Source organism: Mytilus californianus, unplaced genomic scaffold (genome assembly GCF_021869535.1).
Source record: "Mytilus californianus isolate M0D057914Y unplaced genomic scaffold, xbMytCali1.0.p SCAF_8, whole genome shotgun sequence".
NCBI classification, from domain to species: Eukaryota; Metazoa; Mollusca; class Bivalvia; order Mytilida; family Mytilidae; genus Mytilus; species Mytilus californianus.
The window spans coordinates 35,507,501-35,579,589 of record NW_026262734.1 but is presented as its reverse complement, the minus strand read 5'-3'; positions in this window follow the sequence as shown (position 1 = coordinate 35,579,589).

The window sequence follows — 72,089 nt, the reverse complement described above, 5'->3', positions numbered from 1 at the left end:
TTGTCTATGATGATTTGCTATAACGATCATTTTCCATATTCAGTGAACCGTGGAATTTGTGTCAAAATAGTAATTTTGGCATTCAATTTAGAAAGATTATATTAGAATGAGCATGTGTACTTAGTTTCAAGTTGATCAGACTATAACGTCAATATAATGCGGTATGAATGGACGGACGGACGCACAAAGGAACGGATGAACGGACAAACGAACGAACAAACAGACCAGATAATATTGTGCGCTTTACTGTCGTAGGCGGAGCATAAAATAGATATTTAATGTGAGTTGACTTAAACTTGTTCCTTTGTATAATGTATAATTTTTCAAATAAACGAAATAAAAAAAGATACTATGTGCGATAGAATTACTATATATATACTGGCTTTCCATACACTCGGCATCCTCAAATATCCTATATTTTCAAGAAAAGGAACTTTTAATGTCTATTTTCTATACTTAAAATGAAAACATACAGAAAAACAAGATGTAGGAGGGCATTTCATGCCGACTAAAAGTACTTTCAATTGAAATTATACGTGCACTATTTTGAACGGCATGCATCCTTACTTAAAAGAAATGTATCGACAGGAAAAAAAAGAAGACTTTTGATTAAAAAAAAAACACGTACACTTTGAACATCAACTTTGAACCCCTACAATTCCCAGAAGGTTCAACCCCCCAAAATATTTTTTTCAGTGGGCCCTTTTATTATTTATTATCTTTAATTTGAGCTATGTCCGGTGGGGAACTTTGCCGTACGGAGCTGGTGAGGCTTGCAGAAAGAGTGTACGGGTGACACGTAAAAAAAATTACGTGTCCACCCTACACTCTTTCGGTAAGCCTAGCCAGCTCCGTACGGCAAAGTTCTTTACCGGACATGGTTCAAATAAAAGGTAATAACTTAGGAAAGGGCCCACTGAAATGTTTTTTGGGAGTTAGGCCCATTCGGGAATTGTAGGGGTTCAAAGTTGCTGTAAAAAAAATTACGTATCCACCCTACATTCTTTCGGTAAGTCTCACCAGCTCCGTACGGCAATGTTCTTTACCGAACATGGCTCAAGTAAAAGGTAATAATTTAGGGAAGAGCCCACTGAAATGTTCTCTCGGGAGTAATATAACAGGGGTTTTGGACGACACTGCTATAACAACTGTTCTGGGGAGTAGCTCACAGTATAAGTAAATAAAACATTAATTCGGATAGCAAAAGTTATATTAATTCAAGTTCAAATACAACTACAAGTATTGTTAAACACAGTATAAAACATACATGTAAATACACGGCAAAGTCCAGTATACATGTTTTGTTCACTACGGGTTTCCGTATGCATATCAATTCAACGTCCGTGCCTTAGTCTGTCGGGTTCCTAACTAAAAGTCACACCAAATCTTAATTGAACTATCTACTACACGTAATATTACATCATTAGCTATAAACCAACAAAATACAAAAGCATCTTAATTGTTAAGATAATAAACTTATCGTGAAAGTATTTAGACAATGGACAATGACAAACGGATTATAAGGTGCGTAATGTAAAAAGCGTTGTAATTAGCACATACATTTTTACATGTAGTTAAAAGTCTTTTAAAATTAACATGACTGACATGAAAGAAAACAGAAGAATTGTCTGAAAGATAAATTAAATGAAATAAATAATTCTTAAAGTTTCTATATGTTCACACTAGATGTAAATGGAAAAAATCACTGTCACAAATTCCCTCCCGGATCGAATAAGACTCTGTCCCGAGAGTCTGCGCATTACTGTTCCCAATTCGGCTTCACGTTTCCTTTTAGAAAAACTTCCCGTAAGTCATGTCCTATGTTAGTGAAACGCATAAAATGGGGAGGTCCTCCATTTCTTATTATTTTGTCTTTATTGAAGTCAGGATAATATTTTCCTTCGTTCCATAGTCTGAGAGATCCGTCCTTTTTGCCGAGGAAACTAACATCATTGTCCACGATGCATTTTTGGAGTTCTTTGATATAAGTTTCACGGTCCCGCACAATAGTTGCGAAACGATATTCCTCGCGTAGAGTCTTTTCTAGTTCTGATTTGAAGCATTGAATTAAATCTGTGAGTCTTTTCGTTTCTGATTTTAAACGTATAATTTCTTTTTCGGAGGAGCATAGTATCTTTCGGTCTTCTGCCAGTTTTATCTTAAATTTCTCAAGTAGTTCCTTTTGTTGATTAGACTGTTTTTGTAAACTTTTCTCCCTTTGAATTAATCCTTTGATAACGGTTTCTTTTTCTGTGTTCAAAACTCTTTCTTTCTCCAAATCGGTTTCGTCAGTGTTAATTGAAGAAATGTTTTGTCCAGAATTATACGAATATGAATTGTTAAGAGCCCCGTAGAACTTTGCATTGTCTATTTCGGCAAAACGAAAGTCAGAACAAGTTCGTTTTTGAATAAACTGCAGCAGCCTTTGACGGTCCCTCTCTATCTTTTTCGAAGACTTAATCTTCCTGTCGCGCGTACAATTCTTAGCAAAATGACCTATTTCTCTACAGCGATAACATTTGATTTGGTTAAGGAAATTCCTTTGACTATAATTTGGAGATAGATTGTCCGAAAAATCACTGTTCTCACCGGTAATATTTCCAGTTGAATTTGTTAAATTTCGTTGACACTGTTTCCTAAGTTCCGGCGGACACCACCAGTTAAATCTCGTACTCATTTTATAGTTCGTCATTATTGGTAGAGCGTAGGTACGAATCTTCTCAACAGTTTGTCTGACAAGTGTAAAACTAAGCAAACTGTCCCGGGTATCTCCAACAATTTATAACAGGGGTTTTGGACGACCCTGCTATAACAACTGTTCTGGGGAGTAGCTCACAGTATAAGTAAATAAAACATTAATTCGGATAGCAAAAGTTATATTAATTCAAGTTCAAATACAACTACAAGTATTGTTAAACACCGTATAAAACATACATGTAAATACACGGCAAAGTCCAGTATACATGTTTTGTTCACTACGGGTTTCCGTATGCATATCAATTCAACGTCCGTGCCTTAGTCTGTCGGGTTCCCAACTAAAAGTCACACTAAATCTTAATTGAACTATCTACTACACGTAATATTACATCATTAGCTATAAACCAACAAAATACAAAAGCATCTTAATTGTTAAGATAATAAACTTATCGTGAAAGTATTTAGACAATGGACAATGACAAACGGATTATAAGGTGCGTAATGTAAAAAGCGTTGTAATTAGCACATACATTTGTACATGTAGTTAAAAGTCTTTTAAAATTAACATGACTGACATGAAAGAAAACAGAAGAATTGTCTGAAAGATAAATTAAATGAAATAAATAATTCTTAAAGTTTCTATATGTTCACACTAGATGTAAATGGAAAAAATCACTGTCACAAATTCCCTCCCGGATCGAATAAGACTCTGTCCCGAGAGTCTGCGCATTACTGTTCCCAATTCGGCTTCACGTTTCCTTTTAGAAAAACTTCCCGTAAGTCATGTCCTATGTTAGTGAAACGCATAAAATGGGGAGGTCCTCCATTTCTTATTATTTTGTCTTTATTGAAGTCAGGATAATATTTTCCTTCGTTCCATAGTCTGAGAGATCCGTCCTTTTTGCCGAGGAAACTAACATCATTGTCCACGATGCATTTTTGGAGTTCTTTGATATAAGTTTCACGGTCCCGCACAATAGTTGCGAAACGATATTCCTCGCGTAGAGTCTTTTCTAGTTCTGATTTGAAGCATTGAATTAAATCTGTGAGTCTTTTCGTTTCTGATTTTAAACGTATAATTTCTTTTTCGGAGGAGCATAGTATCTTTCGGTCTTCTGCCAGTTTTATCTTAAATTTCTCAAGTAGTTCCTTTTGTTGATTAGACTGTTTTTGTAAACTTTTCTCCTTTTGAATTAATCCTTTGATAACGGTTTCTTTTTCTGTGTTCAAAACTCTTTCTTTCTCCAATTCGGTTTCGTCAGTGTTAATTGAAGAAATGTTTTGTCCAGAATTATACGAATATGAATTGTTAAGAGCCCCGTAGAACTTTGCATTGTCTATTTCGGCAAAACGAAAGTCAGAACAAGTTCGTTTTTGAATAAACTGCAGCAGCCTTTGACGGTCCCTCTCTATCTTTTTCGAAGACTTAATCTTCCTGTCGCGCGTACAATTCTTAGCAAAATGACCTATTTCTCTACAGCGATAACATTTGATTTGGTTAAGGAAATTCCTTTGACTATAATTTGGAGATAGATTGTCCGAAAAATCACTGTTCTCACCGGTAATATTTCCAGTTGAATTTGTTAAATTTCGTTGACACTGTTTCCTAAGTTCCGGCGGACACCACCAGTTAAATCTCGTACTCATTTTATAGTTCGTCATTATTGGTAGAGCGTAGGTACGAATCTTCTCAACAGTTTGTCTGACAAGTGTAAAACTAAGCAAACTGTCCCGGGTATCTCCAACAATTTATAACAGGGGTTTTGGACGACCCTGCTATAACAACTGTTCTGGGGAGTAGCTCACAGTATAAGTAAATAAAACATTAATTCGGATACCAAAAGTTATATTAATTCAAGTTCAAATACAACTACAAGTATTGTTAAACACAGTATAAAACATACATGTAAATACACGGCAAAGTCCAGTATACATGTTTTGTTCACTACGGGTTTCCGTATGCATATCAATTCAACGTCCGTGCCTTAGTCTGTCGGGTTCCCAACTAAAAGTCACACTAAATCTTAATTGAACTATCTACTACACGTAATATTACATCATTAGCTATAAACCAACAAAATACAAAAGCATCTTAATTGTTAAGATAATAAACTTATCGTGAAAGTATTTAGACAATGGACAATGACAAACGGATTATAAGGTGCGTAATGTAAAAAGCGTTGTAATTAGCACATACATTTGTACATGTAGTTAAAAGTCTTTTAAAATTAACATGACTGACATGAAAGAAAACAGAAGAATTGTCTGAAAGATAAATTAAATGAAATAAATAATTCTTAAAGTTTCTATGTGTTCACACTAGATGTAAATGGAAAATATCACTGTCACAGTAAGGCCCATTTGGGAATTGTAGGGGTTCAACAAAGTTATTGTTCAAAGTGTACATTTTTTTTAATCAGATACATTTCTTTCAAGTAAGGGAACATGCCGTACAAAATAGTGCACTTATAATTTCATTTGAAAATACTTATTATCGGCAGAGCCTCTGTATTATCGGTATGAAATACACTCTTACAGCTTGTTCATCCATATGTTTTTATATTTAGTACAGGAAATAGACATTAAAAGTTCCTTTTCTAAAAAATACAGGATATTTGAGGATGCCGAGTGTATGGAAAGCCAGTATATAGTAATTCTATCGCACATAGTATTTTTATTATTTCGTTTATTTGAAAGCATAATTTTTTATACATTGTATTAAGGAATAAGTTTAAGTCAACTCAAACTAAATATATATTTTTATGCTTTCATAGCATTTTGACACAAGTTTTACGGTTCACTTAATATGAAAAATGATTGTGCGAGCAAATCATCATGGACAAATATTCTTGTTTTGTTTTAGTTCAATTTGTTTTTTCGAATTGCTGGCACGTTTTTTTTATAGAAACTATATATTTCTTTACTCATTGATATCAATATGTCGGCATTTAGCAAACAAGCCAGTCAGTGCATTCAGCTATAGACGTCATTGGTGTTGATGTGTCCCACTTTCATTTCAAATGCTGGATTTCTCTGGTCATTTAAAAGTTAAAAAACAATATATACCGTACTGGTAGCTGGAATTTCTTTTTAACAGAACGTTTTTTCATAATGGGGTTTTGTGGTTTTCCCACATACCACATTATGATTCTTTGACAAGTTGATTCTCATTGCTAACTATATACTTTTTATTCTCATTTCTGGTCCGCCAAGTGCTATTATATAGCCATCATTTGCTTATAGGATAGACGTCTTTACTATTTTATTTGCAATAATTGATACAAGTTTACAATATGATAGGTTTAGCGTTTGGAAAACACAGAAAATGTAAAGAAGACGTCATAATATGGTTATTTTCCCAACTTGTCCCTTTCCCGATGGTGTAAAATCCGGGGAGGGGGCGCACTTTCATTTATATAAATACATGTATGATAATACTATGTGTTTGGATGCAGCGGAATAAAAATAGTTCGTTTACAAAGACTGTATTAATAATAGACATATACAGAATTTCATCAAACATACATCTGACACGGTCGTTGTCTGTTCAATGGTCGGGTTGTTGTCTCTTTGACACATTCCCCATTTCCATTCTCAATTTTATTTATTAAGATGTTTTGACTTTTTTCGAATTGCTGGCACGTTTTTTTTTATAGAAACTATATATTTCTTTACTCATTGATATCAATATGTCGGCATTTAGCAAGCAAGCCAGTCAGTGCATTCAGCTACAGACGTCATTGGTGTTGATGTGTCCCACTTTCATTTCAAATGCTGGATTTCTCTGGTCATTTAAAAGTTAAAAAACAATATATACCGTACTGGTAGCTGGAATTTCTTTTTAACAGAACGTTTTTTCATAATGGGGTTTTGTGGTTTTCCCACATACCACATTATGGTTCTTTGACAAGTTGATTCTCATTGCTAACTTTAGTGGTCGATAGAATTGGTCACTAGCTTGAGTCTGGTGACCAAGATAACCTCATTTTACTGTATATATTTTTATACAGAACAACTGAACATTTTATGCTAGATGTCCTGGATGGGGATCCTTATTTTCTGTAGTCTTTAAATTTCTAGGGCATTTTCCTTTATCTTTGAAAATAAGGCTTATTCTATAATGTTTTGTTGCCATTATTCTCTTTTCTGTAAACCTCATACAGACTCTCTATATGTTGCTGTCATTATTTATCGTTAATATTAGACCGAATTGGCAACTTTTTTAATTACTTGAGCAAAACTCCAGAAAACGAGTAAAGAGTTCGTAAATCGTAAGGACAACGATATATTGCGAAAATAAACAATCTGTTTCAAAAATCTTAAATTTTTACTATTTATTTATGAAAATTTATTGAGCTCAAATGGACTGTTATGCGAACTGTCCCATTTTTAAAATAACTCCTAAGCAAGGATTTAAAAATTAATTCAGTTATGTTACTTTTTACCAAGGATTTCAAAACTGAATTAGTTGTGCACAAATTGTACGAAGGTATGCACTTAGCTGATTTCCTCAATCTTAAAATAGGCAATTTTCAGATCAGGGGATGAGACGGGAAGCTTTATTATGTGTACAATGCTTGGTACAAGTTTTTACTGCTGTTAATACTTAACTGCAGCTTGTGATCGAAAGTGATATATATACTGGATTACAAGATGTCACGATATGATAGATTGATTGATTGTTGGTGTTTAACGTCACTTTCATCAAACTCTGCTATGTAGTGACAGTTAGTTTTTATTGGGGGAGGAAGCCAGAATACCTGGAGATATCCAACGACCTTCGGCAGGAAAACTATTAATCCTAATCTAAGATTGGAACGCACCTTGCCGAAGCAGGGTTCGAACTCACAACCTAAGTGTTGAGGCCGCACTTGACACGAAGTAGATTTCATGTGTTCTAGATGAGCCTTGTTCTCTGCATTATTGCCCGACTATCACATGATCATAAATGACATCTGACCTAGCAGTGATATGATCCACCAAACAGCTGGTTGGTCATGCAGAATCACGCGCATTCATAATTTCCGGAATATGTGATATATTGAAAACTATCATAATTATTACATGTTGTTCATCTAGAAAAGCATAAAAACCACCTACCAAAGGAATGTCAATCTGACCAACATTTGTGTGACCTTCCTCAAGTGACCAGGATTGAGTTTTTTTTAACGAGCTAGATCACAACTCAAGTGTTAAGTTATCAATGATTGTAAAATTCAGTTATTAAAAATATATAGTCCCAAATTGCACCGAGTACATAATTTGCACCCATTTAGCCAAAAACACCCGCCAAAGTGGGGCGTCCGTTTAGTTATGTGGGTTGTACAAGTACGCAGCCACGTCCGTTCAGTATGAGAACGTTAACTCCGATGCCTTGTGCAGAGAGAATGCCACGCTTTCTGCAGGTTACGAACACTTGCAACAACTCTCTGACTGGTCCGTAGGTGGTCTGTTGTAAGGAAAAATTTCTGTCCCTATCCAATATACCCTTATTTTCAAGTGCAGTCCAAATTTTCCCGACCTTTTATCCCGAACGGCCTCTATTACAGGACCTTCCTATTGTATTTATTGTTAATTTGTTCTCGTCCTGAAAATGCAGGAAATATTTGCCACTGGACGTCAAGCAATCATTTAATAAATCAATCAATCAGAATTTTGGGTCATTTGGAAGTCAGTTCAAACCAATTTTTCGATGATTCAGTATGGATTCAAAATCAAATTCGTAGAACTATATAGATAAAAAGGATACGTTTACAAAAACATCACAGAATGGAAACGTTTGTCTCTTTCTAAAATAATCGTAGGTGAAAAAACTGTCAGAGTAGTTTCAATCTGGGTATCCTCACTTTATGTCTTAAGCATACTATCTTTCCATCAAAGGAAGTCACTCATACTGATGTTTTACGCTTCATAATTGTGCCATACTCCAGTTATACCAAGTAACCTACTATCATATGTAACTTTGTTACGGGATGTATTTGCGATAAGTCAAGAGGAACATGCCAGACTACAATCAGATCGCTTACTAGTAATTATATTTCGCTCTTCATTGACTTATGTGTTAAAGAGGCAGTATCTACGGTTCTCTACTTCCCCACAAAAAGAAATATTGGTTGACAATTTTTTTTTCTCAAGAATATAGTACTTTGTGTGTATAAAATACGAATGAAAGCTATCTTGGTGCAAATCTAAACGTTCTTGACACGATAATTTTCTTTTTATGAAGAAGTTTGGAAACCCGCCACGCATTAACATAACTACCCTGAATTAACTTTAACTTTATAAATGAACAGGCATATACAGTTCTATTGAAAAAGAAAACGTGTTTTCAAAAAAAAAAAAAAAAAACATGGAATCGTGACAAACCGACAACTTTGACGAATTCGGATAACACTAGATATGGACGATGCCCCCCCTACTCTGTCATATTGTATGAGTATAGTTCCACATGCTTTTAGATTTGACAAACAGATGCTGAAGTACAACTTCAAATTGCTGTGCTGTCAGTTAGACATAAATGATGCCCCCGCCTGACCATAAGAAATTATAAATTTAACACTATGTATGATGATCTATCTTTTATTTTTATTCTAAGTACAAAAAAGATGACTTAAGTCCAAATACCTGGCATTTTGGGAAATTTGAAATAAAATCAAAATTCTGTGGACATGCACACTTCCATTATGTGTACAAACAACCTACAAAATAAAGCTGTAGCTCAAATACTGTAGGAAGAGATAGCCGGACAAACCATGATCTCTTTATGCAGCTAGTATAAAAAAATTACTACGTCCAAATACCTGGCATTTTGAGAATATTTAAAAAAAAAATCAAAAATCTGTGGACATTCACACTTCTATTATGTGTACTGTACAAACAACCTACAAAATATTAAAGCTGTAGCTCAAAAACTGTAGAAGGAGATAGCCGGACATTGCATGGATCTATATCCGGACGCACAAATGGACAGACGGACAATGGTAAATTAATATGCCCCGCGATAATTTATCGCGGGAGCATAAAAAAAGAGAACGTATAGAAGTTTAACGAGATTTGCCAGAACCATGATTAATATAAAGAAACAGTTTTACCGGTAGACGAGTTTAAAGGTCTTAATGAACTTAATGATGAGGCCCAATAAAGAGTTAACTTAAGAATTGAATACTTCTTCTTATAATTTTATTGGGGTGTAAAAGCATTGACTGAAGTACATTTTTAAGAATGTGCGCACGATCAACGCTTTTACACCTTTAAAAACTATAAAAAAAATCATTCAATTCTTGTAATTATATTTTTGTGCTACAACCATGAAATTAAGAGTTATACCAAGCTTTTCGTTTGTTTATCAATGTCATGGATAGCTCGTACATTCAAAGCTGTTTGTATTTTATACGGAAATAAAATATGATATTGGACTACCTTGCGATTATTGTCAGCCAATCAAAACTACGGATTCTTATGAAACATACACGTAATGTAATTATAACAGAATAAAACGTCGAGATGACAATACAAAATAAAGATAAAAAACATACGAACTTTCTACAACAGGCATTCTAAATGTATTGCATAGATTAAACTCATTGTTGTCTATATTTGCTTACTTCTACGTCATTTGGTTTCTGGTAGAGAGTTGTCTCATTGTCAATCATACCACATCTTCTTATTTTAAAATATTTATTAGCTAATTGGTCATTTATGTATTCAATTATCAATGGGTTTTTAGGCGATAACATTTAAGATTTGCAAGTTAGTTCAAATAGTTCTATAATACTAGTAACAATTACCCCTTCTATGCCTCATCAACTTTGAATAGAAATCCTTACCGATTTGCATACACTACTTTTAAAAGTGTAATAATTCTACTTGTCGATATAAAAAATCTTCATGTAAAGAGTGTAACAGGCTTATGCAATGCACTAAATTCGAATACTGTTCAAAGTGAAAATAAAGTTATTACTAATATTGCTTTTCGTATTTATGAACATGTGCACCAAGAAGTTCTAGGTAATCGCTCGTGACGATTATTCTTGAATAATTAATGAGCTCTGATCTATCAGAAAAAAGGGGTTTTGCTCCTAATTACATTCATTAGATTCTTGAAAATTAAACGAAACATATTTTCTCTTTGATATCTATAAGATTAGCGCATTTTCACGGTTTTTCAGTTTAATGACTTTCGTAGATACTGCCTCTTTAGGTCTTATATCTCGTGAAATTTACTTGATCAAATCAGTCAACTAACATTTTTATGTATGCTCAAGAATGTAAGAAATACACTAGAATTTTCTGTTGATCAGTTGATCAGCTACATGATATGTATCGTGTGCTTTCTCAAGTGACCTTTTAAATAATGCACTAAACTAGTTAAAACTGACATTGAATTAAAAATAAGTAGTATCATTGAAGTAATACTTTTACCATAAGAGAAATACTGAAAATACATATAGAATTGTTCTTTTCTATTATTTGTATAATGTATTCAAATTTTTTTAGGTCTATTTTATGCACCAACATGGCAACATATGATCAATATGTTTGCGAGCAATGTATCAGAGGGGACATTGTTTCTCAAGGTTCCAGTTGGTGCTCTGAATGTGAAGAAATTTTGTGTACTCCATGCAACAGAATTCACCGTCTCGGAAAAGTAACCCAATCACACCATCTAACTGATTTACATGGATCATTTATTATTCCGAAGGAATCATGTATTAATATACGTTTCTGTGATAAACACACCAACAAGAATATTGACTTGTACTGTATGTTTCATGATGTTGTATGCTGTAGGACATGCGTACTTGAAAGTCATCGATCATGCGAGCAAGTAGAAGAGGTAGAAGATGTATCAAGTAGTATTAAATCGTCCGCCCTTGTTGAAGATGTATCAAAAGCAATATCAGAGTTGAGCAAAACATTTGACTCTATTATTAAAACCCGTAAAAAGAACACAGAAGCGGTAAATTGTCAGGAGGCAGCAATTAAAGAGTCAATAGTAAAATTAAAAACTGAGTTACTGAAAGACGTAGATTTGCTAGAAAAATCTTTACTATACGACCTGAGCATTTTGAGCAAAGATACTATTCATGAGCTCGATACGAGTGTTAATGAAGTTTCAGAAATGAACGACAACTGGTCTAAGATAAAAGAAGAATTAGATTTTAATATGAAATACGGGTCAAACAGCAGGATTTTTATTTTAGCTGAAAAAATAAAACAAAAGTTAACAGAAACAGAAATGAAACTTCAGGACATGTTATCAAAAATGGTAAATGTGGATATCAAATATTGTGTCAAAGAAGATATATCAAATATACTTTCAAATCTTGCTGCAATAAAAACTGAAAATAGCCAATGCGAGATACGACACACAACTCAAATGCAGGAAAGAGCACAATTTGTACCAGCCATTTTATCGCTAAAACTTGTCAATCCGATTGATTTAAAAGACCACGGTACTACTTCTATTGCAGGAATAGAAATTATACAAACAAATAAGTTATTGCTTTGTTGCTATTATTCCAAAAAACTATTTAAGTACACAGATGATGGCAAATGTTTAAAGGAGAGGTCTTTTGATACAAGACCATATCAAATATCAGGCACTCCTACTCACAATCAGGTGGCTGTTGCAATGCCTGAATCGAGATACATTTTGATAATTGACATTGATAGTTTGATATCAATACGTTCAATAAAGACTGAAAACTCTTACTATGCCGTGAATGCATTTAGTAATCTTTTAACAGTTGGCGGACATCAAACTTTGGAGATAATATCTGAAGATGGCAAGGTAAACCGAACATTTCCGGTACCTGGAAAAAGCTCGAGCGCCATTCGTTGTATTCGGAAGAGATCGGACGATTCGTTGTTATTCACCAACTTCTACGATTTATATTGTATTCGGTTAATAGATGGTATAAACGTGTTTAAATATTCTTCGACCACAGAAGCCCGTGGCATTGCTGAAGATAAATATGGGTGTATATATATATTGCGGACAAAATCCAGAAAAATATACATAGGATCGCCCCTGATGGATCCTTTATTGATTTTGTAGGACAAAAAGGTGACGTCCATGGATCACCTATTGCTTTGCGTTTTAACAGCGATTATAGTAGACTTTATGTTGGTTTATCTCAAAATAACAAAATACTAGTTTTTCAATGTAAATAATTGTTGAAAAAACGTAAGTTTGTAGTATCTACATATTCAAAGAATGGAAAAAAATGTGACTACTTAGAATTAAAAAAAAATTAAGAATTCACGAGGAAGCATGTCAAAAGTGTTAAATCAGAAATTTAACCAGATTTTTTGAATTTTGTTTTGTTAATATAAATCGATTTTGCTCTGCTAGTGTGCATTTTACTTCCTCCTTGGAACTTTTTTCCTTAGATGCTCCAAAGTATACTATAAAATTAAACGGTGATGAAATGCAATTGGAAACCCTGACGACAAAAGGTCAGATAGGTTTATTGCTGCTTGTTGTATTATGCTTCATTTACACAGAAAATGTTATCGAGGCAATGAAATTTAGATAAATTCATGGTATAAAATCAAAATGGCATGAAAAAGGAATAGAAGGGGACACGAGGAAGGAATTAACTCTACTGGAGAACGACAATTTTTATTTTAGATTCCCTTGTTTAGCTCGCCTGTCACTAAGAGCAAAGTGAGCTTTTCTCATCACTTGGCTTATTTTCTCCTCTGAAACTACTGGGCCTTCACCAAACTTTGCCACACTCATCAATAAGGTATCTTGTTCAAGAAATGTGTCTGATGATCCCGCTTGCTAACCAATATGACCGACATGGTTAAAAAAAGCACATAGGGTGAAAATGCTAGATTTGTCTCTAATCTTGAAAACAGTTATAAATAGAGAAAAACTGTAAACACAAACAATGATCAGCAGTACAAGGTCAACAAAAAGAGATGTTTATCATGAATTCTATTCTAGTCAACAGTGTTAGAGAGTATCAATTGTTGAAGATGCACACATAAGGAAATACCTATTCCAAGTCAGGAATATGACAGTTGTTTTCCATTCGTTTGATGTGTTTGAGCTTTAGATTTTGCTATTTGGTAAGAGAAAAGTAAAATCACAAAAATACTGAACTCCGAGGAAAATTCAAAACGGATAGTCCCTTATCAAATGGCAAAATCAAATGATAAAACACATCAAACGAATGGACAACAACTGTCATATTCCTGACTTGGTACAGGCATTTTTAAATGTGGAAAATGGTGGATTGAACCTGGTTTTATAGTGCTAAACCTCTCACTTGTATGACAGTCGCATCAAATTCCATTATATTCACAACGATGCGTTGACAAAAACAGACATAATAGGTAACATTGTCAAAATATGGGTACAGCAGTCATCACTGTGTCACAATCTCAAAACAAACAAACATTTAACAAAGAAGCACATAATTCATCTATGAAATTTAACAATGTTTGACGCAAGAAAATGTAAACGTCACACAGAAAGAAATATAAAAATTTTGTCGTTCAAAGTATTTTCAAAATTATAATTTCACATTGGGAATGGTGGTATACAGGGTTGAAAATCAAAAGTTTTTGTTAGAACTTATTTCAGAAATAGACCGAGATTTAAAATTATCCAGAAGTTGTTTAGAATTTTTAAGAATCTACATATGGTTAATACCACTACGCGAGTAAAATAATTTTGTCGTTCAAAGTATTTTCAAAATTATGATAACAATAACATAATGGAATAATAATAGAACAATAATAAAATGGTGGGATTTTTGAAAGTACAGAGCCACGTCATATGTACCAAAGAAACACATAAAGTCACACGTACAAAACACACCAGTAAAAATGAAAGATAATACAAACACATTGACTGGATGTTTAAGTACCGAGCCACGTCAAATGGATATCACAGAAAACAAACCAAACAGTAAAGGTGATATTAATAATAGAACAAAGACAAATAAAAGAACAATATAACACGTTATTAAGATGATAAGCAACGTCAGTACGCAGAATCTATACATCAAGACCATCATGTATTATTTTTGAAGTTGATACGGAATATTTATCAACAAGGTCTTGGTACCTTCCGATGAACTTTTTTAGAAAAAGGACGAGACGTTCTTTGACATACCCCTGGTTCATCAACTTTCTGCTCAGACACTGGTGACGTTTTACAAAGTGAGTAGGAGCAGCAAGCTCTTGAATCTCGAATAAGTTGGGAAATGTATATCCCATATGGAGGTGAAGTTGGTATATTGCTACTTAGATGGGGGAAATTGATAATTTCAAAATTAAAATCGTCTCGTTTGTTATAGATTCTGGTACTGAGATGACTGTGTATGTCAAATGTGAGGTATAAGTCTAAAAATGAGGCGGAGGAAGCCGTGTCTGTTGTTTCTTTAATTTCTAGTTCTGGGGGATATATTAATGGAACCCAATCAGAAAAGTTCGGATTGGTAATGGAAAGAACATCATCAATATATCTGAAAGTGAAATTAAATAATCTGACTTCTTTGATCTTCTTGTTTTTGACAAATATCTGAAGGAACTCATATGAAAATAAGAAGAGGTCGGCAAGGAGAGGCGCACAGTTCGTTCCCATAGGAATACCGACAATTTGTTGAAAAAGTCTACCTCCAAATTCAACAAATATGTTGTCAATAAGAAACTCCAGCATACTGATCACTTGTTCCTCTGTGTAACATGTTTTACCCTTTTGTTCACTATTAACAAAATATGCCTTATGATATCCCAAAGTAATAAATGTATAGCGTATGCCACCATTTTTATGTTGAAAGGCATTGTGGATTATTTCTTTCAGGCGATTTTTCAATTTCACATGGGAAATGGTGGTATACAGGGTTGAAAAATCAAAATTTTTGATAGAATTAATTTCAGAAACAGACCGAGATATAAAAGTTCTTTTAATTTTTAAGAATCTACATATGGTTAATACCACTACGCGAGTAAACAGTTTCACAGTATTTCTGAAGACCCTCTTTCACTGCGGACAGAGTTTTAGTCAATCTAATGGACAATTCTTTAGTGGAACATGCAGATGAGCCGGCAATGTACCGTTGTTTGTACGGAATTTTGTGAAGCTTAGGTATCCAATACAAACAAGGTAAGTCCTCCGATTTGTTGTTCAATGTAATGTTTATTGAAGCCATGAAGGACTTATGATTTGCCAAAATCTCATGCTTGTCAAATGATATGTCTTTGTATGTGGGATTACCTGAGTGCTCATTTATTCCTTATTCTTTTACAAGACATTCGTAGTAATACGATTTACATACAAAGACAATATTATTTGAAGCTTTGTCCGCAGGAACAACAGCATACTTATCATGAAGAGATGATAGACATTTCACGGCCTCTTTGTCTCTGAAAACAGACTTTGGTCGATCATTCACACAGTTTTTAAAGGCAGTGCTTTAATGCCTTTCTAGTTGTCGTGTTAATCTTTCTTTCCGCGATATCAAACTTATCTACGTGGGGGGTCATTAGGCTCCAAGTAGATCCGGAAAATGTTGATTCTCTCCTCTTCTTATTGTGGTATAAACTGTTTTTTGTTTCATTTCATTTACATTGGGAAATAGAGAAACGATCATTGTGTTTTGTTAGTTTTAAAAACTTTTGATATATTTGTATTTTACATTATAAGCAGTCAACCGATTGACAAACTAGAATTATTTGAATTCCGTGTGTAAAGAGGTCGGAATAATTTCGAGTGTTATCTGCAATCTAGATGTTTATAAATCATTTCAGTCGTTGATATAATAATTAAAGGTCGACTGAACATGAATTATATTATACAATTTAAAGCGCATTTCTGTTTATGCACGCGAACCCGTCTAACGTTATTGTTATTTCGCAGTTATATAAAGTAGCAAATTATCGTTCCTGAATAGGTGGCGCCGTGGTAGCCGATCCTGTTCTTCAACTTCCGGTTTCTGCACTGTGCAACTATTACAGTTGCATTTTTAATTAACGATGCCAAGTACTTGTTGTTGTGTACCTGGATGTTATTTAAGAGGAGGACATGCATTTCCAAATGACTTAAAAAGAAGGAAAAGTTGGATCAACGCCATGACCCATACGCAGATTGGACGAGAACACGGTGAAATCATGGAGTCCATCTCAATCAGCTGTTGTTTGCAAGGCACATTTTACTGAAAAAGACTACGTGCAGGAAACTATTCATGGTAAAACTCTATTTTCTTTTAAAATATATAGTTATATATGTAATCTCCATGCGAATAAACCAAAGTATGTTTACAACCGCAATTATCGTTTTAGAATAAAAGGGGGTAGTTAATTCAAGACGTCATAATTTTTTGGATTACGATTCAATGTGATCTGTTTGAGATTTTTTGGTGCTTGCTACAATTATAATGATTTCTTACAAGAGGTATATCATACTGAGAATTATTTTAGCAGTAATTATGCTAATGTAGTAATGACAGGAATGCATAAGCTATGCCTCATAGACCTTCTTGAAAAATATCAATGACAATGTTAACAGGAACAAAACAATGACATGCTCTCATCTATATTATAGTTATTTAGGTACAAACAATGTATGTTTGTTGCATACGTCTCTCATTGTTTGTCCTTTGGATTTACATAACATACATTTTGATGTACATTGAATCAGGCTAACAATAAAGTAACATAGTTTTATCCAGATTGTAATGAATAAATCTAGTTAATATTTTGCCAGGTAGTACAAAGTATGCATTGCTTATGGAAGTTCATTTAATTATCAAAAAACTAATGTTTTATAACCTTTTTCAGAGCGCAAACCCTCCATACAGAGACTTAAGTCTACTGCCATTCCCGGCCTATTTTCCTGGATCAAGCAAGAGACTGAATCGTCCGCAAAAAGAAAAATCAGGGCAGTTTCCTGTGAAAACAAAAGAACTAAACTTGATGAATATTGTAGTAGAAATCTAGAGGAAAGTTTTGATTGTAAAGATGGTTTTCCTGAAGAAATCATTCATACTGCAGACAGGATTTATGACTGTCCACCACCAACTGCCGAGCTAATGTTGAGCTTCACAGATGGAATTACGCAAACACCATCATTGCCTATATTTTCAGCAGAGAATTTTGAAAAGAAGACACGTGACACAGCCATGCATTTTTATACCAGTTTAGAGTTGTATACTAAATTTTTATTTGTTTTGACCACACTTGGTCCAGCAGCACATTGTTTGAGATACACATATATTTTCAAATTGATAGGGTGTCATTTGAAAATCATTTTTTTTATGACTTTGATGAAATTGAGGCATTATACAACCAACTTTGAACTGTCTAGATTCTAGATTGAAACTAGTGTTAAGAATATTGTGTAAACATGGATTGTTTTTATGTCTAAACAGTGGCGTGAGGCTAACACTTGGCCATTTAGTGGTTTAGTCAGGTATTTTTCGCCATCCAACTTCAAATTAAAGTTTCCTACAACTTGGATTATTATTGACAGAATATCCCGTGATAAAACATAAAGCTCCTAGAGCTCAGGCAACCTTTTCATCATATAAAAACAGAAACACTGAAAATACTTGTATGTTCGACACCTGGTGGTTTAGTCAACTACAAAAATGTATGTCTCTAATGCATATAGTTGACTGTGAAATAGTTGAAAGATGTAGAATACATGTGTAGTTCAATTATGTGATCCAGGTGACAGTGTGATGGCAGACAAAGGTTTAAATGTGCAAGATTTGTTTGCTCACTTTTTTTCAAAAAAAGAAACAGAATTAGTTCCAAAACTCTTATACGGGATAGAAAAGTCTCCAATTAACACGTGCACATAGAGCTAATTATTGGACTTGGCAAAACATACAAAATTCTAATAAACCCTATGAATGGAACTGAAACAAAACTTTTATCTGAAATAACATTTAGTTGTTTTATGTTGTGTAATTTTAGAACTTGTATTGTGCCAAAGGATGCATAAATAAAAGTGACGCAATGAAGTTTGTTCTGATATATATATATAAATATTATTTACAATTACATTGTACATGCACATGTAAATTGTAATGCATAAAAAAATAAGGAGATGTGGTATGATATTCAGTGAGTTTATCGAACCAAAGTGCATAAGAAATGGGTTAAGCAGTTACAGGTGTTACTGTCACCGTACAATCTCCAACAATTAGAAAAACTTGTACCGTGTAAAAAATTTCAGAGATCTTACAACTAAGTTTGACTTTGGTGAATTGTTTATATCTGTTGATGTAAATATAAAAAAGAAGATGTGGTATGATTGCCAATGAGACAACTCTCCACAAGAGACCAAATGACACAGAAATTAACAGCTATAGGTCACAGTACGTCCTTCAACAATGAGCAAAGCACATACCGCACAGTGAGCTTTAAAAGGCCCCGAAATGACAATGTAAAACAATTCAAACCAGAAAACTAACGGCCTAATTTATGTACAAAAAATGAACGAATAACAAATATGCAACACATAAACAAACGACAACCACTGAATTACAGGCTGCTGACTTGGGACAGACCATACATGTACATACAGAATGTGGCAGGGTTAAACATGTTAGTGGGATCCCAACCCACCCCCTAACCTGGGACAGTGGTGTAACAGTACAATATAAGAACGAACTATACAAATCAGTTGAAAGAGGCTTAACTCATCAGATGGATAAATACAAATACAAGTGGACGTGGCCGGGTAGTTGTACATCCAAACAACTAAAAGACACTAATTATATATAAGTACAGATCTGAGAGTACTCACATTTACTGACAGCTAGTTCAAAGCCACTAACAACTGATAAAAAAATCTTGCATTTAAGACTAAATTATCAATCCGTAAGCTCCCTTTAGAATTTTATAAATTTTAGATTTTACATTTCTGAGTTGTGGGGTTTTATTCATTAAAAAATGGTGGATTTTCCAGTTTTTGGACAACAACTCAAAAATGTTTTAAGCAGTTCGCATGAAACTTTGGTGAATTATTTATAGCTATTGATGTAATCTCCCTATTGATTTTCATAAATTTCAAATATGACATTGAGAAGAAATTGAACTTTATTTGTTTATAGTCTGGCAACAGATTTATTAAGTATTGCGCAACAGCACAGTGTATTGCACAACAGCAAGAAATCTTTAATTGAATATAAATTCAATTCATATAACCGATTTCAAGTTCTTTGACTACATTTATTCAGAAACTATAATATGTCAAATATTTAATTACAATCCAAATACAGACATGTATCAAGCTTGAATATTGTGTCTTTTTTGCCCCAACTGTTCAGGGTTGGACCTCTGCAGGTGTATCCAGCTGAGCTCAGCCAATCAGTTTATTTCTTAATTAAGAACTCCTTTTTGTCGAGCCTGCGACTTTTGTCGCAGAAAGCTCGACATAGGGATCGTGATCCGGTGGCGGCGTTAGCTAACTTCTTAAAAGCTTTATATTTTAGAAGGTGGAAGGTCTGGATGCTTCATACTTTGTATATGGATGCCTCATGTTACAAAGTTTCCGTCAGTCACATGTCCAATGTCCTTGACCTCATTTTCATGGTTCAGTGACTACTTGAAAAAAAAGTTAAGATTTTTTGTAATGTTAAATTCTCTCTTATTATAAGTAATAGGATAACTATATTTGGTATGTGCGTACCTTGCATGGTCCTCATGCCCGTCAGACAGTTTTCACTTGACCTCGACCTCATTTCATGGATCAGTGAACAAGTTTAAGTTTTGGTGGTCAATTCCATATCTCAGATACTATAAGCAATAGGTCTAGTATATTCGGTGTATGGAAGGACTGTCCAACTGGCAGGTGTTATCTGACCTTGACCTCATTTTCATGGTTCAGTGGTTATAGTCAAGTTTTTGTGTTTTGGTCTGTTTTTCTTATACTGTATGCAATAGGTCTACTATATTTGGTGTATGGAATTATTGTAAGGTGTACATGTCTAGCTGGCAGGTGTCATCTGACCTTGACCTCATTTTCATGATTCAGTGGTAAAAGTTAAGTTTTTGAGTTTTGGTCTTTTTTTCTAATACTATATGCAATAGTTCAACTATATTTGGTGTATGGAAATATTTTATGATCTATTTGTCAGTCACACAGGTTTTTTTTTACCTTGACCTCATTTTCAAGGTTCATTGCTCAGTTTTAAGTTTTTGTGTTTTGGTCTGTTTTTCTTAAACTATAAGCAATAGGTCAACTATATTTGTTGTATGGAAGAATTGTTAGCTGTACATGCCTGCCTAGCATGGTTCATCTGACCTTGACCTCATTTTCTTGGTTCATGGTCAATGACGATGAATGTTTAGTTTACTTGGTTAATGTTAAGTTTATGTGACAGTTGTAATAAAGCTTTATATTTAGGACTATCAACATAATATCAATGATTAGTAAAGAAGGCGAGACATTTCAGCGTGTGCACTCTTGTTTCATTCATAAATTACTTTATACTTGGAAATATAATTTTGCTTGGAGTTATAGTTTCTAAAAAAAGTATTGTCATTGAAAGAGTTGACATGTTGCAATGTACATTTATTCTACATAGTTTTATGGTACCAAATCAAAAGTTTATATAAAAGAAAGAAGTCAAAGTTTTCCCATCATAGTTTAGTTACATACATTTTTTTTGTACTTGAGGTCGTTGAATAAAGATCATTATATAAATAAGGAGATGTGTCATGATTGCCAATGAAACAACTATCACCCATACATTGTACTTACCAGTAACAAACCACATTTGCAAAGTCGAATAAAATACAGTTGATAACATTTACTTATTACTAAAAAGAAAATGCCAAACTATTTTTAACAGTATTTGACTATAAACATAGATAAAAAAAGGTACAAACTGGACATAATGCACTAGTTCATAAACACATGAGAACAATCGCCTTCATATAGTGCTCAGAATATGACATTCATAAAACTTGTTCAATATCATTAGAGAACTCTAAATCTTAAATACTGAAAGCCACCTCTGATAAGTACAATGTACTATGCAAGATAATGATATAACTGGACTAAAAATACACACAACCTGTAATTAACTGCCTTTACAGCGCTTTCGCGCTTTGATTCAACTTATGAATGCGACGTTTTATCAGAGACCTAATAGTTTTGACCCATTCTGACAAAGTGTCCAGTTCAACTTTTTCTCGTTTAGCCCATGCTCTGGCGTAGTCCTCAATGGAATCCAAAATTATTTTAAAGTTATGGTTCTAATTGATGTGTTGGGGTTCTCGAAACTTAGGACCATGAGAAATCACCTTTCGGAGATTTTCATGTGAATTATGTTTAGATCCCCAGTAATAACATGGCCAGAGGAGCTGTAATTATAAGGCGAGTGGGAACAGTCACATGTCAGAGGGTTTTTTAGGTAATGTTCTAAGTCAAGGTCCTGCAATGCTTGTTTATAGTTTAATACTTTGAGTGCAATGGTTTTGGTGTAACTGTAGGATACAATAGGAACAGACTGATTTTGAAAATAAATAGGAATTTTAGATGTTACCACCTTGTGATATAGAACGTTGCAGATGTTGATTGCATCAATTCCTCTATTGGTAAAGTGAACAGGTAGGAATTTCCTCTTTTCTCATGTAAAGGTTCCTATTTTACTGGTTTGAAAAGACGGAAAAGAGCTACATCACAAATTATACTGACAAGTCTGTATATTGAAGAAAATGTATTGATGCATCCTTTGTCAAGTGCATAATCCCTCAAACATTTAAGAAAATAAACAGGCAGTGAAAAAAGAATAGTTATAATGTAATGTAACCCTAGTGGATGATGAAGATGTGAAAGAAGGTCATCAAAGCTCCCAGAGGGCGATCTAGATTTGGAAGACTTTTTTACATTAGGCCGATGGTAATGTTTTTGCCCATGACTACGTTGTTGTCGTAAGGTAGTATTAAATAAACTCATTACATTAACATCACTGCAGGCAGGACTTGACAAATTTCCTACTCCTTTGACATTATCATTGCAACCATATGGCATTGCAGTCCCTAATTCCCTTATCCAGAAATTTTCTCTATCTTTACGGAAAGGAGTACTTAGTACAGGGCTATTTGTGTGGTGATAAATTTTCTCGATGATGCGTACTTTCATAGATAAAGAAGGATCATGGTCCGGTTGATTAAAATGGTTATAAAGAACCATGAATTGCGGATCTTTATTATCAGACCGGTGTTGATTCATTCTTTTACGCAAAGTTTGTCGAGTTTCACCAACATAAAGTAGTCCACACAAAGTACATTCGATTCCGTACACGACATTGTCCGTGAAACAGTCCAGAGGCTCGAAAGATTTAGTATAATATGTTTTAGCTGTTAAATTACTGGTAAAATCAGGAGTCGTGATTAACATATCACATGTCTTACACGTGCTCCTTTTCCCTTTTTTATGTTTACAAGAAGAAATGATAGGTGTTGATTCACTTGTAGCAGGTGTCTTTAAACAGTCAAAAATATTGACGCAACATGGCTTTAATTTATGAAAAGTATCTGAATTTTGAAAATAGTAATTACCTACTAGCTGAACATCAGGGGTATCCCGGAGGATATTCCGTGGAACACAAAAATCAAATGCTACAGTGTTCCGTGCAGCAAAAGAAGACCTTGGTAACCCGGGCGACGTCCCAGTCGGTTTGTTCTTCGTATTATTTGTATTCATCATGCATAAAGCTACCGTTTTCCGTTTTGAGTTTTCCTTGGAGTTCGGTATTTTTGTTGTTTTAGTATATATAGACCTAGATGAGCGTTACAGGCTCTTTAAAGTCTCTAGTTATATAAAGCCAAGAAATTTAAAGATTGATCAAAACGAACTTCAAATAAAACAGAGTTTGAAAGTACTTACTTGCTATGGCAGGGTTAGCGTTTTCAACTCGACAAGTGGGACACCAGCTGGTCATGCGTGGCAATATATGCATTTTTTTTAGTCGAATTCGGTAATGCCATAAACGAAATAAATGTATAGTATAAGTGATTTTGGCAACCATATTGTTACAATTTTGGGTAATAAGCTTAATTTGCCTAGATCTTGTCTATCTGTTATCTGTTTTTATCTTAATTTTGACATCTTCGAGTTATAGACAAAAAGAAATATAGACAGTAACACTAAGATACTGGTAACCATAGAAGGCTGAATAGAATAATGCATACCCTTGGTAAAGACTTAGTATACATTACAAAGGTATACTTGATCGTAGAATTACAATGTTGAAATATCAGTGACATGACATGTAAAATTCTCTTTATATTTATGAGCTCGGGAGAGTCAGTTCTTCTTTTACGCCTTATGAACACATTCCCCTTTTATGTTTGCAAAGCAATGTATCGGTTCTGGGCCAAGAAGGGGCACAGTAAATGACAATAGCTCTTGTGAAGCGAAAGTCTGTAAGAAAGAAAAGCGTAAACATAAACGTGGAAAAAAGGTAAGTCCACGGCAAAATCTATATCTTAAGGATGTTCGCTACCATTGTTTTTAAATATTTTGTCAGATATTTAGAATCCTCTGGTTTTATCCATGCAGTGCCATCAAAAAAATTCCTCTCTTACCCCTACTTTTCATTTAATTATTTCATTACATATTGTTTAAAAAGCATTATTTGAAAATCCTATATAATCCTTGTTATTTTTTCATATTTTTTAAAAGAAAAAGTGTGCAAATGTTAAATGTATGAAAAGTCTAGAGAGAATTATTTCCCGTCAATGGCTTATATCTCGAAAACAAGCACATGGACCCTTCATTTTTTTCTGCTTTTTTAGTTCCTTTATTTTTATACTATAAATGTATAACAGTCTGTAAAAAAGCTTGTTATTTTGAATCAGAGTAGCGAACATCCTTAAATAGACTATTTAAACATCTGCGATGCCACCAGTCAAGTACACGAATTAAACAGTCATCTCTCTAATCATAACGTAAGTATATTTGGAATGACCTTTCAAAAACTAATGATAGAACAGCTAAACTTGATCATGCTTATGCATGGATTGGTAGATGCAGTTTATCAGGCAAAGAAAAAGGAGGCATAGGTCTTTGTAATAAATCAGAACTTCCTGTCTTTGACGATACTAGTAATCTTCTTGATAGTAAACAATATAAACATGAACGTTTGTGGGTTCTATCTAGATTAGGCAATACTAGTACCAAAGCAGCTATTGAAAATTGCTCAAAGTTAATTCATTCTGGTTATGAAATTTTACTTATGGGTGACTTTACCGGAAAATGTATCGAAAAGTGTCAAACGACAAACTTTATTATCATGTGTGAATTAGCATCCTATAATGAAAAAGGCTTCGACAGTTTATAGATGCGAGTTACTTGCTTGCGGTAAATTGCCTCCTCGTTTGTGAGGGACTTTATACTCGCATTTTAAGAAAACCAAAGGTCCGCAATCGACTACGTTCTTCTTTCTGAAGCCCTTAGCCGCAACGTAACACGTGTTATAATAGATGAACATGGCATCATCTACATAGTGATCATGTCATTATACGAACCGAAATAAAAACTAACGCGCGGAAAATAAAAAATGAACCTAAAAAAACCGGCCTTCATTTCGAAAATAAATGATAAAACTGATTGGAATATTTTTCAAAAATCATTAAAGATAAATTTAGGGCATTTTAGCACACTTTGTAAATGTCTTCGGATATCAATACAATTTGGGATTACTGGGAAAAGTCTGTCCCTGATGCTGCTGAATTTTCTGTCGGAAAAGTTAATAGATAAAATCGGTATCATAAGTTCTGGGACAACGAACTTGACATTTAGATTAAATACAGAAGAGAAAGTAATCGTTTGAAAAGAATTCACGACAAAACTCACGACTGTAATAGTAAGACTGGTAAGATCTTATCTGACACTTATCGTGTGCGAAAAGCTAAGGTCCAAGAAGCTATCAAAATAAAACCAAACACCCTGAAATTGAAACAATTTCATGACAAATGTGTGAATTCTTCCAATAAGGTTTGAGAATTTGGGGATATTTTAAAAGGCAAAAATAATAGAATTGCCCCTCAACAGATTTTGAACCCCAAAAATAAGTCCGAACTATTTACGGAAGAGAAAGACATTAGTGCTGTTTTAAGCAGCCATTTTAATTCTTTCGGTAAGGATTCACCAATAAAATGTAATATGCAAGATGAGGCTACTGACTTTCTCTCGAGTATTGATAACGACGAAGTTTATCCCGATTTAAATATTTCAGTAAATATAGGTATACCACAAATTGAACTTATTTCAAGGAACCTTAAGTCGCGTAAAGCTAGTGGCATCGATGAGATTCCTAATGAAATTCCTAAAATTTGGCGGGGATGCGCTAGTTGAGTCACTTGTTGATCTTTTCGCAATAATATCTAACCACGAAACTGTACCTGATGATTGGCAAAAAGACATCATCAAACCATTACATAAATCAGGATCTGTTTTTGATATTGATAATTATAGAGGCATCACGCTTACTTCTAATGTTTTTAAGGTATATGCAAAAAATTTGAAAGAATCTGTAATGTCCCATTTGGAAGAATATTTTAGGCGAGGTCCAGGGAGCATTTCGAAAAAACAGAAGAACCGAAGACCATATATTTACACTAGATAGAGTCTGGCGAGATGGCCTTTTCTATCTATTGTGAAAAAACGGCATTCAAGGCAAGTGCTGGAAATTGCTCAAATCTCTTTATAGCAATGTATCAAATAAAGTTTTGTCTGGTGCTAGTGAAACAGGTTTTCTTCGACCAAGATTTTGGCCTGAAATAAGGCTGTGTTTTGTCTCAAACACTTTTTTCTGTTTTAATGAATGACCTCGTATGTATGCTTGAAGCCAGTAGTTTGGGCGTCGAGCTCTCCTCACAAATTGTGAACTGTTTTATGTTTGCTGATGATGTAGTCCTTATCGGGAAGTCCGAGAAGGAACTGCAGTGTCTGCTAGATGTAACAGTCAAATTTGCATCAAAGTGGAATTTAAAGTTTAACTCAAACAAATCAAAGATTATGATAGTAGGTGAATTAACGCTTAGATAAAACTAAGAAATGGTACCTAGGAAATGAGCATTTGGACGAGACTGATGAATATAGATATCTTGGAGTTTATTTTACCCGCTCTTTGACCTTTGCTTACCATATCAATCATTTCTTAAAAGATATTTTCAAGCGCAAACTGAATTATATGACTAAGCTACTTAAAATGAGCACGGCACGGTTCTTTTAATCGCATATCTTTGGGGATGCTCTCTGGAACTCGGTCATCACCCCCTTTTTTATTAGATTATAGCGTAATTTTCATTTAAACCAGTAAGCGAAAACCACTACTTTTGCTTATATCTATATCAATATTATTGTATCTGTCATCAACCAGAAGGATGACATTCAGAGCTACTTGTTTTTTTTCGTACTGTATTAATATTTCGTGTAATATTATGTTATTGATACAAAAAGGTCTTCGGTTGGTTCTTTTGCATTTCCACTTTTTTCCCTCAATATTATTTTGCAGTATGGGCTTTTGTTAGTTGTTGAAACCAATCTGTCCCCTTAAGATGTTTAAAAAATTACTTTTTCGTCGAATTTGATGCTTTGTGGATCGTTATCCATTTGGCTATCATATCAACTCTCCTTACTTTATCTTAGGATCTGTTATCAGTAGGAACGGATAGAGTATCAAAGTAACTGGGATGATAAATGTTAATTTTATAAATTAAGGCAACATTTATTTATAAACCGATGTTTAAATCTCAAATCAAGGTAACAAACAAAAACTGAGGGATCAATGAACTCATATCAAAGTAACTAAGCTGGGTGTGTCTGCAGGGTAAGCGTCCCCTGCTATGCATTCATCACCCGCCATTAGAATCCACGTTCAGTGAAAACGCCACACCAGGGAATAGAACACATTCGGTAACATTACAGATCGGACGACTATTCTTGTATTTACAGATCTAAGACTGCGAAAAAATGTCGCTAGTGAGTTGAAATACAGACTTGTGTAATAAGCACAGTTGTTCATGATTCAGTTCTAGAACTGTTTGAAAATAATGTTTCCATGCCAACTCGTATTTTACAAAATAACATGTGTAAGAATTTTCACAATGTTTTCGAGGGGATTACACATTCATTGTTGTCTGTTAATGCATTTTATGCCGAAGAAGCTGGGACAGCTCATCACATTTCCCCCTTCTGCAGTAAGAACTTGTGAAGTAGCACTATACACATGTGTTTTTGGATAAAACTTAAAATGTAAAGTTGATAACCAGTAGAATATGAAACTACTAATATTAAGGTGGCTGGGTGGTATCAATATGTAATATAGGATTTTGCTAATTTTTTTTATAAATGAACCTTATCATGTGCTTAGTGGAAAAGTAAAATAAAAAAATGGCTTCACCGTCTAGTTAAGAATTTTTGAAGGGTTAAAGTTTATTGGTTTTAGTTCAAGATTACTATAGAAATGATAGGGAAATGAATGCAAAGCTAGTTTTATTGAAGAATCTCTCATGAAACCTAATATAAGATTTTATTATATTTGTGCTTTTTTTGTTGCTTCAATAGTCTTTTTAATTAATCAAAAATAAAATCAACAAGTCACCGTCTAGTTAAGACAAAAAATTTACATCATTAAAAATAATGGATTTTTTTCAAAAAGGGAGATAACTCTGTCTTTGACACATTTTTCTAATTTTGGGACCATATATAAACAGACCTGGTTATAAAAACTTGTTAAACCTTCTATACATGTAAGACCATATATAATATATTTAATATTTCCAAACAATTGCAGTTGATTTGCACATTGGTAGCCATGGCAACCAGCAGTCAAAATGGAAAATAACTCATTTTTAGTTTTTTTTTTAATTTTCGTTCAAATTCACGACCATACAATTTGAAAAATGAGCAGGCAGTATCTACTTTAATAGGGATGTGTTTGTTTTTAAAACCTGCATATTTATATGAACTGTGGAATCCCTGGGGCAAACAGTTCTTAGTTTGTCTGTCCGTTCTCTTGCTTAATACCACTGGTTTCAGTTGATAATTTAAGTATCTCTTGCTTGATTGTAATAAAACTTGGAGACTCCTGACTTTTTTTATGAAACCTAGACTCACTCAGACACCTGACTTACACTGATTTTTCAGATTACAAGACAATCCCTCATCTGCAATAAATATCCCACCCCAGGGATCTCCACCATTAGTATTCCAATTTTGATGAAACTTTGCAAGAAGGTATTTTTATTTTGTTTTTGGTGTTTTGTACATAAATCAGGCTGTTTTGACATGTTTGAATTGCCTTACATTTGTCATTTGGTTTTATAGCTTGCTAAACGGTATGGAGTTGGCTCACAGTTGAAGGCCATATGGGGACATATAGTTCTTTAATTCTATCTCTATTGGTCTCTGGTGGCAAGTTTTCTCAGTGGCAATCATGCCCCGTATATCCCATCTTTTTATATATATTTGAAATTTTATACACAATGCTGACAAATATAGCACACAGGAAAACTTCTATGTTTGTTGTATAATGGAATTATTAGAAGATCCATTTATATCTAAGTTTGACATAGACAAATTCTTCTTTCATTTCCTAGTACTTGTTTATGTATAAAAATTAATAAATGAGATAGTTGAACCTGATTCACCCGCCATTTACGGGTAATCATTTTTTATATCTGTCAATTTATCCGTTTTATGCTTTTGAAATTACATAACAAAAAATTTCAGGTTAAATAGTGTGTTATCAGATTTGTATTAAGTAGAAAATGTGTCTATAAGACACGAATGTCCTGCCATTAAATGTAGGTCACAGTAATCAAATTGTTGATGACCTGAGTAGTACCATATAAGAATACTGTGGTGGTGATATATCACAATAGGTTTCTGTGAAATGAACCTTAACACAAGACTTAACCAAAGACACAAAAGCAGTAAATGTAGGTCATAGTGAATCAAGTAATGTATTGTACTACTAGTATACAAGATGTCTGTGGAGAAAAAATATCATCGATATATTACCATTAGTTTCTGAGAAATGAAGCTAAATGCAAAACTTAACTGGAAAGGGATGTACATACTTATGGACCGACAAGGGTATATAAGTATATCTATATAATCCATCCACATTTGTGGCAGGGCATAATAAAATCCAATCTTGGCAACTTTTTCAAATAAATATAAATAACAACATGCAGTATTGTGACAAAAGTACTCATTTATGATCATATTTCAGTTCCCATAAATTACTTATTCAGATTCAATAAATTCCAAAAAAAAATTAATTAATATAAAAGTGTTGAAAAGCATGGTTTGATTAGTAGCAGGCCAACTTTACAGGTTTATTCTATTCATATAACCTTATGACTTTCTTTTCAAAGTGTGCGAATTTTTTAAAATCCTGTTCTGTATAATCAGGTTATGCAAATACCTGTCACCCACCCCACCCCCTAATTGGGACTAAAATTACATGCAAGTTTTCCACTAAAAAGTAAAAATTGAAAAATATATTGCATCAGCATACATTGTACTTCTTAACATATGCAAAAAGAATTTATTTCCTATAGCTCCTGTATTAATTTTTATGTGTAAATATGCGTTATTGCCTAAATTGCCCAAAATAACCTTTTTCAATCATGATGATGATGAGTTTTTAACGACCTTGACTGGCTATACAGTCCTTGCACAGTCGTTTTTCTTTAATTCAATTATACATGGCCAAGAACATTTTATACTCATTAGGAAGAATTAAATAACCTTAAAAATTTTAAATTGGTAGAAAAAAATACATTTTTATGTCATGCATGTAAAGCCACCTTCTTTAGAAAATCTTTAACTTTTCAGGCACAGGCACATATTAATTTAAATTTTGAATAATTGTAATAAATCTTGAATCCTTGATACATTGAATGATTCTTCAATTGCTTTACATACATGCTACATAATATATTAGGGCATTTAAAAAGCACATTTTTGCAATATTAAAATTTTTAAACCACAAAATTGATATGTGTACATGTAGTTAAAATTGTTAAATTAATAAATGTAAAAAATAAACTACCTAAGCTAAATGATTAAAATGGATATATCAGTATTGTCTTTAATAAAGATTGTATTTTTACTTTGTCAACTCTTTTATAATTCCCTAATCTAAGGTCTATGGTCATGCAAAGTCTACAATAAATGTCTATTCAGTTTGAAAATAAAATTGCCTAGTTTGGGAAGTCTTTTGCCCCTTTTTTCGAAATCATGGATACACATTTGTAACATTTTGTTAACTGCATTTCTTTTAGACAATACCCGGCATTTAAAATGAAAATATAAAAAAAAACACACTAGACTTGCACTTTCTCAATAAGATTTTTACATGCCTTTTATAGCTGACTATGTGGTATGGGCTTTGCTCATTGCTGAGCATGTTGTGGTACAGTGACCTATTGTTGTTAATTTCTGTGTCATTTGTTCTTTTGTTTTATTGGATATCATACCACATCTTTTTTTTTGTATAATGTTCTACTTTTAGGCAAACATATATATTAAAATCATAGAATATCTACCAGCTCTAACTCAAAATATGGACGTTCACTTCCCATATGTTTAAATGTACAAAAAATGTACATTCATTTGTATGTAATAAAGAAATTATAAAAGTATCGAATCAATGAAATAACACGAAACACCTTTTACATTTTGCCACTGTGATAATAATTATAAGAACTATTACATGTACCCCCATTTTTCAATTCCAACTAATTTATAAGCATAGCCTAATTTGAATTAATCTAACTTTTTAATTCTGTCCAGGAAAAGTGTACTGTACTTGCAAAACACATACTGATATATCTTTATTAATTAAGACATTCGACATAAAATTTTGCAAAGAACACAAAATTTTAATACAACAGTAAATTGTTTAAACTATATAGTTTAATATGCACCTCATCTTATCCATGTTATTAAATAATCAACACAGTTTGATATGTGCCAAGTTTTAAATGAATAATCTACAGGGATGGACCCAGAATTTTTGAAAAAGAGGGTGGTGGGGTTACTCTCCAATATTTAAATAAACAATATATATACTGCTGAGAAAAAAACTTTTAGTTTATGGGGGATTTGAAATCAAAGTTTTCCCCGTGAAACAGTGCACAACCAAAAAATGTACATAAAATGTTTAAAGAGTTCATATTTGTTTTGTATTTTTTATCAATTTCTTTAAAAATTCAAGCCAGATAAACCTAGTAGAAGCATGCACAGTACAATCAGGAATTAGTGAAAAACACATTTGGGGGAAAACAAGTATGTAACAACATGAATACTCAAACAAGCATTCTGCAAGTATTGTATGGCAATAAATAGTCCCCTACCGGTTAGTGAATTTTCTAAGTCAAAGGATCATAACTCTGCACAAAATCATCAGACCGGGACAAAATTCAAACTTGATATGTTACTTGTCATGATAAAACTATGTTCCAATTTTCAAATCAATATCTTTAAGCATGACGAAAAAAAGTGCTGAAAACTGATTATTTGAGCGAAATTTTCGAAGTCAAAGGACCATAACGCTTGCATAAAAACCAGACCGGAACATAATTCAAACTTGATCAGTACATGTAACTTGTCATAATATAACAATTCACCAAATATCAAATCAATATCTTCAAGCATGAAGAAACAAAGTGTGGAAAACTGATTTGTCGAACTGACGGATGACAGACAGACGGACTGAGTGCAAACCTAAAGTCCCTTTTCGACTTCGTCGGTAGGGGACTAATAATCTAAACTAACAATAGAGTAAATGAAAATTCTGTTTGCAAAAGAAAGAAACCCCTGCCTTTTTTTTTACGAAAAATCAAATGGTCATTAGTATTAATTTACTTATGGTGTCTGATGTAGACAACATTCTGTATGTATGTGCCTGTCCCAAGTCAGGAGCCTGTAATTCAGTGGTTGTCGTTTGTTGATGTGTCACATGTTTGTTTTTAGTTCATTTTTGGTACATAAATTAGGCTGTTAGTTTTCTCTTTTGAATTGTTATACATTTGTCATTTCGGGGCCTTTTATAGCTGACTATGTGGTATGGGCTTTGCTCATTGTTGAAGGTCGTACGGTGACCTACATGTATAGTTGTTAATTTCGGTGTCATTTGGTCTCTTGTGGAGAGTTGTCTCATTGGCAATCATACAACATCTTCTTTTTTATATATAACACAACTGCCAAGCCGCAAATAAATGGTGATTTAGTCAACACACAAGGAGTCGATTTAAAAAAAACCTCACAACTAACATTGATCGTATATGAATTGTTTATGACTTACATTGTACTATCGATCTTAGTTGTAAGTTTAATTTGAAAACGACTCCTGGACCCTAAGTGGTCTGTAAATAATGTGTCATAACATTTACCACAAGTACATTGTACAATGAGCATCACTCATGTTAGTGTGGGTATTGCTGTGTGTTTGCTTATTCCACATTGGGTAGAGGTATAGTAGAGGGTTAACATCTGACAAAACATGTTTAAGCTCACTGAAATATTGTTTGCGCCTCACCCTGTCCCAAGTCGGAAAATTCTGGTCTTTTTTAGTTTTGTTTTTGGATTTTCTTGCTGTGTTGAATACCCATCATAGATTCATACCCATGGTGGCTTTGGGTCATTTTCTGCTATTTGGTCGTCGCATTGTTGTCCTGACATATTTTCCCGTTTCCATTTTCAGTTTTATATAATTTATAATACACATTAATTTTTGTCCCTGTTTTTTGTTTTTTTCCGCCCATTTCCGTTAAAAAAATTAACTTTCAAATGATTTTATGGTCGTGAATCACTCTTGTGCTGGCATCATTCGCAGACGATGTAAATTATATGGCGAAGAATCTTCAATAAATGAAGGATCGCTAGAAACTTAAAGAAGAATAACTTACATTATTCATTGTTTGTTTACAAAATATTACATACATTTTACGCATATTTCCGGGTCCTTTTCTAGTGTAAAACAAGTGTGAAACTGCTTCATAAGCTACTAAAATGAAGATCGTGTTCTAATATTTTCGATCTGCGTTTCAGTATTCATGAAAAGCAGCCCACGTGTTCGATTATTGTGATTTATCTTGTGTTTATCTTCTCTCGCCGGCAAGAACATGCCATTACCACAAAACGGAAGTGCATTGGCATTGCAACAATGAAAATAGCAATAATAAATTTTAGTAAATTCTCGAATTACAGTTTTCAATTACAACATTCTTTTGTTATATATTTAGATAAAATAGATTCAAAATTAATTATCATTTACAATTACGACAATAGGTATGACTTGCGATATCGATGCGCAACTTCCTGCGCATTTGGCGCGAAAATTTGAACCCGCGAGCCCCCTTAAGGATAAATCGAATTCCATCAGTACATGTATCGATTGTTACCGTGGAATTTTATGATCTGGTTGGATTATGCGTCTTCACATTTTATTAACAAAAAATCTTTAAATCTATACCTAGTAAAGCTAGAAATAACGTAGAAGCCAGAAGTGTGTAATCTGGTACACGATGAAATAAAGTAAATTATTTAAATAGTTAAATAATGACAATAGTGTCATCTTTGGTTTCCGCGAAAAATATCGAGTCCTGAATTTTCAACATCTCTGTGAATAAATCTGCATACAATTAGTGCCACAACTTTTTTTTATATAATTGAAAAATGGCATAGACGGTATTTTTAACGATACGCAATGATTCTGGACTTTAAAGAAGATATGCAGTCGCCGCTGAAACATTTTCGAACGGGTACCTGTTCCGCCCCCTTTTTTGTTTCGATAAACACCGACACTGTAGTATCCTTTTTAAAAATTGAGCTCCTATAAAATAATACATGCAAACTATGTTGATAAAGTAACTACAGCAAAAAATACCATTTAACAAAATCAGTTAGGAGGTAAAAAATAATATATTTGTTTTCGAAATGCATGCGGTATTTCCCAATTTATTTTGAGTCGGAGAAAGGAAATAAACCCTCAATTATGTCAAGGTACAGAATGCATTAAAGTTTAAAAAATATATAGCTATGATACACTATGATTCTGAATGGCACCCTCTGTCTCGCATGCGATTGCTGCTGTCAGTGTAAAATTGTAATGTTTACTGTAAACAGTTCATTTTTCTTTTACATACAAAATTTAAAAAAATAGTTTTTTTTCTGTATATGCTTTATCTTGATCTGAAAGAATAACTCCTATACAAGTTTTATAACAATTCATGGAGATTTACAAATTGATCAGGACAAAACAGTTTTACTTACTGCAAAATAAACCAAATTTTCCTGTTCCCTAGTATCTAAGTACATGAGTAGAATCGCAGTGAATTATCGGTATACACAAAGAAAGCGCACGGGAAGGGATCCGCAAGCTAAATAAAAATAAGAAGATGAGCAAAACCTTTACCGCATAGTTAGAATCTGAAATGACATGTAAAACAACTCAAACGAGAAGCCTAACAATCTAAATGACGAAGACGCCGACGCCACTACTGAATAAAGTTAGGAGATGTGGTGTGATTGCCAATGAGACAACTAGCCACCGGAGTTTAAATGAAGAAGATTTAAGCAATCATAGGCAGCCGTACGGCCTTCAGCAAATCGTAAGTATAGTCAGCTATAAAAGGCCACCACGTTGAAATGTGAAACCATTCAAACGAGAAATGTAACGGCCTTATTTATAACAAAACAATTTACGAAAAACAAATATGAAACACATGAACCAACGACAATTCAGGCTCTTGACTTGAGATATGCATATGAAGAATGTGGCGGAGTTAAACATGTCTGTGAGCGCTCAACCCTAACCCTAACCTTGGACCGCCGTGTAACAGCACAACAAAAGCTATAAAAATCAGTTGCAGCTGGCTAACTCAATAATTCGATATTACTGGCCAATATAAATTCATTAAAATCCGGCTTAGATCTCAATGGTCATGAAGAGTAAGCTGATCCTGCTCAACGTGAGTCACATGTCGTGTTATTCGTGAAATTACAAACCCAGTTATTTGGTCTAATGCGGTAGGTCATCCTCGAGGGAAAGAGGACGGAATTGTGGTTACGACAATTGGAACATATATTATCCGTTGTTTCCCTTTAAATTGAGTGTGAGTTGATTAAAAGTGTTTCATTTTTTGACAACAAAGTACAAGTCATTTGATTTGTGTAGTACCTGCGACATTAATGTCGCGGAAGTGAGACACAGCAAACCTTTATTCCGTCGTCGGTAATGGCGTCGGCGTCTTCGTCATTTAGATCGTCCTGTTTCTAGTTTTTTTTTTTTTACATTTGTCATTTCGGGATCTTTCATAGCTTACTATGCGGTAAGGATTTTGCTCATTGTTGAAGACCATACCAGTGACATATAGTTCTCCGTGATTTGGTATGTGATGGAGAGATGTTTTATTGGCCATCATACCACATCTTCTTTTTATATAAGCTTTCAGTTTTTTGCAATTAATAAAACTGTTTTGTCCTGATAAATTTGTAAATTTCCATGAATTATTTAAAGTTTGTATGTTACTGATAAATAAACTATTTACAGTCAACATTACAATTTTACACTGACAGCAGCAATGTCATGCAAAACAGAGGGTGCCCTGGAAACCTTTACGAATTTATTATAATACTTCTTCCGTTTGAGAACTAAGGAAAATAAAAGCCGGACCAAGTGATGTTGGGATATCCCCCTTATGTCCGAAATATTGTTATTTTTTAGTACTTTTTTTCTGATATTTGACTGCCGTTCCCCCTTTTCATACCAAATAACTCTGAGCAACAACTCGACCTCCTTTAATTTGAACTTGAACTCAATGGATAGCGACACTCATCCGAGGCACATTAAACAAACGACATATGGAAATCGATTTAAAGATAAAATAATGTTTTTCCAAAATGGTCACGTGGTTTTACCTCATCATCAAATAAACAAGTTGTCGACATAATCAATTAACAAGTTGAATTCAACATGTCGACTTCGTATTACTATGTCATTACATTTATATTAGCAAGTCGACATTGTAATGCAATTTTTTCTTCATCATTCGACAAGTTGACTCCACATGATGATGTGATTCCAGCTTATAACACACAACTTAACTAATAATTCCGACTTATTTGCAACAAAATAACCTTACAAGGGGTGTACCATATGCTCTTCCATAGAAAACAGCCGAAGCCTGACTACATTTGTCCAAAAGATTAACAAACTCCAGCGAAACAAATTGGTTTTTCCCATTCTTTAACATTTACACATCATCGTTTATAGCGGCATTATATTGAATCATTGTATGGTTTAGGCTGACATACATGTAATAGATAAAGTGATATAATTTAGATTTGATATTGCAAGATATAATGTATTTGATAAGACTATACATGTCTACATTACACAGCGTTTTTCTATGTTTCAGTTGTAACATAATGACTATTTACCATGTTATCGTCTGAAATTTACATAAACTATTTACCACTAAAAGTTAAGAAGTCATTTATCAATCTATAGAACAAAAAAAGTTAACTCTGAAACAAGTTTTATCCTACACCGATACACAAACATTATGCCATTAAATTTCAGTTCTCAGATTTAATTTAGTCTATTATTCGTTGTAAGGACGATTTTTAAGATTTTTTTATATCAATTTCCCACAAAAGCAGTTAACTCTGTCTTACTTTTTAGCTCATCTAGACCAAGAACCAGAACTGCCTCAATGATCTCGAGGTAGGGTGTTTGCCTTGTGTGCAGGATGTCGCGTGGTCCATCCCCTAAGAAGTAAAATCAAAGATTTGAAAATTGGCATTTGCTATTTCTCTGCGTAGCACGTGTCGTGTAGGAGTAAGAACAAAGAGTGGTCGGCTCGGAGTCAGAATAATGTCCGGTTAGGGTAACAAGTCTTCTGGACGGTTATCATATGAGTAAGCACATACATCTCAGCATGTCAGTCTAGTACATAACATGGTTCATATTGAAATCACATTAATCGTCCTGAATATGCAATTTCTAGTTATTTGACACCGAACGTTAACCAGTCTTACATCATCATCAACAAAGAACACGTGTGAATCATTGCAATCGCCTGTCATTAACTCAATAAAAGTCTTCTATAATAACACTAAGGTTCTTGAAATTAAACTTCATCATCTTTAGGGAGGCTACTGCAAAAGTGATTTTCTATGACATATTTTCTAAATGACTGTTATGATAGAAAAAAGCATGCAATGGTAAAATTCTAGTAATGTTGTCCAATATCTCGAAAACCATAAATGTTGGAGGAAATAAGAGTTATTGCCCTTAATTGATTTTTACATCGACTTTAGCGTTTTTGCTTTTTGACATAAAGTGTAAACATAAAAAAAGAACGACACTACAATATGAACAAAATTTTTAGAATCACTGTAAGAATCCACTGACTTCTAACAAGAAATTAATCCCTTTAAAGAAGATTTTTGACAAATACAAGTGTTTTTCTCTACCATTATCTAAAACAAAAATCGATGATTGTTAGACAGATATTTGAAACTGGAAAAATGATCACCGCTAAAGATCTACAAACGAGTGTCTATATGAATTGGCTCTCTATAAAAGTTGATGACCTTAAATGACGATTCGTGTTTCGGTTTATAGCGTTTTGTCTGTTGTCATGAAAAAAAATAAACACTTTATTAGCGCTTTTCATGGTTTACCTTCATCAGTTGAGCTCAAACATACACATTTGAAAGCCAGTTTTGCGTAAATACTCTGAACCTTAGGAGATATCTGACCAAAAAGAACCTAAACAGTATAGCGAAATTATGCTCAGGCCAACTTTATCCGAGGGGATTGGAACCTGAATTTCCTTATAATTTCTTCATTAATGAACAGAAATATTTAGATTGATATATGTTATATATCCTGTCAGTATCGAACCATTTATTTCTGATCTGAATCTATCAAATACGGAATGAAAATGAACAGTATCTTAAACACTTTTGGTTTTCAAGCGAACTCGATGAAGGTTATACGAGCAAAAGGCGTCGTTCGCATTGAAATGTGGGTTGGGTTGTAGACATTACTATTAAAAAGAAGATGTGGTATGATTGCCAATGAGACAACTCTTCACAAGAGACCAAATGACACAGAAATTAACAACTATAGGTCACCGTACGGCCTTCAACAATGAGCAAAGACCATACCGCATAGTCAGCTATAAAAGGCTCCGAAATGACAAATGTATTACTAGTTTTGACTGAAATAATTAATATTGTAAGATGTCACAAAAGTGAGCTGCAAGTACAACCAGAATGCTGAAAAGAATGATACAGAAACAGAAATGTTTGGTGAAAATTCATACGTTTTCGTATAAAAAAATCCTTAAAGATAATTGAATTTTCTCGTTTAAAGGAAATACATGCATATTGAATATTTGAAAGGAAAGTTTCTTCACAATTTCCTTTGATATTTACGAGTACTGGAACAGTTGGTCAAATTTTCACCATCTACATGTCCCTACAAAATAAAAATATTTCATTTTCATATTGGCAGTAGTCTTACGAAAATGAGTCGGGTTATAATACCTTTATGACAATCTTAATAAATATGATTTTTTAAGTATTGCTTATGTAATCAGCTTTATAAGATACGTGGATCTGTAATTGTGAAAAAAACGTGACATGAGGTCACTTTATAGCCCCTTGATTTGAATTGAATAGAATAGATAAAAAAGCGTTAATTTTTAATCTATCAAAAACACCTTCAGGCTAATGGACTTCCCCTTTTAGAACTGACCTTTGAACTCGGTATTTTTTATAAAACGTTTTTATATTTCAAAAGTTCACAAGACGTTAGTGAGTCAGATTGTTTAACTTTGCTTTCCGTATCCTTTGAAAGCCGTATTCAATTCAGGCTTTCCAACTTCTTGCACTGAGGAAAATAATGTAAGAGCTGCCAAATTTAACATATTTCATTTAAATAAACGACATGTTTAGTTGTACTCTCTATCCATATAGTTATCCTTAAAATTTTTACATGTAATATCTATGGTCATATAATACATTACACATGATTGTGAAACACATCTTAGTTTGTACATCCCCATTCGTTTGCCTTTCTGTGGATAGTTGTCTCATTGGCTATCATACCACATCTCCTTATTTTCATATAAGTAAAGAAGAAAAGTAAGGCGTACATGTTAAAATATAATGCAGTTATTTGCAAACGGTCATTTGTCCCTAATACAATCTACGAAGTAACGGTACATAGTTCTGAAGTAGAAAGAAAATGAAGTACGGGAAGAAAGGCACAAGACACCAAAAGGACATTTAAACTCCTACAACGAAAAATAAACTGACAACGTCATGGCAAAATAAAAAAAAAAGGAAATAGACCCAAAAAAATAAACAGCGGTATACAAAACACAACATGGAAAAAAAGGCTGAGCGACATGAACCCTATCAAAAACCGGGGGTGAGATCAGGTGTTCCGGAAGGGTAAGCAGACTCAGCTCAAAATCGCCAACCTAAAAATCATTATTTCTTTTTATATCACAAATATATATCATTCATATAACTTTCTCCAAAGTGTTGTTGTAGCATGTTAAACTCGGGTTCGGTAGATCTCATATTGACTCGCCAATTTAAACAAAAACAAAACCTTAAATTGGTATTTAATGTGTCTAATGTAAGCATGTTATATCAAGAGATAGGAACAAACTTTTAAAACTGGTTGGCTAGGAGTAAGAAAAAACTGATCCAGAGAAGGGTGGCATTTATTCCTCGTTGTTGCTCCTATATATATACCGTACTATTTTCTCGATTATGAAATAACAGAATTAGATTTATCACCACATTAGTAGCAGGCGTTACAACCATAAGCACCACAACTGGTGCCACATGTGTAGCAGGATTTTTAAACCTTTTCAGAGCAGCTGAGATCAACGTCAGTCCCCATGACATGGTAGCAACAATAGATCACCATTCGACTTTTAACAATGAGCAGTGCACAAACCGTATAGTCAGCCATGAAAGATCCCGACATGACAAAGATATTAAAAGGATACAAAAGACTAATTATATGACAAAAAAAAAAAAAAAAAAAAAAAGACGAAATGTGAAACAATTCAACCGAGAACGCTGATGGCTTGATTTATAGCAAAACAAATAATAAAGAGACAAAAAAAAAATAACTGGTAGGATCAAACGACAACCACTTGTTCCTGACTTCGGACAGGCATATATTTTATTGTGGGTGGGTTAACCATGTGTGTGAGCGTTCAACCCTCCCCATAATCTAGGAGTCGGTAACAGCACAACATAAGAACAGACTGTAAAAATTATATGGAAATAGCTTCACTCATTTCTAAGCACGACACATAAAAAACAATAAAAAAACAAACAAAAAAACAAACAAACAAACACACAAAGAGCCAACTCTCAGTGTCGATTAAAGGATACTCACATTTACTTAAAGCTAGTTCAAAGCAAGTTAAACATATGTATGTGAAGTTAGCAGCCGGTTCGTTATTCGATATTCGATATTCAATTTCCAACCGGCTGCTAGCAGTCGGTTCGATATTAAAATTTAGTTGAAAATCATAAAAAAACTAAATACTTTATAACATTAAAAGCATGATTTTCATAGTTAATAGGACTGATAAAATACGTAAAAAATCTTTTAATGACCCCTTCAAGATCTATAAACCCTTTTGTAAGTTGCATGTTTGTCTTTATGTAATGTAGATTTTTATCAATAAAACGACTTCAAAGATGTAATTTTATATATGATATTTCTTAAAACAAAAAGAAAAACCGATAACTGTAGAAAAATTAGAAATATTAATAGAAATATTTATGGAAAAACCAAAAAAGAAATATACAGTGTAAACCTACCTGAGACCGCTTAAATGAGGGTGAGACCCCCCCTGGTCTTTCAATGTACATAAAATTCAACTAAATCATAGACTCTGTGTATATAAAGGTTATATCGGAAGGCTTTCTCAGAATAATGTCATCTTCGATATCTACGTAGGGCTTAGATTGTCACTTTTCAGCTAAAAATTGTCAAAATATCAGGACAAAGGGCACATGGCAATGGGGAGAGCCCCCTAATCTCTCAATCTGCCTAACACTATGCAGACATTTAGTTAATAGGTAGATACAAACTTGACTAAAAGGAATTTGGGTAAACTTCTTGTCTTCCATATTTACGGAGGGCCCTAAGTGCCAGTTTGATATTCAAAATATATAGTGTAAACCTACCTGAGACCGCTTAAATGAGGGTGAGACACCCCTGGTCTTTCAATGTCCATAAAATTCAACTAAATCATAGACTCTGTATATATAAAGATTGTATCAGAAGGATTTCCCAGAATAATGTCATCTTCGATATCTACGGAGGGTTTAGATTGTCATTTTTCAGCTAGAAATTGTCAAAATGTCAGGACAAAGGGCACAGGGCAATGGTGAGAGCCTCCTGATCTCTCAATCTGCCTAATATTAAGCAGACAGTTAGCTAATAGGTAGAAACAAACGCGACTAAAAGGAATCTGGGTACACTTACTGTCTTCTATGTTTACGGAGGGCCGAAAGTGCCAGTATGATATTCAAAATATATAGCGAAAACCTACCTGAGACCGCTTAAATGACGGTGAGACCCCTGTTCTTTCAATGTCCATAAAATTCGACGAATTCATAGACTCTGTATATATAAAGATTGTATCAAAAGAATTTCCCAGAATAATGTCATCTTCGATATCTACGGAGGGCTTAAATTGTCATTTTTCAGCTAAAAATTGTCAAAATGTCAGGACAAAGGGCACAGGGCAATGATGAGAGCCCCCTGATCTCTCAATCTGCCTAATATTATGCAAACATTTAATTAATAGGTAGATACAGACGTGACTTAAAGGAATTTGGGTAAACTTCCTGTCTTCCATATTTACGGAGGGCCCAAAGTGCCAGTTTGATATTCAAAATATATAGTGTAAACCTACCTGAGACCGCTTAAATGAGGGTGAGACCCCCCCTGGTCTTTCAATGTCCATAAAACTCGACGAATTCATAGACTCTGTATATATAAAGATTGTATCAGAAGGATTTCCTAGAATGATGTCATCTTCAATATCTACGGAGGGCTTAGATTGTCACTTTTCAGCTAAAAATCAGGGGGCTCTCACCATTGCCCTGTGCCCTTTGTCCTGACATTTTGACAATTTTATGCAACTTACATAAGCATTGATAAGGGTTTATATTCGAGGACACCGAAAGTTTAAGACAACTTGAAGGGGTCATAAAACGATTTCCTACGTATCTTTTCACTCCTTTCAACTATGAAAATTATGCTTTTAATGTTATATTTTTTTATGATTTTCAACTAAATTTGAATATCGAACCGACTGCTAGCAGCCGGTTGGATATTGAATATCGAATAACGAACCGGCTGCTAACTTCACATCCATGTTAAACATGTATAATTCACGTTCTACCAGACTAAATTATCACTCAGTACAATCCAAAGGCTGTTATGTAATGACGTCAACAGTAAAAAAACATGACTACTTGCAAAGTCAAATATAAGTACATGTAAATAGCTATAGAATCAAGAGCATGTAGGACGAACAGTTTTCATAAATGCTTCTAAACTGTCTGATATGTTGACCACCATTATATTTAAAACAATTATCTAACTGCGGTGTATTCAACATGTATACCTACTTAAAGCTTCTTGGGAAGAATCTTAACAATTAGGGTCTAATATATCCTACAAAAATTACACATTTTCTCACCTTTTTCACCATACGGAACTTCAATATTCCCTGTTCCATTACATTTAAATGGATCAGTACATGGACACCAACCAGGAAACACGTTGTCATTAGCATTTTGATTTTTCACTGCACATTCTACAATAAAAAACATATTAATATGGAGGCTTATGTTTTGTAATTTCTGTTAACAAAAGAAAATTTATTTCGATCTGTAATATTCTAAAGGTGAATAAATGTTTATTCAATCTATTATACTTGTGTCGGAGCTTTGGGATTATATCGCAATTTAACATAAAAGAATAAAACATATGTTCGCTATGAAAAAAAATATCGAAGATTATTACAGGTCCTATCAAAGTGGATATCAAGGACTTTAAAACAAAGACAAGTACAGTATACATGTTTGCCTTTGTTTCAGGTCAGTTTAAAAGTTCAGGAATGCATGGAATGAATAAATTGTGTATGTTTATTTGCTTGAAGTAAAATCAATTTGAAGGAAAATAGGACACTTTGTTTTTTTAACTTATTTATCAGTTTCCCTTGGATAAGATCAGCATCAGAGGTACACTTACTTTCATGTGTTATCACTCGGCCATGCCATAACTGCACTGCTTTTTGTTCTTATAGTAATTATGTATAAACATTTCCAATATTGGATTTTAAGCTTCGTCTAAAATAAAGCAATCTTACTTTAGAAGCATCAAAGAATTTATACAAGACTATTATCTCATCATCGTTTAAAAATGTATACGTAAGAAACGCTATACCTGAATCATATTGACCATACGGTTTACAAACTCCAGCAAAACTAAGAGATCTTATTTTTCGTCTTTTAAGATTTTTATTGACACAACATTGGTTAAAGCCACATTCGTTCGAACCATTACATTGTCGAGGCTGAAATAATAAATTATGTGCTAAATTGCATTTGAAATGTCTCAACCAAATGCATGTAAAAAAATTCAGAAGAAAAACAACAAGACCACCATAAATATTTTCAAAGAATAAATAATCCAAGAATTCAAATATAACAAAACATCAATAGAGTTAATACAAAACACGCAATTACACGAATTTACGTATATGCACAAGTAGATTATAATTGTTTTTTCGGACACGAATTTGTTCGATATTTGAATTCTTTCAGTAGTTTTCTTTTCATTATATTGTCTTTCAATATAAATTAAGTAGAGCTAGAATGAAGGAAACTATATTTTTGTACGTTTTGGTACACATCTTGATAACAAAATCCATATTTGTCATGTTTTCATTTTTCTTAGATACCGGATTAATTTTTCTATGGAACTAATGAATTCGTCAGTTTTCTTGGAAAAAAAATACATTCTGGAGGTTTTATTGATACCACGTGATAATTATGGGGAAATAAATCAACCGCTTAGTTCAAAATAAGGCATACAATATAAAAGGTATAATTTTTGAGTGCCTGTTAAACTGTGTTTCATTTTCTATTGCAGTTCACTTTTCAGACCTTATAGATCAATATTTTGTCTATTTACGTCTTGTTCTTCTTTGTAAAAATAAAATGAAATCTATTTGAAATAAGTTATACTTTACCTTTGCTTCTGTTGCCTCGCCTGAAAAAGTATTATACATGGTGTAAATAAAAAGAGGAAGAAGACAACTTGGGGCAAGGGAATTAAGCTACATAGAAACATATATACAAGATTTACAAGATAAGTCTAACAAGACAAAAGAATCTCACAATTTGAACAACAAAAAAACATAGATATATTCACGACACATCATCTTTCATTAAATCAAGAGAGACATATTCTTTGAGTTCATAGTTGAACAAACCCGCTGACAAAATATCAAAATAACTATAAAATAAATCAAACAACCTCGTGTAATGTTCTTTGTATACTTCAGAGATAACGTCATACTAAAATACTGTAACGTGCGGTTCAATTTAACAGGTAAACAATGAAATTAATACACACACAAAAAAAGAAGAAGATGAATCAATGAAAAATATCTTTATTTTCAATTGCAACTCCTCCATAGCTTTTATTGTATACAAGATTACTTAAAGTGAACAAAAACTAGTATGAGCTCTATCGTAACACTCAATTAATTGAAAAAAATAGATATCTAAGGTTGATCAGGTGTCTTCCGCCATCTTTGTTAAATGCCAGAGAACCATCGGTTCCACAAAAAATTTGCAATCCAGCATTCACGAAAAACTCATAACAGTTCTTTACGCACTGTTTGCAATTACTTCGAAAAGGGTAATAATCACACAGCAACAAAACACAAGTAGTCCAATACGGGCTTTCATCTTGACAAACAAGTATACTCAACCAGTTATGCAATCTAGAGTTTTTTTTTTCTCAACATTTTCATTCATACTTAAAGGATAATGCTTAATCAGGATGTAGATGGTAATTTGTTAATATTTACTAAATCAAAAGGAAAGGGACAGCTGTCAACACGAAAGTTTTTCATTGATATTTTTATTTTCAATGAAATAACTGAATTGTTAAGTTAAAAGTACGTCAAGTCTTTCTTTGTGCGATTATGTAAAATGATATTGATAAGGAATTGCTAGTCTGAAAATAAAACAACCCACGGACGCCCTCAATCAACACTGTAATTTTGTTTTAATTTAAAAAATTCACATGAAAACTTTTGAAATGTAAACATCGCCTGTACCTTGACCTTAATGATGAGCTATGGTTACTTTTTCATTCAACTTTGGTAGCCACATCAGATTAGTGAAAACTATATATTTTACAAAACTTTAGCCCGACAATATAATAGAAGTAGTTTTGCGGTAGCAAATATTTGTCCTTCGTGATGTTGATTGTATGTTACCCTCTATATGATTTTGTTAGCTGTCGTCGAATTGATGTCTCTTTGACGTATACCCCAAATCTGATATTATTCAGATCTCTTCAACAGCTGTGTAGCGTTTTCTTGTAAATTATGAATTTTGATAGCACTTTAAACTAGTGAACTGATGTAAAAAATTAGTTAAAGTCTACCACAAATGTAGGGAAAAGAGTAAAATATTTTTTGGTTGGCCAATATGTTTGTCGATTTAAAAAATATAACTTCAGTGTACCAAAAAATTAAATCAGAATGGAAAGTAATTTTTATTGAATTTCCCAATAGATGTTATTATATAACGTCTGTCAAATTTTGTAATGAATTCTATTTCAAATTTCCTGTACAAAAGGTGAAAATAGAAAAATTCCTGAAACCTTCAGGTATTTGAATTACAGAGTTTAGATACTAAACGTACATAACAGCAGTACTTTACCGATGTTAAATTCTCATAAATCGATTAAGAAGAATCAAAGTAACAAATAAAAAGTTAGAGGAACCATTTTCCCTGAATTTGACGTTATTAAAAAAAAAAAAAAAAAATACTAAGCGTTACACATAGCTGTTAAAGGCAATTTGAAAACAAGAATGCCCATTTTGAATATTTTGTAAAAAAAATCCTGCAAATGTCACACTGAAGAAAAAAGATTTGTATCTGAAAGACTATGCATAGTTTTCCTTCGATAGAATATATGAGTTGGAAAAGAATGACGGCCTTCATTACATGGCCTTTGTTTTCAAAACACATCAAAATGTAGTCAAAACATAATTAAACCACTGCTGGGACACCAATATACCCATCAAGCGTGGTTTCTTTTTCTACAATTAAAGTTTCTGTAATCAATCACTGAAACTTAGTCATCCCATTATATTCAATTGTTCCTTTTGTTAAAGGGGCATTAGCTGTCAAATTTAATTTATGGTAACCGATTTGACTCAAATTCTCATATTTGATTAATTACATACTAAAACGTATATCCAAATTATAAAAAAATCTAAAATAAACAATTTACAATGCATAGGGTCGATAATATGAATCGGCATTTCGTGTGAATTTTAGTCTAGACGCCATCTAATTAACCGTCGAGGTACATCCGACGACTGCCGACGGTCATATAACTCGATATTAACAGAAAGCGAACTCGTGCAATTGGATTTTTTAGGTCTGTTTGATTACATATTATAGGTTAACAATATATGTTAATCATCGTTTTACCTTTATAAGAATGAGTTTTTGTGGATCGAATAAGTCAATCAAATGATTTACCCTTGTTTTACTTTCAATGTTGACATTCTTTTCCTTCTTATGACTGAACAAGCCTAATTCATACGTAACCCATCTCTAGCTAAGGGGTTTAACTAAAGGTCACATAAATACGGATTAGATTAGGTCGAATTATTCGCTTGCAAGTGAATAATTCATCAGCGATGTTTCTTAGCTTATTTTGACAAATTAAACCAAACTGGCTGCTAAATAAACTCATCATAGATACAAGGATTGAAATTTTGTATTTGCGCCAGACGCGCGTTTCTTCTACAAAGGACTCATCAGTGACGCTCGAATCAAAAAGTTGAAAGGGCTAAATAAAGTACGAAGTTGAAGAGCATTGAGGACCAAAAATTCCTAAACGTTTTGCCAAATACAGCTAAGGTTATCTATTCCTGAGGTAGAAAAGCCTTAGTATTTCAAAAATTCAAAGTTTTGTAAACAGTTAATTTATAATTATGACCATATCAATGATAATTCATGTCAACACAGAAGTGCTGACTATTGGCCTGGTGATAACCTCGGGGAATAAAAACTCCACCAGTAGTGGCATCGACCCAGTGGTTGTAAATAAACTCATCATAGATACCAGGATTTAAATTTTGTATTTGCGCCAGACGCGCGTTTCGTCTAAAAAAGACTCATCAGTAACGCTCGAATCAAAAAAAGTTAAAAAGGCTAAATAAAGTACGAAGTTGAAGAGCATTGAGGACTCTAAAAGCGAATTAGTATTTCATTATTGCACTTTTATTAATGATTGAATAAAACAAATCTTATTCTAATTTTTTTTCATATCTCGTTATGTTCTCGTTCTGCCCTCAGCTCTGGTATTTGCCTTTGGATTGTATGATGAAATCATTTAAACTTTTCAAAGTCGATGCAATTGAAATAGCGGCACACGTATAGGCCAAACTGAGTGATAAAAACAATTAAAAAGGTATATTTTTTGTTCAGAGAAATTATTTATTTTTTTAGATGAAATTGAATCAATAATAGCTTTCAGTAACTGCAATCGCGAGCACTGTTAGATTGGCACTTTGCGTTTGAATTTTTTTTTGTGCAAGTATGATGAGTCAATAATTTTTCCCACTGATTTTACAGTTTTTGTCTTATCTTTTCCTGTATAAACCACTGACCCCAGTCTACGGGATGGTTGTCTGCTCACAGGCATGTTTATTCCCTAAGCATGTATTCGTTATCGTCGTTTCCCAAGTCAGTAGCCTGTAATTCAGTGGTTGTCGGTAATTACTTTCAGCAATATTTCTATTTTGCTTCCTGATTTAAGCATAAATCAGGCCGTTGGTTTTCTCTTTTGAATTGTTTCACATTTAATTATGCTGAGCCTTTTATAGGTTACAATACGGTATACTATTGCTGATTGTTGATTTCAACACAGAAGTTCGGACTACTAGGTAGGGGCTTTATTTATATATCGAAGATGTTTACAGCTTTACACTTGTTGTTTATACTTCCAAAATAGATAGTTGTATTGAACAGATAAATATTCATGTTTTTAATTTGTTTTCGTTCACATGAAGTTATCTTATTCTGTGCTTGTATCGGATTGTTTCATGAATGCTTTCATTTGTGCCTTCTTGACAGGATATTTTATGATGATGCAAGACATTTGCAAAATATGAAAAAAAACATGTATTAATATCAAAAACGATTATACAAAGGTTATGACTAACATTTTCTTACACACTGGGAGATTTAGTCTTTTGAGGGTCGTAAAAAATATTAAACTCTACCATTGCACACCTAATATATATGTATTCTTCATGAACACCTGGCACCATAAAATGAATCAGTATTAGAAGCTACAGAACGGAAAGGGTTTATATAGCCAAAAACGTCTTTGGTCAGAATTGCATTTTACTAAAATATCAACATATTTCTAGTCTTAGTTCTATTTCTTTCCCGAAACAACTGAAGGTAAAATCAGATAAATATGAGATCATTTGAATGCAAGGCTAAGTAAATTAGAAAATATGTCAGTTCCGAAGCATTAACCGCTGATCTGATGATCTCACATCCTCATAAACGCTATCCCGTGATCTTTTATTTTTCAATTGTGACCATAAAGACTTCTTACCGACTTTGTTCTAACCATGAATAATACAACGGATGCCACTTTTGAAGAAGGACCTGCTTAAAATACGGGAGCACATAATATCAATACGTTGGGATAGTGTTTCTAATCCTATACTGTTCTATATGCTAGAAGTATAAACAAAGAAAAATGTGGTATGATTACAAATGAAACAATTATCCACCAGAGTCAAAATGAATATAACTAACTGTAGGTCACTGTATGAACTTAAAAAAGCATAAAATACGTACTCATAAAAACACCGACATGGCACAAGGTGAAACAATTCAAACGTGTCAACCAGGCCAGATTCATAACAAAACTATTAACAAACTACGTATAATGAAGACTGTCTTTTTACATTCTTTTTACAACAAATGATAGGGTGCTGAGTTTTGTATTTTGTGTTGAAAAGGACATGCTGGGTACAACGAGTGCTGGCTATCTACTTTGACTCTTAATTCGTTGTAAAATACAAAGTGTTTGCACTTATAAAAAAGGTGAACACATATATAAGGAATAGGCATTTTGCGTTCCTTAGATTCCCAAGTCACAAATAACAGTTGATAACCAAACTGATAACTTGGATACAAAATACAACATCAGTACATTGTTCTTCATAATGGAATGAACTCTAGCTATCTTTTTGGCATAAAAAATGAAAACAGCACTCAACAAATTTCATGCGTTCGAAGCGCTTTTTTTGATTAATTTACCTTCACCAGGAACGCTCAAAGCTGATTATTTCAAAACCAAAAGTGTATTTAATACACACTCATTTCAAGTTGTACTAGAACATCATTATCTACGAAATGTTAAACAGTTATCTCCTCTATATGTAACGACCGGGGCGTCATGTTTCATCATGCTTGTCTAAACAGTTTATGTGATAATGTGGAAGATTACTGTGTCAACGCCAGGTCAAACATGATATTTTCAGGTCAAACATTATGACATGAGACTTTTTCATAATTCGAAGACAATTGAACTTGCTTACTCATAAAAAATCTGTTATGGTCGTAACTTCTTCGAGCTAGGTGATCTTGAACAATTTTGCTGTTCTGTTAATGTTCGTTTTAGTTGTGATGATTAATCAACTTTTAATTGGATTTTAAAATATTTTGGCCTCGAGCATCACTGAAGAGACATTGATTGTCGAAATGCGCATCTCGTACCGTTTATGTTATTACACTTCTGGTTTTCACAATAACTGATGAGGGTAATTCAAGAAAAAAGGTGTCGTACGCATTAAAATTTGGGTGGTGTGTAGACATTATGAATATTAGACTGCAACAACGCAAATTTTGGATGTCATAAAGGTGAGAAACAGGTACAGCAATAAAGCTAGGGAAGAATAATATAGACGCAGGTGTATAAAGTTCAAAGACATATTTCATCGTATATATAAATCCGTACAAATATAACAATTTCCATTTTTAAAAGAAATAAAAGCATGTTGGATATTTGACAGGAGAGTTTTATTTCACAATCTTTTTTGATAATTACGACTTTCTGTAAAAATTCGTTAAATATTCCGTATCCACCCGTCCCTAAAAAATAAAAGTATTTGATATTCATATTGACAGACAGTAATAATACGGCAATGAGTCGGCTACTACTACTGTAAATACAATCTTAAGATAGATTATTTATTCATTTTGGGTTTTGTTTATGTAATCAGTGTTATAAGGTTTGTTGTTTTAAACGATAACAGGCACTTGTAAAGGAAACAGTAAATAAATGTCACCGTTTTTGGCTCCTTGATTTAATCAAAATAAACAAAAAATGCTATAATTTTTTGTCAGTATCAGGTTTCGTTTTTTTTTTTCGATGTTAAAGAATTCAAAAGAAGTGGATCGTAAACGATCATCAACGAGCGACGTTAATAATGACGTCATGTTTATTTTTACCGTTTATTATCAAACAAAGATGAATTGATTGATAGCATAATACAAGTATTATAAAACTAAAACCACGAGTAGGCATTTAGTATGATGAAAATGAAAATTAAAAAGTATTAAAATAAGGAGATGTGGTATAACTGCCAATGACACAATATTTCTCAGTGTCGATCTGAGAGTAATCGCATTTACGAAAAGCTAGACCAATAACGACAAATGATATATAGTTCATATTCTCTTAGACTTTAGAATCAATCAATACATATTCCACAGATTTCCTGTAAAAACGTCGTAAGCAGTCAGAAAAAGCATAACTATGTGCAAGGCTTAAATATAAGTTCATTTAGATAGTATCGACACGTTGAAAGATAATTAGGTTTCATGACTGTATAAAGCGTTGTAAACTGTCTGATGTTTTGCCATTTTTTATATTATAAACAATTATATAATTGCCAATTTGCCTTATATTCAACATACATCCATCATTGTCTAAATAAGCATAAAAATGATGAAAGCGTCTTATCACGATTCATTTCAATTACGATCTAATATATCGTTACAAAATTTCTCACCCTTTTCACCATACGGAACTTCAATATTCCCTGTTCCAATACAATTAAATAAATCTTTACATGGACACCAACCGCAAAAAACCTTACTATTACAGTGTAGCATTTTGATTTTCCACTACACATTCTACAATATAAAACAATCTAAAACAGAATACGGAGGCTTATGTCGCACGTGTTCCGTTTTTTCAATTTCTGATAAAAAAAGAAAATTTTATTTCGATCTGAAATAGTATGAAGATTAAAAAAATATTTATTTATGGTTAACATGGTTAACATATCATACTTGTTTCATATCCTTGGGATTAGATGATATTTTTACACAAAAGAATAAAACATATGTTCTCAGTGAAAAATAGTATTTGAAGATTAATACAGAATGATAGATGCAATCATTGCGAATAAGTTTATAATTTTTTTTTAATTCTTTCTGATACACTTCAGTTTGGTGAACATCAAACATAACATACAGATGTTACAACGTAGAGAAATGTTTTAACCAAATTAAAGGCATAGAAAGATGTTTTTGCAAACTTATCTAGACCTGCTGATTTATTTTCTAGTCTTGTCTTCTTTACCGCTCTCATGAGGAGGATGCATTATATTTCATCAAAACTATCAAGTATTTCTCTGGTATTTCCGAAAAAGTGCAATTTGTGTGTTTTAAATTTAACAGACACACCATTTTTTTTTAGATTAAAATATTTCTTTTTGGTCCCAGTTCGAGATAGAGTCCTCCACCTGTGTTTCCTTTCACATTCATGTACTTATAATTCTTGGCCTTCACTTTTTTAAGTAGGAGCGTTAATTGTGAGGGGGAAAATCTAGAAAAGCGCCACTGACGCAACAAATTTATAGAGTGCTATTAGTTTTTTTTTCTTTCTAAAAATGGATTAGTATTTTGATCGAGTAGTAATCGGTTAAGATGTTCTGACTAAATTATATGAAAGTATACATATTGCCAAAACAAACTATTAGTCTGTGCATTTTCCAGGTTCTTCTTGTTTGCTCAGCCTTTGAATTAGCGACTATATTTCATATGAACATTATCATATATATATTGATTTAAGTCAGGTTATATTAGATGCCTTAAAGAAAAATATTCAAAATCTGGCTACCTCTGTGACAAAAATGCCGCGCTGACTTTCAAACTGAGGGACGTCAAAGGTCGATAATGTAAGTTAAATTGCTCGCTACTGACCTCCTACGGATCTACAGAGGGCTAGTGAAATCCATAAGGGGTGGAACCGAAGGCCGAATCGCCTATGGATTTTACGTACCCTCTATGGTCCGTAGGGGGTCAGTAGTATACCGTATAACGAATTTATCACAATTGGGACTTTTCCTGCTGCGTTTTCGTTTAGAAAAATAATCAATGAAATCCAACAACATCAATAGATGACGTCACCATTAACAGTAGACGTGAATTCCTGAACCCAAATGAAATTTGCTAACGCCCTACGGATCCATAGGGGTCACCACGTGACGGCGTTAAACCAATCACAACGTCATAATTTACCCGCTGTGTGCGTGATAAGAGGCAGGACTTCGTGGTTGGCTTGTTAACACCAAAATTCTATCTGAACACCATATACATTGATACGCTTAAACTATCAAAACTGGATAATCCGCGACCAACCAAAATTTAAAAACGATATGATTCGATCAAGGAGAGTCACTGTGTATGTAAAACATCACACTACACGATTGAAAAGTTAACTATATGCAGCACAGTCCCATTTGCTTAATGATAAATACACATACTAGTAACTAAATTGTATGTAACTTGTAATCGTGTATTCAGTAGAGGTTAAATAAATTGTTTTATTTTAAAACAATCATGTGAATATATGGGTCAAGTAATAATCGAAATAAGACTTTCAGACTTACGATATCGGTTTCAGCTTATGTTGAAGATGTCTATTAGAATAGATACAATAGTTATCAAAGGTACCAGGATTTTAATTTAACACGCCAGACGCGCGTTTCGTCTACATAAGACTCATCAGTGACGCTCAGATCAAAATAGTTATAAAGCCAAACAAGTACTAAGTTGAAGAGCATTGAGGACCCAAAATTCCAAAAAGTTGTGCCAAATATGGCTAAGGTAATCTATTCCTGGGATAAGAAAATCCTTAGTTTTTCGAAAAAATTAAAGTTTTGTCAACAGGAAATTTATTAAAATTACCATATAATTGATATTCATGTCAACATCGAAGTGCTGACTACTGGGCTGGTGATACCCTCGGGGACGAAACGTCCACCAGCAGTGGCATCGACCCAGTGGTGTAAATCCATAGTGGCTTGATTTTATATTGATTCGCTTGTGGTAAAATATTAAGAGTAGAAAGCTAGTAAGTTTAATATAAATTCAAGCCACTATGATTTGTTTCTTGGATATACTCTCTTACGTAGAACACAATTCTACCTGTATAGATTGTTTATTTTCAACGAAAAAAATGAATCAAAAATATGATTTCATTGCTGGTATGATTACGCCTGATTTAAATAAATAAAACACTAAATCGATCGATGCTTAATTGCTGATCTACCAATGTCAATACAATTTTGGTAACAATTAGACCAGATATTATCTGAAAGATTTCATAAAAGCAGTTCATCTTCGATATGTAAGGAAGGCTTAAAGTGTCACTTTGCAATAAAAAAAATCGTCTAAAATTCAGGTAAAAGGGCCCAGGCCATTGACTAGAACTTTATGATCATCCAAACTTCTTAAAATTATGAAATGCGTTAGCTAAGATCCTGATACTAGTACTAAAGACACCAAGAGGAAAGCTTAGGGAGGTCTGTCTAACACACCCGATCTTTTTGATTTTGTATATTTTTTTTATGATAAAGTTATATGCATTAAAAACGTAGCGTCCGAAGCGCTTTTCTGAATTTACCTTCATCAGTAACGCTCAAAGCCAAATATTTGAAAGCCAAGGATTTAGAAGAACCGAAACAATTGAAGAGCTATATGATCAAAATTACCTAATAAAATAGCCAATTTGATGGCACCAAACCCTTCCCTTCGGCCCCGCCCCCTATGGATTTTACTAACCCTCTATGGATCCGTAGGGGGTTAGAAGCAAACCATATAACTTATAATGGTGCCCAGTGGCAAATATGAGATGCATTTCAGGACGAGAATATTTTAATGTAAATTTGAACCTTCCTTTGTTACCTCTTTCTAAATTATTAACATATCAATTTTTATCAGTATTCAAATCCGAGCTTCAAAGTTACTGTGAAACTACCTAGTCTAAAGGCGGCGTGAATCAGATCCACGTGGCTACTTAACAATTCGAAAGATCTTTTAGAATCCATACAATCTAAGACTCTTTAATCTTTCATCTTGCAATAGTATTAAAACATTTGTCTTTTCTACACATTTGTAAAAAACTCACTCTGATTCAAACAAAAAATTCTATGAAACTGACATTATCCAGAATTATTGTGTAATGTCGTGAAAAAAAACCACACTGTAGTAGACACGTTAATGTTTATCAAAGGAACAATTTCAAGTCTAAAGTCTAATTTGTGATATGTTCTTATAAACATCATTGATCAAATCAGACATTTAAATGACTTTATTCTAATTCATGAGGGTCTGCTAAGGGGTCTTTAACTTCTTTATTCTTAAATTTTTTCGACCATTTTCTTTGTTCCTTACCGATTTTGCACATTGTTATGAATTGCAATATAACATTCTCTATTCCTAAAATAAAATTGAACTCTAGCCTCATTGGTTTGCCCATTTTTATATTCTTATTTTCGCTCACTATTCCGTATTCTGTAAACCACATCTTAACCCTTAATCATACTGCATGTATTTTACTACACGTATATTTAATTTATTGTACAAACTTAAACAAACGGCTTACTATCCTACTGCCTTGGTGTGAAATCAAAGCGTAAAAGTCTATTGATATAATAATTGTAGGATATACCAATCATTGTTTGCTGTTAAAACCATTTAACATATTTAAGTCACAAAGAGATAAAAAAACAAGCAAACGATGTTTTAAACTACAGCTTAGAATGACAATTGACTTTTACTTAGACCTCGGATGTACTTTTCTATTAAATGTGATTGAACATGTGGTATGTTGCGGGGAAAGTTATGTCTCAGACATTACGAAACACGAACATGAGGAAAAAAGATTGAAGTGGTAAAGACGAATTTTACTAATTCTAGTAACATTAGGATTGATATTCAATGTTGCAATTTGTATAACTTTATGTTTAGTGAACATGGAAATATTTATAGAAGGGAAGGCTGCGTTTGGATTGTTTGAAACTATTGTTGTGTATACAGTAATATCATACATTGTTATTACAGCAAGTGTGTGGATGAGGACAAATGGAGCTGACAGTAATGTTATTCTTGGGATGATGATATTGTACAGACTTTATGAAATAGGATTTGATGCCTTGGTATTTTTCTACAGTCTCATTTTATCAGACTGGAAAATGACCGAGTTTACAACGACTACAACTGGTCTGGGCTGTGCAGATATAGTTTTAAATATATTTATACTTGGATGAAACGTGTATGTATGACCATGAAAAAACATGTGCTTTAAATCCTCTTTATGGGATATTCTTAATGGGCTTTTGAACATGCATTACTGCGTATAAATTTATTTAAAAGTCCTGACTTTATTATCGAGTGCAACATAGTATTCTTTATTGCTTCATATAATATATTATCATTAGGAATGAATATTCACTAGAATATTTGTTTAAGAACATTTATTTATAATATTGAAATGTTTTGTCGTCAGAAATATATATTAGTAAAATAATCATTTATCTGTGTGTGCGTGGGTTATTCTCGATTTGAAAATAGTTGAAATCAGTTTTAAACCCATAATGTACGCGGATGAATTGCTCGCCAAAGGTTCTCTGTCGTTGTTTGACAAGTTTGGGCGAATTTTACCTTTTCAATATTGCCGATCACGTGTATGCACAGTTACGCCGATTTGTTTATCTTCACCGCTTCGAAGATGGAACTGCATCAAAGAAAGCCATGGTACAGGTGACTGATGTAATCTCAAGTTGCCAAAATTGAAGGTAAAATCATCAAAATCGTTTTATGAAAAAATTCAGATGCAAATCCAGGATTCTGAAAAGGGAAATGAGGGGTGTGATCCCCTAAAACTACACAAAATTTGGGGTGGGAAAGGTGAAATGTAGATCCATAAGGGGGAACCGGGTATCCCGCCCCCTAAATCTGCCTCTGATTTAAAAGACGAGACTTAATTGTCCACAGATGGACAGGCTTTTGAAGTATATGATGTGCTATCCCAGATTAAATCAAGATGGGAATTTTATTACCAATTTCAAAAAGAAAGGTTTACCTACAGATACTTAACACTACACAGGAATTACAGTTCTTCCTGAAAGAATGACGAAAGATACCAGAGGGACAGTCAAACTCATAGATCGAAAACAAACTGACAACGCCATGGCCAAAAATAAAAAGAAAAAAAGACAAATATTAGTACAGATGACACAACATAGAAAGACTAAGCAACACGAACCGCACCAAAATCTGGGGTGATCTCAGGTGCTCCGGAAGGGTAAGCAGATCCTGCTCCACATGTGGCACCCGTCGTGTTGCTTATGCAATTACAAATCCGGTAAATAGTCTAATTCGGTAGGTCACATTCGTGTAAAGGGAAGGATATTGTAGTTACGACATAAGGAACATATCCGATATCATCATGACATAGGCAAAAACCTAGAAATCTTCCTTAAAGAACACATACTAATATTGCAAATCATTGGTGCCATCCAAAACAGATTTCAGAGAGGATTCACGTCTAAAATCTCACCACTATTTTGCGATCTTCTACTTAATGAAGTGATTATTGATGCAAAATACAGTAAAACTTCTTCATATGTAGCACTGCTTGGTGCAAAATCAGCTTTTGACGTCGTTAACTATAGTTGTCTATAAAGAAAGTTATACTTAGCAGGGATATCTGGTTCACTATGACTTCTTTTGTATGATCTGAGTGTAGGTGCACACACTTCAGTTCAATGGGAAAGTTTGGTCTCGGAACCCTTAGACATTAACATGATTAAGCAAGGAGTTGGGCAGGGTTGAATATTGAGTACAAAATTATACAACTATATATTAATAATATTCTTGACCAAGTAAAGGACAGTACACTTGGATCTTACATTAGTCACATCCACTGTGCACTACAAACTTGCGCGGATGACGTCACACTGGTTGTAAATGACCCAAACAATATGCAAACCATATTAACAACAGTAGCGAATAAGTCAACAGGAGATTCTTTACAGCTACTAAATGTAAAATCATCAAAACTGGAAAACTAAAATTAGACGATAACATCAATTTCACATTAAATGATACATCTTTTCAAAATGTTGAAACCGCTGTACATTTAGGAATTACCCACAGCAAAAATCCTTGGTAAATCATCCAGGAAAACATCAATAATGTAAGAAGAACAATGTACAGCTTGATGTGGACAGGTTGGCATGGCAAGAACAGCCTCAGTCCCGTTGCATGCTTGCAGTAATTCCAAATTTATATGTTACCAGTTATTTATGGCTTAGAAAAACTATTACCAAATTCCATACAAACGGAACCAATTTAATCTATTCCTTATACCACAACAGTCATGGCGGTATATATACTATCAGGTATAATACCAGTATTCAATGAAATCCATAAATTAGCTTTAGGAACTTTTGGCTTACATTTTGAAACAAGAGAACTCTATAAAAAGACAAGTTGCCGACAGCTTACCATCAATTTTTAACATATTGGATGAATCACCCTCGAAATTAAAATGAAAATACTCTATTATTACCTTCTGGGTGGAACATGTTGTTACCATGTCTGTCTACTTCAAGAGTATTTCATTTATATCAACACCTAATTTTAAAACTAGTCATCTAAACAATGCTCTAGCAAGTGTCCAGACTTCTGTTAAAGACATACAAAGTCTCCCTCATCATGCTTCGACTCCTTACTTGTACATGTTGTACATATATTCTCCAATGTGATAGGGCAGCTTTCAACCAAGTTGACGTTAACCCAACATGTCTCTTATGCGAAGAGGACTTGGAAACATTAGATCATTTCATTCATGTACTGCTCATGCCTCTGCTAGAAACTAGTGCTTGCATGAATTTTCACAAATTATCGATACTAGCGAGCTCGGTGCGAAATATAGAATAATAGAAATTAGTAAACAACTAATATTGGAAGCTAGTGCCTTGATCGTCAACATGTATATGTGGATATACAGACTTTCTTCATCTTGTAGAATACATTAGTAGAAAACTTTGTTTTGATCTGCACATTAGACGTAATATGATATTATTGACATTCCCGATGAATAAAAAGAAAGGATTACTTGCGACCACTCAGTCAAAGGCGTGAATATATAAAATATAAATTATCTTTTGTTTTAGATTTTAAAAGTGTAATAAACTTTTAGTGGGTGTTAAATACACCATTTATTTTATTCTGAAACCAAAGGTGTGCCTTTGAAAGGCAAGATCTTTATACATGGCAAGACAAGTGGCCGCTGATCCCTTATGTTTGTGTCAAACTTGCAACTCTAGCTACATAGATTGATAAAATCAACTTAGTAGGCTGTTTAAGTAAAAAATAAACCTGTTGCTCGTTTGTTGTCGGTATAGAAGGACCCCCAACACACAAAAAAAGAAACATACAAAGACATTTAAACAGGGCATTACAAAAATCTTCTCCTCTGAAACTATAAGACCGAATTTAACCAAACGTGGCATCAATTATCATTGGGGTAACTAGTTTACAAAATATGTCCGACATGGCTAAAAATAGAACATAGGGGTAATATGCCAGTTTTGTCTATTATTTTGAAAACCGTTATGAAAAGGAAAAATCTGACAGCAGCTACATTTCTAAAGGGTTCAGAATGATGAGCTTTACCAATTGTCTATATAAGTCAAAACTCTCAGACTACTTCTTATATGAGTTATTGCTCTTAATGGACAAAGTTTACCAAGTAAAGGACAGTACACTTGGATCTTACATTAGTCACATCCACTGTGCAATACAAACTTGCGCGGTTGACGTCACACTGGTTGTAAATGACCCAAACAATATGCAAACCATATTAACAACAGTAGCGAATAAGTCAACAGGAGATTCTTTACAGCTACTAAATGTAAAATCATCAAAACTGGAAAACTAAAATTAGACGATAACATCAATTTCACATTAAATGATACATCTTTTCAAAATGTTGAAACCGCTGTACATTTAGGAATTACCCACAGCAAAAATCCTTGGTAAATCATCCAGGAAAACATCAATAATGTAAGAAGAACAATGTACAGCTTGATGTGGACAGGTTGGCATGGCAAGAACAGCCTCAGTCCCGTTGCATGCTTGCAGTAATTCCAAATTTATATGTTACCAGTTATTTATGGCTTAGAAAAACTATTACCAAATTCCATACAAACGGAACCAATTTAATCTATTCCTTATACCACAACAGTCATGGCGGTATATATACTATCAGGTATAATACCAGTATTCAATGAAATCCATAAATTAGCTTTAGGAACTTTTGGCTTACATTTTGAAACAAGAGAACTCTATAAAAAGACAAGTTGCCGACAGCTTACCATCAATTTTTAACATATTGGATGAATCACCCTCGAAATTAAAATGAAAATACTCTATTATTACCTTCTGGGTGGAACATGTTGTTACCATGTCTGTCTACTTCAAGAGTATTTCATTTATATCAACACCTAATTTTAAAACTAGTCATCTAAACAATGCTCTAGCAAGTGTCCAGACTTCTGTTAAAGACATACAAAGTCTCCCTCATCATGCTTCGACTCCTTACTTGTACATGTTGTACATATATTCTCCAATGTGATAGGGCAGCTTTCAACCAAGTTGACGTTAACCCAACATGTCTCTTATGCGAAGAGGACTTGGAAACATTAGATCATTTCATTCATGTACTGCTCATGCCTCTGCTAGAAACTAGTGCTTGCATGAATTTTCACAAATTATCGATACTAGCGAGCTCGGTGCGAAATATAGAATAATAGAAATTAGTAAACAACTAATATTGGAAGCTAGTGCCTTGATCGTCAACATGTATATGTGGATATACAGACTTTCTTCATCTTGTAGAATACATTAGTAGAAAACTTTGTTTTGATCTGCACATTAGACGTAATATGATATTATTGACATTCCCGATGAATAAAAAGAAAGGATTACTTGCGACCACTCAGTCAAAGGCGTGAATATATAAAATATAAATTATCTTTTGTTTTAGATTTTAAAAGTGTAATAAACTTTTAGTGGGTGTTAAATACACCATTTATTTTATTCTGAAACCAAAGGTGTGCCTTTGAAAGGCAAGATCTTTATACATGGCAAGACAAGTGGCCGCTGATCCCTTATGTTTGTGTCAAACTTGCAACTCTAGCTACATAGATTGATAAAATCAACTTAGTAGGCTGTTTAAGTAAAAAATAAACCTGTTGCTCGTTTGTTGTCGGTATAGAAGGACCCCCAACACACAAAAAAAGAAACATACAAAGACATTTAAACAGGGCATTACAAAAATCTTCTCCTCTGAAACTATAAGACCGAATTTAACCAAACGTGGCATCAATTATCATTGGGGTATCTAGTTTACAAAATATGTCCGACATGGCTAAAAATAGAACATAGGGGTAATATGCCAGTTTTGTCTATTATTTTGAAAACCGTTATGAAAAGGAAAAATCTGACAGCAGCTACATTTCTAAAGGGTTCAGAATGATGAGCTTTACCAATTGTCTATATAAGTCAAAACTCTCAGACTACTTCTTATATGAGTTATTGCTCTTAATGGACAAAGTTTACCAAGTAAAGGACAGTACACTTGGATCTTACATTAGTCACATCCACTGTGCAATACAAACTTGCGCGGTTGACGTCACACTGGTTGTAAATGACCCAAACAATATGCAAACCATATTAACAACAGTAGCGAATAAGTCAACAGGAGATTCTTTACAGCTACTAAATGTAAAATCATCAAAACTGGAAAACTAAAATTAGACGATAACATCAATTTCACATTAAATGATACATCTTTTCAAAATGTTGAAACCGCTGTACATTTAGGAATTACCCACAGCAAAAATCCTTGGTAAATCATCCAGGAAAACATCAATAATGTAAGAAGAACAATGTACAGCTTGATGTGGACAGGTTGGCATGGCAAGAACAGCCTCAGTCCCGTTGCATGCTTGCAGTAATTCCAAATTTATATGTTTCCAGTTATTTATGGCTTAGAAAAACTATTACCAAATTCCATACAAACGGAACCAATTTAATCTATTCCTTATACCACAACACACATGGCGGTATATATACTATCAGGTATAATACCAGTATTCAATGAAATCCATAAATTAGCTTTAGGAACTTTTGGCTTACATTTTAAAACAAGAGAACTCTATAAAAAGACAAGTTGCCGACAGCTTACCATCAATTTTTAACATATTGGATGAATCACCCTCGAAATTAAAATGAAAATACTCTATTATTACCTTCTGGGTGGAACATGTTGTTACCATGTCTGTCTACTTCAAGAGTATTTCATTTATATCAACACCTAATTTTAAAACTAGACATCTAAACAATGCTCTAGAAAGTGTCCAGACTTCTGTTAAAGACATACAAAGTCTCCCTCATCATGCTTCGACTCCTTACTTGTACATGTTGTACATATATTCTCCAATGTGATAGGACAGCTTTCAACCAAGTTGACGTTAACCCAACATGTCTCTTATGCGAAGAGGACTTGGAAACATTAGATCATTTCATTCATGTACTGCTCATGCCTCTGCTAGAAACTAGTGCTTGCATGAATTTTCAGAAATTATCGATAATAGCGAGCTCGGTGCGAAATATAGAATAATATAAATTAGTACACAACTAATATTGGAAGCTAGTGCCTTGATCGTCAACATGTATATGTGGATATACAGACTTTCTTCATCTTGTAGAATACATTAGTAGAAAACTTTGTGTTGATCTGCACATTAGACGTAATATGATATTATTGACATTCCCGATGAATAAAAAGAAAGGATTACTTGCGACCACTCAGTCAAAGGCGTGAATATATAAAATATAAATTATCTTTTGTTTTAGATTTTAAAAGTGTAATAAACTTTTAGTGGGTGTTAAATACACCATTTATTTTATTCTGAAACCAAAGGTGTGCCTTTGAAAGGCAAGATCTTTATACATGGCAAGACAAGTGGCCGCTGATCCCTTATGTTTGTGTCAAACTTGCAACTCTAGCTACATAGATTGATAAAATCAACTTAGTAGGCTGTTTAAGTAAAAAATAAACCTGTTGCTCGTTTGTTGTCGGTATAGAAGGACCCCCAACACACAAAAAAAGAAACATACAAAGACATTTAAACAGGGCATTACAAAAATCTTCTCCTCTGAAACTATTAGACCGAATTTAACCAAACGTGGCATCAATTATCATTGGGGTATCTAGTTTACAAAATATGTCTGACATGGCTAAAAATAGAACATAGGGGTAATATGCCAGTTTTGTCTATTATTTTGAAAACCGTTATGAAAAGGAAAAATCTGACAGCAGCTACATTTCTAAAGGGTTCAGAATGATGAGCTTTACCAATTGTCTATATAAGTCAAAACTCTCAGACTACTTCTTATATGAGTTATTGCTCTTAAAGGACAAAGTTTACCATTTTTTTTTCATTTCTGCCTATTATCTTTAAAACTATAATAGATAGAGAGAAACTTGAGATGCAAAATTACCAGCAAGACAAGATTCTATAAATAAGTCTGCATGGTTAAAGTCTTCGGGCGACTACTTACTAGAGTTATTGCCCTTTGATGTCGTTTTTTCCATTTGTTATGCGTTTTTGCCTTATACATGTTACATCTTAAAAGTTATGATAGATAGACAGACACTTTAAATCACAAAAATGACCAGCAAGGCAAGACCTACTAGCAACTCAAATTTGCCGACATGTTTACATGTAATAAAGTGTCACTCTAACAGTAGTGATTGCCCTTAAATATAATGATGATTTTTTTTATTTTACCCTCTTTTGTGTTTTAATCAAAATGTAAAGAAGATAAAAACTGAAAAGACTAAATGATAAACAATACAAGATCAACAAACTGAGATTTTTGTCATCAATTCCATTCTTGTCTACAATGTTGGAGATCGTCTTTTGGTGAATATGCACATAGACCAAAGTCAGCGAAACAGGCTCTTTGAAGCAGCTAGTTCTTAATGTTTTCAGAATTTTTGAAATCAATGTTTATTGTTGGATTGTCTTTCAGAAATTGTCTACCAGTACTCCCATACTAGAACCTTAGGATCAGTTCTCTAATTTCTGAGGTATTACACTATTAATAAGGTCTGATAATAAAAGAAATTTTGTACTGCAAAAGACTCATCGACATTCCACCTAGACTTGTAAATGACATGAGAGAAAACACCAGAAACTATTTCCTGAGGTACTTTTGAATACAACTAAATTGAATATTATATATTAGTTTACTATTTTGACATAAATTTTCAAATATTTTGTACATGTACGTTTGTGCCTTAGTTTATGGGAAATTATTTTATTGAATTCTATGTTTGGACTACAGCCAATGGTTCATTATTTTAATCATTTTATATATTAAAAATTTAATAATAGATTTATTATTATTTATAAACCAAAATATGTAATCATGCTTTGAAAAATTTGAGGTTCAGTAAAATTTACTACATGTTATTAAATTTTCATCATTCGTATAAATAAAAATTGATGTGGGTGTTTGTCAATGAGACAGCAACCCAATGACAAAAATCCCAAACAGTCATCAATAGGATACGATAGTCTCAGATTCCTTTAAAAATGGGCAGGTTTTTCTACATTTTTACAAGCTGTATACAAGTTGAAAATAATTTTACTTGTGTCCAATATAAAATAAATAGTCAGTGTGATCCTTAAAAGCACCCTCAATTTTATAATATGATTTGTAAGAATGAATACTTTAAACATTTTGAAATAAATTTATACATTTATATTATTGACACTGACGAAGGTTATTTGTTAAGCCGAAATATTTGTCAACACGATTTTATAACATCATTTTAGTATATTACCATCTTGTATTAGTACCGTTGTGCAAATTTTTAGGTTTATATAATATTTTCTTTATCTGCGCAGTATCGTCAATTCTAGACGATCCGGTATATATTAAATTTGCTGGTTGGTCCTTTTTATAGACTTCTATATATATATAAACAAGTCTAAATTGAAAACAACGTTCAAACCTATAAATGCATACAATAAAAATCGCAAATTTTATACGTGTGCATGCAAAACAAATTTCTTGTTAGAGGGGTATAAATACAGCACAAACAACATTTTCCAAAAGACCAAAAAAGTGAAAAAGTATATTTTAACAAAACGCATTTGACTAGCAGGTTGAACAACGGATGTTCTTAAACCCTGCTGACTGCCATTGGCGATTGCCAAATAAACGGATGTAACAAAAATGGATCTTAATTATTAATTTAATACCAAACAGAAAACAATAAAATTGCGGAAAAGATGGTATACCTCAAACATGAGGTGCAAAAATTAATACACCCTATCCGGATTTCGACAATTAATGTCTCTTCAATGATGTTAGGAATCGAAATGGTATTTGGAAGTCCATATAATTTACACTTTCTATTGAAATGTCTAATTGTTTGCAGTTTATTCTGTGTTAATTTTGGTGCTATTTTTGCTGATTTGACAATATGAGAAAGTCACAGTGAAATCGAACCATAAAGTTTTCATTTTACCTAGTGTTAAAAATCATCTGAAATGTCTACACAATAAATCTATATTTCATTTATACATGTACGGAGTTTTGGACCGATTTTAGGGCTGTATCAACTTTACTTATTACTTTTTCTTAGCATCTAAATAAATACAAAACACTATATACATCACCGATAGCCCAGCAAAACTGGTGGACCCTGATTTTTTTAAGATAATTATAATTGATAAACACAACAAATATAAAGCATAAGTATCAATGTAAAATAAATTCACTTTCATTAAAGAAATCAATAGAATAATAAGTAAATTGTGTTAAAAAAATAGTTTGCTCTGTCATCAACGATCCCGCCGGCCAGGAAAAACCAACAAAAAACGAGGAAACGTGGTCAAACTCCATTTAACATGTAGTTAAAAGACTGCATTTTAAATAATGTGGAAAATGTCGGAAACTTGTGCTCGGAAAACCGTCTCAAGAGTTATACTTTGGAGAGTATATAAAGTAAATATACTATATATTATAAAGTAATAACTTAAATATCTCTTTAGTAAAATATATAATTTCTACTAAATACAAAATAGAACAAAATAATTCAATTGAAAAAGGATTTTATTTCACTATTGTCCAGTATGATGCTTGGCTAGAAGTGACCAGCAAGGGAAAACATTAATATCACGTGATATATATATATCATACGTGTACATTCGAAGTACCCGTATCAATAGTATTCACTAGTACCGTTATTACAGTAATTTCCCACTATACTATCAAACCTTGGGAAATTATAAATATTCTCATATAGGAAGGTTAAAGTATTATTATTGAACTATCAACTTATCGATACATTTCATAAAATTCATGTTTTTTCTTTCTGTGAACATATTAAAGTATACTACTTATGTGGTCGAGTTCTGTGAGAAAAATACTGCACAAAAAATAAATTTTACGAGCGGTTTAAACATTTCTGAGGATTGGGAGTGGCCTTTTAATGTAACCATAACATCTCACATTGTGGTGTCACTTATCTATATGGTTATTGGTGTGATTGGAAATTTTATTGTCTTGACTGTTTATAGATACCAGATGAAAAAAACTTCGGATGAAATATATTTTATCCCTATTTTGGCTGTTTTGGATCTAGTAGCATCCGTTGTATGTTCGTTAGCAACTATAATTTGGGATTTGATGCAGACTAACTTCGAAAATGTAGTTCTGTGTAAATGCATATACCTTTTCACTTCATATATCGCTTCAATGTCTTTTTGTTTTTGCTGTGTATCGCATTACACAGATACTTGAAAATATGCCGGAATTATACATTAAGCTTACAGTTCCGAAGAATGATGACATAGTTTTCAATGTTTTTCAGTATGGTAATATGATTACCCTTTTCATTCTTTATGGCATGATAGGGTGGAAGGTGTTGAACCATATCAGATTAAAGAAACATTTTCGAAGTTAGTCTGCATCAAATCCCAAATTATAGTTTCTGACGAACATACAACGGATGCTACTAGACCGACCCTTTCGCCTACATCTGTCGACATAATGGACCAGCTTGAGGATGAAGATACTTGCAATACAATTATGGGAGAAACAACATCGGATAATCAAATGATTTCTTATGTAAAGGATGGAAAAAGTACGACTTCCTTTAAAACTGTAGAGGCTAAAAGTCAAAAAGAAAAAGAAATGATGGTACCAAGTGATATGACCAAGTCACTGTTATCCATAAGGAAAAGCAATGCGTGTTTGAAAGCCAAGCATACAAAGCATTTTCCGATACTGTTTGTTCTCCATCAAAACCTTCCAATGGTGACAACCATCCTTCGAAAACACCAATATCTTTCTATAACCAATATAACGACAGGAACAAGCGCGTCAAACGGAATTTCTCCCTTATGTTTATAGCCATCACTCTTGTGACAATTAAACAACTTTATTGAACAATTGCTGTTCTACACTTTATCCAGATTACAGCGTTAGTCTGGAATACCCTGTGATAAGTAGTTGAACTTCCAGGGAATAAAAGTTCAACAAACAAATACGAAGGTCGATACCTCTGCTGGTGGACTACCAGTCCCCGAGGGTATCATCAGTTCAGTAGTCAGTACTTCGGTACTGACATGATTTAGAACAAACATTTCTTAAATTGTCCGAAATTTTGAAATTATAAAGAAAGTAAGGTTTCAACTCCCTCGTGCAAAGTTGACCTTAGATGAATATGGTCCTTTTTTTTTATGGTATTTTTTGTCATATAGCTCTTCAACTGTTTCGGTACTTAAACATCCTCGGCTTTCAAATATTTGGCTTTGAGTGTTCCTGATGAAGGTAAATCCAGATAAGCGCTTCGGACGCATTTACTTATTTAACGTGTTGTTTTCAATTTTTTACAGCACTGGGTCGATATCTCTGCTGGTGGACTATCAGTCCCCGAGGGTATCATCAGCTCGGTAGTCAGTACTTCGGTACTGACATGATTTATAACAAACCTTTCTTAAATTGTCCGTTTATAAATTTTGAAATTATAAAGAAACTAAGGTTTCAACTCCCTCGTGCAAAGTTGACCTTAGATGAATTTGGCCCTTTTTAAGGTATTTTGTGTCATATAGCACTTCAACTGTTTCGGTACTTATACATCCTCGGCTTTCAAATATTTGGCTTTGAACGTTACAGATGAAGGTTAATCCGGAAAAGCGCTTCGGACGTATATAATTATTTAACGTGTTGTTTTCAATTTTTTACAATTTATTACAATATTTCATTCCTAAACATTGCTAATATTTGACTCATATTTCAAAGTTGGTGTCACATGTTTACGGATCAAAATCGGTCCACTCACCGGGTTTGACTTGATTTTCTTAAAAGGATTTAAATCATTGACCTTTTGACCCATACGATTTTGAACAGGTGCATAAGTGGATCCAGGGGGGACCGGGGGGGGGGGGGGGGGGGGGGGGGCCCGGCCCCCCTTTGTGGGAAAAAATTGGTTGATTATATACGAAATCACCGAAGCTTGACTTGAGCGGCCCCCCTTAGGTCAGTCAGCGCCCCCCCCCCCCCCCTCCCCCTTATGAAAAGTTCTGGATCCGCCTCTGAGGTGTATGAAACCGTTAGGAAAGCACATGGTTTTAGTTAACTTTCCATTCGTTTGAACATTTTGGATTTACTTTAATTAAGTTTGTTAACATTCGTCATAGTATGTATGATAGATTATTTATAGTCTAAGTTATTTGTTTCTGGTTTCTGTTATCTTTTATATAAAATAAATTATATACTCCTGAAATACGTTTTGTGATAAATAGGGCGATAAAGTTGGCGATGATTCACAAAAGCATCAAGTGGAGGACAATTCTCAAATATTTTAAAATTCTATTTCACACTATTTTATGTTTAATTGCTATGACGTCACAGTACAAGATGCAAATCGACTTGTGATGTTGGTTGAATATACTAAATATGGGCCGGTTAATGCTTAATAGAAAAAAGTAGCAATATAAATACTTAGTTTATATTAAGTTATATATGCATTTGCAATAATATACAGGTGTTAAACAACAAAAAATTTGTTTCCCCCTTAGAAATGAAACCATGTGATTACTATTTCTATAGTACTTTGCTAAATTCTTCAAGACATAGTACACAGGACATGAATTGTACAAACGACCGGAGCATTCTTGAAGGCTGTATGTGAATTGGTCTTTAATAAAAATGAAACAACTCATATGGCGATATCTTATGGCTATATGGTTATTGGGGTTATTGGACCCTTTTTTGTCCTTGGTAGTGTAATGATACCAGATGAAAACAACTTCAGATGCAAAATATTTTATCCCAATTTCGACTGTTGTTAACGTTATGCCATCCGTCTTATGTTCGTCAGCCACTATATTATTTGGGATTTAATGCAAACAAACTTTGAAAATGTTTTCCTTTGTAATTGTACAATCATCTTTCCTCTGTTTTTCGCATCAAATCTTTTTTACTGTGTATCGCTGTACAGAGAGACTTTGAAGCAGTAACGATGCATTTTACAGTTTACAGAAACGACGGATGATGACAGTTTTGTTGATTTTTTTAAGTATGACTTTTGATTTACTGTTTGAGTTATAGGAAGAAGAGAAAGATCGCTTAGGAATTATGTGCCACTAGCGGAGCAATACCTGCTTACCCATCCGGAGCACCTATCACCCGGATTTTTTTTGGGGGCTCGTTTTGCTCAATCTTGTGGTAGTGTTTTGGCCATGACATTAGATAATATATATTGGTTGTGACCGAAAGAAGTTCGTTAAGACATTAAGATACTAGTATATAACTTATTCCATACATTTGGTCATTGACACAAAATTTCGATAACATGGTCTAAAAGACACACAGAATAAGTTTTTAATTATGATGCGACAGTTTAGAATTCAGTACACGATGATTATCAAAGAAACCGCATACATCCAATCCATGAAAATTACTCCGCTTTAAGAGATTAATATGAGATATAAGTTGGAGATAAGAATAGTTTATCGTCAAACAATAGACTGACGTAAAAGAGGTGGATTTAGCGTTTGTTTTAGATGCTAAAAACTCATCAAGTATACAAGAATTATACTTTTGTACGCCAGCCGCCAGTTTCGTCTGCATAAGACTCACCAGTGTGTCAGCTTATACAGTTTGTAGAAAATCAGAAGTAAAGCGAAATTCGATGACATATTTTTTTCTAAGGAGAAAGGATGTCAACATGGTCAAAGTCATGAAACAGGAAAATGATTTTTGAATCTTTAACAGGCAAATTAACTGTGAAAGGATTATGGATGATGAAACAACAATTACATGTACACAACAAAAATTCATTACCCTTCGCTATAAAATCGTTTTTCCTCATAAGCAGCATTTTATAAGACATTTTGATGGATTTTTTTTATGGGAATCTGAAACAAAGTATGATAGGTTGACCAACATGAACATTTCAGCATAACTTACGACAATTTTTGCAGTGTGATTTTTTTGGAAAGAACCCTAGGTGCTTCGAAAGGGTAAGTAGTTCTTGCTTAAAGAGTAATATCCGTTATGTTGTGTCCTTGTAACATGATCCTATATTACATAGTTTATGATAAGGCTTTCTATCATGAAGAGTAGATTGTTTGGTATCTCTTGTCGAACCTTAAGAACAATTTTGGAAATGCTCAAATAGGAAATATCCCTTCAACATTATTCACTATGATGTGACATTAATTAATTACGAAGAAGCTTGTTAACTATATTGCTTACGTTTATATATACTCTGTTATATCTCTATTGCAGAAGCTTAATGCTATAAAAATAGTTTTTGGTAAAAAAAAAAGACTTCGTTGAAAAATCATAGTTCGTCAGACTGGCTAGACCTTTACAGGTCAAAGCTAACTCCGAATCAAGTATTTTGATAATTTAAGTCGGGATTATAAATTTTATTAGAGATCGATCGAATTATAGAGAAAGATTTAAGCAAAGTGCTACACAAGTATGGATAAACGACACATCGTTGTATTTATAGCACGTTATACTATTGAGGAATACAAGACCATTTATCATGTTTACAGTATTTGCATAAATAATGTTCATTAACATTGACAAATTTGAAAACAAAGTCAACGATTCCTCTTTTTTTCTTATCTATATCTGCATATCCCTGCAAAATAAAACATTATTTCTATACTTGCGATGTAATAAAACATTGACGATAAATACGCTAATTAGTCGTCTTTAACTGAATATTATATTAATCTGAGTGAAATATTCATTTATGTTCCTGAATTTCAATAAATTTTAAGTAATAAACACCGCCATTCATGCAAAGACATAAATATATAGCTCTCTGGTTGTCGCAATCTTAGTATTATAGTGTTTGAATAATGTCGTGGGTTATCTTTGTACATTATCTGAAATTTAACATTGGTCTTTCTCTTTAAGAGAAAAGAAAACAAATACGGTAAGGTAAGGCCGTGTAAGGGCTGTATAGCCAGCCAAGGTCGTTAAAAACTTCCATCGTCGTCGGTAAGGTTGTAAGCATGCACTGTGACAACTTATTGCAATATTGCGATATAAATGATGGAAATTG